The 72,089-nt window shown below is 41.1% G+C and overlaps 2 protein-coding genes across 5 annotated transcripts in view; both read left to right on the top strand.

The window, feature by feature from the left end:
* Positions 1-24,014: 24,014 nt before the first annotated feature.
* Positions 24,015-50,874, top strand: SPDL1 (spindle apparatus coiled-coil protein 1). 4 transcript variants are annotated; one of them, XM_044453926.1, is made up of 13 exons: positions 24,050-24,182; positions 28,346-28,457; positions 30,901-31,082; positions 31,718-31,894; positions 32,721-32,915; positions 33,191-33,340; positions 34,121-34,219; positions 35,210-35,320; positions 35,997-36,137; positions 37,090-37,199; positions 40,291-40,478; positions 42,841-43,150; positions 50,300-50,874. In XM_044453926.1, exons 3-13 carry the CDS (start codon positions 30,918-30,920, stop codon positions 50,451-50,453), a joined length of 1,800 nt encoding a protein of 599 aa, XP_044309861.1. In that variant the 5' UTR covers positions 24,050-24,182; positions 28,346-28,457; positions 30,901-30,917; the 3' UTR covers positions 50,454-50,874. The 4 variants fall into 4 exon arrangements, with proteins under 4 accessions (XP_044309864.1, XP_044309861.1, XP_044309862.1 ...); XM_044453927.1 differs by lacking the exon at positions 24,050-24,182 and adding an exon at positions 24,190-26,231; XM_044453928.1 differs by lacking the exon at positions 24,050-24,182 and adding an exon at positions 26,262-27,723.
* A 5,332-nt stretch (positions 50,875-56,206) lies between these two features.
* Positions 56,207-72,089, top strand: part of DOCK2 (dedicator of cytokinesis 2) — a 315,348-nt gene continuing 299,465 nt past the window's right edge. The window contains exons 1-3 of the mRNA XM_044453756.1: positions 56,207-56,375; positions 65,411-65,494; positions 69,201-69,241. Coding sequence (XP_044309691.1) covers positions 56,336-56,375; positions 65,411-65,494; positions 69,201-69,241 — 165 coding nt within the window. The 5' untranslated portion in view covers positions 56,207-56,335. The remainder of the gene's footprint in view (positions 56,376-65,410; positions 65,495-69,200; positions 69,242-72,089) is intronic.

The following is a 72,089-nucleotide window of genomic DNA, read 5'->3' on the forward strand; positions in this document are numbered from 1 at the left end:
CCTGGCACACAGAAGAATACAAGTTACGTTGGCAGAGTTTCACATAGTATTGCATAAAAGTGTGAAAAAATTGGATCAGGCTTTTGGCTCCAAAGAACAATGAAGCAACCCACAGTGACAAGAATGTGATGCAGCATCCTGTTCCAATAACGTGTGTGGATGTCTTCCAAGATCCTGTGCTTTTGATCAAATGGTGATTTACCGAAAAGATACCCAAGTAAAAAAGGATGATTATCTGGGAAAATGTGAATAGCTGCAATGCTCTCTTGTGGCTGAGTGCTGCCAAGGCCTACATTGCCTCCTGACCATAATATACAGCTGCAATTCATGTCCTGTCCATTGATTTGCCTTCATACACTCTCTAGCCCCTAGTATCTCAGCTTGGAGAAAAAAGGTCAAAAGGTCTTGTCGGTCCTGTCATTTGCGCTTAACTGAAACCTAGTGGGAAATAATGTGGGGCGAGGTGCGGGGAGGCACTGAAGTCAGTAAATCAGTCCAAGGTCCTAAAATTACTGCTGTCAAATGTCTGTTTCCTCTTCTTGTCCTTGTATAAGTTCCCCAAGTTTCCTATCTAGAAGGCTGCTGGAGGCAGGTGTGTTACTTCTTGCAGGAGAAGGACAACAAGCGGGCAGAGGAAGCATTAAGCAGTCACTGTTTCTACTGCTGCAGATGGTTGGGGGTTTATTTCAGCCCAGCAGTAGGATCAGATGAGCCAAAAGAATCCCGTCTGGAGTGACATAGCTACAATCTGTCACACAGTGCAGGATGAGTTGTTACAGGCTGCCTGGGAACCCTGCCGAAGCTTGCTGAATCACTGGCCTCTTTCCCAGCTACCAGTCCTGATAATGTGGTTGGGATATCACCCACCCAATTGGGATATTGGAGGGAAAATCTCAGGAAATCTTGGGAAATCTTCAAGTGAAATTCTTAGGTTAGGATTAGGGGCAGGAAATTGTGCATCTGTGGACAGGCCCAGGGGCTTGGGAGTCGCTGACAGGAAGGTGAGTTGACTGATTAAAAAGGTTCATTTGAAAGAGCCACTTCTACATTTCTGTGCATGTACAAGCATTTGAGGGGTACCGGGGGGGGGGGGGATTCAAGTTAGGGTTTGAAAATCTTGAATCCCTGGCCATGCACATGATCTAGAAATTCACAGCAAAGGCCTGGCAAGTTAGCCATCAAAATCCTCCACGTGAGCAATCCTAGTTTGCATTCCAATGGATGGAGCGTCCAAAGGAAAACCTTGGGTTCTGGTTCAGGATTCATGCATCCCTGGGAAAGGCTCAGGACCTGGAAATTGTACAGGGAGGACAAATGAATTAAGCCACCCCTCCCCCCCCACTAAAAAAAACACCACAGGAAAGATCCACTTCGACACATCATTCTTTCTTCGTGCATTCCAAATTGGTGAAAGTAGTGGAGATAAAATCTAAGAATAAGGGATGGGCATGTGGGTATACCTGGAAATGCACCAGAGAGGGTGGATGAGTACACTGATCAAAAAGAATGCTTTGCATGACACTACTTTTCCTCCTGGGCATCTACATGCATTCAAAGGGGTGGAATATTGGAGATAAAACTCAGGCTAGGGTTAGGGTTCAGAAATCATACATCCATGGGAATGTGAATGGGCCTAGAAACTGAACAGGAAGGGCAGGTGAGTTGACAGATCGAAAAGAAAGCTTTGCATGATCCTGATTTACATATGAGCGTATCTACATGGATTCCAATAGGTGGAATATTGGCCAAAAAGCTCAGCATAGGGTTCAGATTCAGAAATCTGGAGATGTCTAGGGGCCAGAAAATGAAGAGGGAGTACAGGTGAGTGATCAAAGAGAAACACTGGAAAGATCCACTTGGCATTTCCCTTAACATCCATACGACATATTGTTCTGAGAGCGTGGGCTAATGAATGAGAAATAAAGACCTAAATAAAAGAATAAAATGGGTGGAATATTGGAGGGAAATCTGAAGGGTAGGGTTAGGTTTTGGAAATGTTGTTACCCTTAACATAAGATTGGGTGTCATCATTGTGGAAGAAGAAGCTTATGTCTGTCAAAGCATGAGAAGGTGGTGGTGCAGGAGCACCCAGTGGCTGATGGAGCATCTTTTCTCCCAAGGGACTGGAATCCACAAGCCTCATTATCACCCTCTTCCCTGAGTGCCAGGCAGGGCAGCCTGGCATCCAGAAGATCCAATGTCCACTGGCACATCCCTTGCCCAGCTCTTCCGGGGTAGAAAGGAGGGAGTTCTGGTACCGCCAGGAGCAGTGATGAGTCCCACCCAAGACATGTGGAGAACTCCTCCCTCCCTGGCCAGGGGCCTCCCAAGCCTCGAGCTGCCATTGAATGGCAGGAGGGTTGTCGTGTATCGATGCCACAATGGTCCCCTCAGGCCCCTGCAGGTTCCCTGCCCCCACCCCCTTGACACTTCCTCCCTCCCACGGCCTCTACTGTGTTCCCACCTGCCTTCCAGCCCATAGCAGATGCCTTCTGCTGTTATCACCCCAAGATGTCCTGCTGCACATTGGATGCAGGAGGCCAGCCCTGGAGCAACTTTGTCATAAAAACAGTAGAAGCCTCGAGATGAGATGAGTTGAGTCACTTGCTTGTTGCTCCCAAGTCCCGTCTGAGTTGAGCTGTTGATGTGCCTTGAGTTGCACTTGGGAGCTAGTCACTCGACTCAGGCCCCCACACTGACTTATCATGCCCCTGCCATGGTTGTTTACAGGTTCTTTAGATAATGTCTTGAGCCTCCAGTTTCACTCCTGTACTTCCCCATCTAGAAGAGGACAGAACCAAAGCAGAGCTAGAAGGGGCCTATAAGGCCACCAAGTCCAACCCTGCTCTGCTTCCACATGGGATCACTCTTCCAGCTGCAAGCCCATGCTTTTCTAGCTTAGCAATGGTGACCCAATACACTAGCTCAATGCTATGCAGGTATTTCTCTTTTCGGTACGTCTGTGAATTTCAAGCTCTGCCAAGCCTGCTAATACCTCCTGCTTGTGTGAGGGTGGTTCCATCTTGACAATGTAATCACTGGCACGTGCACTTAAACATCGGAAAAGAAGGGAAAGGTGATGGATAACCACTGGGACTGGTAATCGTGTTCTCAGAATAAATGAGGGCTCATCACTTCTACCGTGTGTTTGGGACATGCCTCGGTTCGTACATCACTGCTTTGAGGGGATTTTGGAATTTATGAACTCAAGTCCCTGCACTTTCTGCCTCTCCACATTTCCACACTGGGAGAACGTAACTAGTTTTAACCCCACTACCTGCCATCATATACCTAGGATGTGTGCAAATTATTCCTGTAGGACACATAGAAAGCATTCCTGGATCTTTAATACACAAATAGAGAAGTTGAGAGTTGTTGGAAACAGATGATTACATTTAGGGAAGACCTACCACAACAGCACAACGTGGGGTTGCCTGTGGTTGCCAGAACTTGTTCAGAGTCTCATTAATCATCTGTGCTCCCTTCTGAAAAGTGTTTTCATCATCCAGGCCTTGGTGGAAAGAAGCCTCTTGCTTTCACAGAGACTCCCATTGCTTGACTGCGATTCCCCTAGCTTCAGTATCCTCCCCACTGGGGAGAACATTTTAGAAGCCAAGCCTTGTAACAAACTCCTGCTACCAATATGCTCCTTCATTTTCTGTGGCGCCTTTTCATTAGGCTCAAGGTTAGGAAGCAGAGCATGAATCAAGGGTTCATTCACTTGCAGGTTGGACTGGCATGCCTGCTATATCATGGCAAGCAGGGGAGCTTCCGTGATAGAACACGAATAGGCATCAATCAGGCACTGAAAAGCAATAGAGAGGAGCCAGTGGGTGGCCATTTTTTGAAACTTCTAGAACATTTATGGCACAATCCAAGACATGGCTATGCAGAAGCATGTCACCCAGAGCCCCAGTGAGATTTACCTTCTCCCAGGTAAATGTGTTGAGTATCGTAAATGGGAAAATTATTGTAGCTCAGTCTCTGACCACAAGGCTGCCATAGCGAGACTGCTCAAATATATTTGGTCAACAGATCTAGCACTGATTCTTTTGACTGGAATACATTTTATTGGACTGGTTAACTGGAGCTGGAGAAGAGTTTTGCAAAACTCAAAAGCTTGTTCATTGCTTGTGACTCTTACAGAGCAATCCTAAGGTTCCTGAAATGGTATCCTGGAGACCATAGGAAGGTGTGGATTTTCCCACTGCAAGGCTGTAAATAAAGACATGGCCTTAGGGATGCGGTGGGGGAATCTGAGCAGGGATTTCTCCCCATCCTTCCCAGTCTCTGCAGCAAGCTCTGCAATAACTCCTCTCTGGGGCCACTGTTGTGATCTTGGAAAGTGGTTGGGAGGAAAGCGGGTACGATGGTAGACCGAGAGAGGACCGGAGAGAGTCACAAGCCTCTCCATTGCCCACAGCAAGGCAAATTGATTAGTCAGGCAGAGAGGCCCGGTGCACTGAAAATGATTTTTAAGGTGTAACAGGAGCCCAAAATGCCTCTGGTGTTCCCCTGCCCTGCTTGGCTATTGCTGGCAGAGCTCGGTGAAGGGCTCCAGCCCTGGAATCCTGCCCATGATGCTGATTTTTTCCCCTTCAGGTTTTGAGAAATTTGCTATGTTATTATTCTCCTCTAGATTTTTCCAGGAGACCACAAGGCTTGCAGCGTTTCTGTCTGCTTCAGATAAAATCACATATATGGTCGGGGAAAGGAATTCTAAAACTGAAAAAGGAGGCCTCTTACTACGTCTACTCTTACTAAGAGACATCACCAGACAGAATGACAGAATTCTATTTATTTTGCAAATGGTGCATTAACTGAAAATAAATCTCCCACTTCGCTAATAGGATGGTTATCCTTTTATTGTTTTAAATTTCTGCTGTCAGGACGAATCCATGATTCTGATTGGTGCTAGTGAAAAAACTGGGTAGCTCTTCATGTTTACATTTTCAAAGGGAGAGTGCAGCTTGCTTCTTTTTTCTCACTGTACTTCAGGACAAACTGCAATACTTTGTAGTTGGCATACAGAAGAACATGATTTGTCTGCAAAGGGTGCAATGGTTTACCATCATGGAACTTCTCCAATGTCCTAAACATGGCCCCACTCCTTTCCATGTCCCCACATGAACTTTGGCTCACTTTTAGTTGGTCCTGCTATAAACAGTATCATTCCTATATGGATTGTTAAAGTTACTATTCTACTTGTGACTTTGTGCAAGTTGATGGTGAGCCTATGATGGCTGGACATGGTTGGATCCCTTTGTATCAATGGATTTGTTGAGGCTGTGTGCTGGGATCACAAACTGTTTACTCTCACGGTGTGTTCCTTTATCTTTTAACTTCACTCTACAAATTAATCTTCCCTTTCTGGGCCTCTATGTATATATAATATATCTCTAACACCTTCACTATCCAATGAAGTAATCTGTGTTGCAAATGCTCACACTGCAATAAATTAGTTCAGCTTTAAAGTACCATACGGCTCTTTGCAGGAATTAACAACTTTTCAAAACACTTCTGCTGGCTTTTTCAATCACAAAACATAACAAGCCATTCATCACTGGCCATCACAATCAATCTTAAATAAATTGTATACAGACACTTTTCAATAGATCATGGCTCCAAATACAGTTTTAGGATTTAAAACCATTCAATACATCTAAAACCAGGAAATTGCACTCTTAGAATAATCAATTAAAATAAACAAATCTTCATTTCATCACTGATTGGTCTGTGATCTTTTTCATGCTTACATTGTAAATCACATAAGAGTTGTTCTTTATTACAAGAAATCTGGCAAATCTCTGTATTTGTAGCTTATGGAACTTAAAACTTCCATTCTTCTGAAAACTCTGTCTTGGCTAGTGCTGAGAATGTAGGAATGTTGCTAGGAGGGTCTGTCACTGCTCCAGATTTACTCTAGTAGCTCATATTCCTTTTAGTTTATTTAAAACATTTATATCCCATCCTATATCCAATCAGGATTTCTAGATGGCTTACATAAAAAGTAGAAGAGTAACAAAGACAGCAAAATCCACAACAGCACTTGAATACAATCACAACCTACAATATATAACAAACAGATAATAAAGGTTTTCTAGCCATTAATGTTCTGGGCAAAACCTGGGCAAAATGTTTTGGCCTGGTGCAAAAGTAAATAAAGAGTTGGCATGAGGTGCACCTCCTTCAAGAGCAGTTGCGGCGATACCACTGAAAAGTACCTGCTGTACTCAAAATGGTGGTTTCCAAAACAATTCTTTTATTTCCTGAATAGTATTAATTAAAGGATAACATTTTGAGGCCTAAGCAGTGCTTTTTTTGTAAAAAAAAAAAAAAAAAGGTGCCGGAACTCATGTTGCCGGCAGTAAGTGCACGACCACACACACCAATCCCAAGCCAAGCAGCAGAGCAGCATCCCAAGCAGCGCCCTCACTATCTCACTATCAGATAGCAGATAGCAGACACAAAAGCAGCAGGCAGGCACTATGTTAATGATGTTTGCTGCTGATCTGCTACGATTCAAAATCACTTCGTAAAATCCATTGGAAAAAAAAGGTGCCGGAACGCTGTTCCGGTGCGTTCTATGACAAGAAAGCCCTGGGCCTAAGTAATATAATGTTGATGTCAAGAACTACCCAGCCTTGAACTGGGGATTCTTGGAGCTTTTCTTTGCTTCTCTCTAGGCAAGTCACCAGGGCAGCTGGTTAAAGGGTGTTCCGGGATGCAGTGTACTTTGTAAGCTCCATGCAACTCTCAGTCATCAGTCACTGATTGGCTTTTAGTAGACGGTTTATAAAAGGTTCCAGGGCCAGGTGGCATTTTACAAGGATAAAATTTTCCCTGCCCAGCTCCCCAGGACCCATCATTAAGCATGTAAGACTGGACTTGCAAGCTTCCAACCTCTTCATATACCTTCAATGTGCCAGAGACTGCTGCAATTTCTCTTGCCTATGTCTTTTCCTAGACCTTTCCTAGCAATCCTGTCCAGGGTTCCAGCCAGCCATTCTCTCTAGGAATGGCACCTTTCCTCCATTTTGGTTTGCTTTTTCTTTTCCAGGTAATATTCAGCTTCTGTGGCTACTGAGCCTACTCAGTTCTTGGACTTAAAAAAAAATATTCTTTGTCGCCTCCTCATCTAGATTTGCTTTTAAAAGATGGTTTGCATTTCTGTGAACCTCAGGATACCTCTAAGGACACTCAAACCTTTCTTGGTTTCTCAAAAGCCTGTTCTGCTCTGTTTCTGTTGGCATGCTCCACCTGAGTTTGCTATCAGAAGGGGTGATGAAAATTCTCATGTCTGCAACCTGGCAATGCTAGGCAGGGAACCAGCTTCCCATGTGGGGATTAATGCTCAGCTGGAGGCCTTACAATATTGCAGATCTTGGAAAAGATGCAGTGACCTGAATTTGAGACAGTGGGGCATTTCATGGCTGAGAGTGAGTGTATGTATTGTGTGTGTGTAAAAACTGCTGATGTAGTTCAGACTGCTGAGAGAAAGACAGGATATAGATAGGCTGGGCAGACCGATATTGTTGGAGTTGCCTGAATAAGATTTATGTGTTAAAATAGAGAGAGTCTCACCTGTCCTTTTCCCCCATCCTCATCGGCACGGTTTTTTCTTTCTAGTTCCTTCTCTGGTAAAAGGAAAAGCAGCCCCAAGTTATGCAAATGATTCACCTGCTCTCAGATAGCTCCTGATTACCCAGCCATGGTGGAGAAACAGAATTGAAACAATCCTGCAAGCTTGAATCCACAAATTGTATCTTTTTCTAAATTTCTGTTTGCTGTTAATAAACAGTTGAATTGCTTGACTGTACACACCCTTCTGGATATGAAATCCTGAAAATATCCTAGTTGGGAACCATTTCAGAAGGGTGGTAAGAATCAAGAAAGCAAGTAGAGGAACACTTGTTATTGTTGTAAGCCGCCACGAGGCTTCGGCGAATGGGGCGGCATAAAAATGTTTTAATAAATAAATAATAAATAAACACGGTGGTAGTACAGGGAGTACGTTGCACAGAGGGGGAATAGGTATCCTTGGAGTTACAGAGCAAAACAAGGAGTGCAGCTGGTTCTTCGGAATCCTTCTGGCCTGTTTGGCTTGAAATACCTTCAAGTTTCTTCCTCTTCACTTAACCTGTCAGTCCAGGGAATAGATTCTCAGTAGCAACAGTAGGGGTGGGGAACATATAGTCTTTCTAATGTCAGTAAATCCCATGGAGCTCAGCCATCACAGCCAAAAGCAATAGCAATTTAAGATGTCGGGAGGGCTACACATTCCTCATCCATGTGCTACACTGCAGGAGTGTGGGGCACCCCACAGAAACAGCCAGTATATGTGTGCTGGTGTGATGTGTCATGCCAAAGATCAATGACCCTTTTTGCATGGGATTTGCAGAAAAGGGGCTTTTCTACTAGAAGCAATTATTGTGCACTTGTGAGCCCTCACTCATGGCAGTTTGCAGGTCTTTTACAGGATGCCAGCACCCTCCAGGGACTCTTCTGTGTTTTACAGACATTCGTGTGGCCTCTTTTAAGAGCAAGAAAAATGCAATATTTGCCTGGATGCCGTCATTCTTTGTTGCAGAAGCCTGGTGTAAATTTGCAGTCCCTGCAGCGTTACCTTCTATTGTAGAAACATAGAAACATAGAAACAGAGCAAGTCAGAAGGGGTCTCCCGGGCCATCTAGTCTGACCTCCGGCACCAGCCGGCTCCACTCACGACATGCCCACAATGTGGACGTCCAGCCTATCCTTGAACACCCGCACTGATGGGGCCTCAACAACCTCTCGTGCAAGCCCATTCCACACCCTCGGGGTCCTGACTGTCAGGAAATGCTTCCTGGCATCTAAATGGAACCTTGGCTCCCTGAACTTTGCTCCATTGGAGCGAGTCCTGCCTTCCTCTGCAGGGGAGAACAGGTCTCTACCCATCTCCATATGCCATCCCCTCACATACCTGTATGTCGCCAACATATCCCCTCTGAGTCTCCTCTTCTCCAGGGTGAAGAGACCCAGTTCCCTCAGTCTCGCCTCGTAAACCATCCCCTGCAAACCGGCCAGCATCCTAGTGGCCCTACACTGCACTGACTCTAACCTGGCTATATCCTTTCTGTAATGAGGGGCCCAAAACTGAACACAATACTCCAGTTGTGGGCGCACCAGAGTCATGTAGAGTGGTAGTAATACCTCTCTTCATCTAGAAGCCACACTTCTGGCTATGCAGCCAAGGGTGGTGTTCGCCCTCTTGACCACCGCATCACACTGCTGACTCATGTTTAGCCTGCGGTCAACCAGTACCCCGAAGTCCCTTTCACAAGTGTTGCTCCCCAGCCACTTGTCACCTAACCTGTACTTATGACAGCTATTCCTATGCCCCAAGTGCAAGACCTTGCACTTATCCACATTGAACGCCATCCTGTTGTCTCCTGCCCACTTCCATAGTCTGTCCAGATCCTTTTGGATCTGGAGTACCTGCTCCTCAGTTGTGGCCACTGCTCCAGTTTTAGTGTCTGTGAATTTGATCAGCAGACTGTTCACCCCTTCTTCCATGTCGTTAATGAAAAGATTAAACAGGATCGGCCCCAGGACAGAGCCCTGGGGGACCCCGCTTGTCACTGGCCGTCATCCCGATGATTCCCCACTAATGGTTACCTTCTGCTTTCGGTTAGTCAACCATGCCCTAATCCACTGGACAGTGCTTTGGTGTATCCCAAAACTCCTCAGTTTCTCCACCAGGATATCATGGGGCACTTTGTCAAAGGCCTTGCTGAAATCCAGGTATACCACATCCACTGCATTCCCTCCATCTAGCCATCTCGAAACCTTGTCATAGAATTCCACAAGGTTTGTCTGGCAGGACCTGTTTTTGCAGAAGCCATGTTGTGTGGCTGTCAGCCTCCCTTCCCTATCTAGCATCACTAGATCTCTCTCTATTATGAGCCTTTCCACTGTTTTTCCTACAATGGACGTAAGGCTAACAGGTCTATAATTCCCCATGTCCTTTCTACTACCCTTTTTGAAAATTGGGACCACTGATGCCACCCTCCAGTCCTCTGGAACTTCACCCGTTCTCCATGAGGTTTCAAAAATGGAGGCCAGCGGGCGTGAGAGAACCCCTGCCAACTCTCTAAGTACTCTCGGGTATAACCGTCAGGGCCTGGCGCCTTTGTAATGTCCAATGCCCTGAGGAGCCCCTCGACTTCAAGGGGGGTGACTCTAATCTGTGCCCCTACGTCCCCAGCCTCATCTAATCTCCTATGCAGATATCCCCCGTCCTGCTTTGGGGAGAACACAGAGGCAAAATAGTCATTTAGCATCTGTGCCTGTTCCCTCATATCAGTCACTGGATCTCCTTCCTCCTTATTTAGTGGTCCCACCACTTGTCTCCCCTTCCTTTTCCTATTTACATGCTGAAAGAAGCCCTTTTTGTTGCTCTTGATATTCTTGGCAAGTCTCAGCTCATAATCAGCGTTAGCCTTGCGAAGAATCCTTCTGCAACGGGCCTCCTCCTCCCAGTATACCCTTTTGTCTATTTGTCCCAGTACCCATTTCCTACAGAGGTTCCTCTTTCATCTAATCCCTCTAACCACCTCCTTTTGCATCCATGGCAGCACTCTCCTCCGCCTCCCCACCATACTGACTAGAGGTATCGTCAAGGTTTGTGCCTCCAAAAGCTCCCTTTTGAGTGCCATCTACCCCTCCTCAACTCACTTGCCTTCCAGTAACCTATCCCAGGAGACATTCCCCAGCCTGGCCTTCAGCTGGCCAGAGTTGGCCCTCTTGAAGTCACAGGTTCTAGTGCTCGACCTGCTGCACGTCCCCAGTCCCCTGATCTCAAAGCAAAGGATGGAGTGATCACTCGCATCCAGAGCTCCCCTAATCTGTACTTCATCTATCAGCTCCTCCCTGTTGGTCAAGACCAAGTCAAGGATGTTTCCCCCTCAAGGATGTTTCCCCGTGTAATGGAACACATAGGAACATATAGAAAGGCAGAAAGCCCTGGGCAGGTAGTGCAGGGAGAACTCAGGGTGAAGGACTCTTGAACCATCTTGCAAAGTAAGAAGCCTTATAAAGCACCAGGTGAAACTCTCCAAAGTTCCATGAACATTAAGGCTTGGCTTGACAAACATAGCCCTTGCTTTGCCCATTGATGTGAGCCAAGGCAGGGCAAAGTGCTTCTAAATCCCATTCTTCCAGAGTGAACAGTTACAGGTTTTGTTATGCTTTCTCCCCAACTGCAGTTCAGCTGCTCCGTCCCATTGTCTGTGTTTTTGCTCATGCAGGGGAGTGAGATGCCTGATGGGCAATAGAATCTCCATTGCTGCTCATTCTGGAGAGGAGAGAGGTTAAACTGCCAACTTAGGTTGAAACGAGGAGGAGGCGTTATGTTAAAAGGTAAGAAGAAACCCTTTGGCTGTCTCCCAGTTGTTGTGCAGAAGGTTGTCATTGCCCGCTAGTGAGCTTCCCAGAGCCATCTGGTTGGCCACTGTGGGAACAGAGCAATAGGCACTTGCTCTGATCTTACGTTGTACCTCTTTTCATAGTCCACAAGAAGGCTGCATTTGTTGATGGTCTAAGCCTCTGTTCCATTTGCACTTCAGACTGCCATAAACAACAACACTGTTGTGCCTCTGTTGACAGATTTTCTCCTGTTGTGTTACAGCTCCATCATTGTGGCAATGGGTGGTTGGGGGAAGTAATGTGCCCAGGGCTGCACCTGGATCCCTGCTGTTAAAGTATCTTTCAATCAACAAATCTGTCACAAGGAGCTGTTAAAAAAAAAAAATCCTCCCCGCAGCATATTCGCCCTCTTTGATCTTTCTCCAGCAATTTCACTGGGCACCTGTGAGGAAGGGAATGAGAAGCAAACACTTCCTTCATTGTAAGGTGAGAAATATTGACATTGGCAATGAGGCCAAATCATTGTAAGAGGCTCTAACTGTGCAATTCTCTCCATGCTGGTTATTTTTGTCTTTGCTTAGTAATGTGTTTCCAAGATGGTAAGTATTTTACCCAAGCTATTTTCATTTTTAACTGTACAGATGTTGATTTTCAAATATATACTTTATATTCTGTGTTTCCCATGGGGCAACTCATTTTTAACGTCTCAGCATCTTGGAAGGATGCCTCATTGAGTTCATTGGGAATTACTCCTAGATATAAGATGTTGGCTTAGATTTCTTCCTTTGAATCGATGGAAGTTCAAGGTATTTAGTTCTGAGTGGTTGTGCATAGAGTTGGGCTGTTTTTCACTGTTAATGATCTGGTTTAGCTAACTTCAGAGCAACCCTGTCAGGGAGATATTATAGCTCCTTGACTGAGCAAAAAGCAGGCCAATTTGAATGCATATGCAACCAGAATTGAGCACCTTTGAAATCCCAATGAATCAAAAGAAGAAATCCAGGTGCAAATTTGATAGCTGGATGTGAGTCCTACTGCTCTCTGCAGGATTCACTTCTGAGTACATTTGTATAAAATTTTATTGACAATATGTGTAGCTTTTCTGTTGACATCAATGGGACTTAAAGAGCTGGCTTCCTCTACACCATGTGCAAAGCGTATCAGATGTAAGGCTCAAGGCAATTTGCCAAGCTCCATAGCTATGAAAAAAGAGAGTTTTATTTCAGGTCTTTGCCAAAAGCCAAATGCCTTTAAAGGATTGCTAAATACATTACTTGCCCAAAGTACAGTTAGTTGAACCAAGGATCCCCAAAATTTGTCCCTTACTTCCATCTAGCTGGCATTTTTCAGACTTACAGAAAATAACACATGTAATAAAAATGTATGAATATCTCCATCAATGTTTGCCCTCTGTTCTATCAGCGAGGTTATAAACTCTAATGTACTATATGTAAAATGTCTAATTGAGTTTTCTTTCACACAATTGTTTCCTTTCCTTCATATAAAATGCATTTTTGTAAAGGACATATGAGAAGAGATGAGCGGACACAAAAGGTAAATGAGCAGGGCAATTGTATGCTAAAATTAGTGGGACTCCTGCCAAATTACTGTATCCTTTAATTAATATCTCTTCACTGTAGGACTGCACCTTTTTAAGCACTTGCTTCAAACCACAGAATGAATGCATATGCTTGTGTGGATTAGCTGCCACAAGGTGGCGCTGACAGCACAACGTTTGAATAGGCTGATGCGGCTTCCAGGTCTCCGTAACCAGCTTTGTACGCAAGAGCAGTAATTTGGAATTCGGAAGGAAGCCTGGCTTAGCATCAAAGCCCTCAGATCTACGTGGCGTCAAGAACAAGAAGCTAGGCTAGTGGAGATGTAAAGAAATTCATTTCATAATCAAGAAGCAACGTGAAAATTAGACTCTTTTCCTAAGGTTGAGTTGGTTTGTAATGGTCGCCCTTTTTCAGTGAATCTGTTTCCATTCTGTGAGTCTAACTTACGTTCACCCCAATCTGTTTCGTCCTCCCAGTTCTGAACGACTGCAAAATTAAAGCTCACAAGCACACACTGTGTTTATTTCAGTAAGAAGTTTCTCTACTATCCACCATCCCCTCTCTCTAACCCCCTTGCCCCCAGGCTTGTCTGACCTGGGAGAGCAGCTGGCATGTTCTTGACCTGCTGGCTGCAAGGGGGAGTGGGGAAGTCAAAGCTCCAGTTCCCAGCTCAGACTGGAATGCCTCTAACTCTGGAGCTGGGGATCCAAGTCATCCTACTATGCACTGGACAATGTGTAGGGGCCATGATTCTCCCAGTGGATGATTTGTTTCCCTAAGGCAGGGGTGGGCAACTTCAGGAGGTCCAGGGGCCACTTCTGTTGCCAGCCTTCCTAGAAGCTACACATCTTCAGATGTTGCACAGTTTGGAACTGGAAACACAACACAGAAATGATCACTGTTGCTGTAATTTGGTAGCAAACCATTGCTGTAGTGCTGAAAGAGTTAAATTTAGCTTGCTCTCAAGCTAAATTTGAGCCTTTGGGCACTCCATAACGCTAAAAGCACTCTGTGCGTGCACATGTGTGCATGAGTGTGCGTGCATTTCCCACTACCAAATTTGGTGGTGTGGGGGAGCACTGGGAGGCTGTTTGTGACTGATACTGCTCATCTCTGCCCTAAAGGATTACGCTTTCAAAACATACCACCACGATCAGCCAGATGGCATGCTTAGAAATCAGACACTGTGACTTTGTGGACCATGGGAAAAATGCAAATCATTTCAGGTACATGAAGCAACCACTTGTTCTCCAATGCTCTTTTGTGAGTAACACATGTTAGCTGGGACCGGTCGGTTGTTGCAGGCCCTTTTTCTGTCTATACATGAACACGATTGTGCCTTTGGGCTACCCAAGGGAACTTTCTTCTGATCAGACATGTATTGGAATTGGATTGCACCATATGTATGTCAATCTAGCTTTTCCACTCTCGGTTTTAATATTTTGAATTAGCAGGATTTTTACATTTTTATGAAAGAATGACTTCAAACTGTGTTCACAGCTTGGTTCAAACAAATAATGCAATACTCATCTCACCAAGAAACTAATGTCTATCTTTTTAGGATTTTAAAAAATGTTTAGCCGGTATGCTGTGGCCCTTTTAAATTTTTATAGATGTTTAATTCATTAAGTTTTTAATGTGTTTTTACCCTGTTGGTATGCTTTACATTGTAAGCTGCCTGAGAAGGCCTCAACAATTATAGGTGGCCTATAAATATATGTAAATAAATAAATAAATATTTAGAGCTGATGGGCAGGGAATATTAGTTTGATCTTGTTTTTGATGCACTGTTGTTGTTACTTATAAGAATATGCTGGTTTTCCCCTAAAGATAGTTAGATAGGCTGTTCCAAATGTAGATTTGTTTGTTTGTTTATTTATAAGTTCATTTATATGCCGCCTACTACTGTAGTCTCAAGGCAGGTGATGATCAGACTGACTGAGGCTGAATCGCTATATCCTCATATCTGGGTAGAAGTCCCGCTGATCTTGATGGTGCCTCTGAGGAGGCGTTTATAGATTGCAATGTATGGAATTTTCTGAGTGCTTCCAGATAGAGGGTCCCTCGCAGTACTAGTCAAAAGGCATGGTGCACCTATACTATCTTTTTTTCTTAACAGATTTTTTGTGAAAAGAAATAAAGAACATGAAAGAAGCAGTGGGGAAACATGGGAAGTTTGCAAAGGAAGGCCAAGGTCATCCAGATCTTCTTCCTTATGTAAAGTTCCATGAATGAGGTAGGTCAATTGCACAATAAGTCCTTCTTCTGGATGTGCCCTTGTCAGCCAGAAAATAGTGCATTCCAGTCTCTTTTAAGAGGGTGAAGGCTAATCTGTTTTCACACTTCTTTTCTAATTAATTGAGGTATTTTTGCTAATTGAGGGATCTTTGCAATACACATTGGCTACTGGAGCGCACCAAAGAATTTCAGAAGATCACTCTGTGTTTTACAGACTACAGCAAAGGCTTTGATTGTGTGGATCACAAGAAGCTATGGATGGTCCTGAAAGAAATGGGGATGCCTCACCACTTGATTGTCTTGATGAGGAACCTGTATCATGGACCAGAAGCTACTGATTGGACACAATTAGGAGAAACAGAATGGTTTCCCATAGGCCAAGGTGTCAGTCAAGGCTATATTTTATCTTCCTATCTGTTCAATCTGTATGCATGACATATAAGGAAAGCTGGAGTAGGATCAGAGGAAGCAGTGAAAATTGGTGGAAAAACTGCACTAATTTAAGATAGATGATACCATTGCAGAAAGCAGCAAAGACTCCTAATAAAAGTGGAAGAAGAAAGCACAAAAGCAAGACTGCAGCTGAACATTAAGGAAACAAAAATCATGACTAGAGAAGAACTTTATTTATGATACTGGTATGCCATCCCATAGCCCAAGGGCTCTCTGGGCAGCTCACAAAACAATGACATACAGAATAAAATCAGCAATTTTTAAAAGTAATGATCCAACTTCTTAAACCAATATTTAACATGGGAGCAGAAGACAATGCACATGACAAATAAAAGCAACGAGTAAGAAAGCAAATAAACCCGTAATTATACTAAAAACAAGCAAGAAATAAAAATGTCTTCACCTGCCAATGGAAGCAAAACAATGATGGTGCCAGTCATGTGTCCCTAGGGAGGGCATTCCAAAGGCAAGCATAGAAGGGATATATATGGAGACAGGCATACCTTCAGCTATCCCAGCCCCAGGTCATTTAGGGCTTTGTGTGTTAATGTAGGCAATTTGAATTGGACTCAGGTGGCAAAAGGCTGAGGAAGGACCAGTGTAATGTGTTCTCTAGGACACCTCCTTGTTAAGAGTTGTGCGGCTCTGTTTGGAATGAGCTGGAGTGTCCGGACTGCTTTCAAAGCTAGAGCACATTGCAATTATCCAGGCAAGAGGTTACCAGCAAGTGGATGACTGTGGCTAAGCCCCGCTCTGTCGACTTTGCTGCCAACAATGAAGACATTTAAATTATGTAAGATTTTGCATACCTTGGCTCAGTTATCACTTCAATGGGAGACTGCAGCCAAGAAATTCAAAGATGACTGAGATTTGGAAAGACAGCAATAAAGGAACTGGAAAAGTTCACCAAGTGTAAGATTTCACTCGAGACCAAGGCCAAGATCATCCACATTATTGTATTCCCTATCATTATGGAGGGAGTGTGAAAGGTGGACCGTGAAGAAAGCTGGCAGAAAGAAAACTGATTTATTCAAAACATGGGGCTGAAGGAGAGCTTTGCTGACAAAAAGACAAACAAGTGGATCCTAGATCAAGCCAGAACATTTCTTGGAAGCAAGCATGGCAAAATTGAGCTTATCATAGTGTGGGTACATCATGAGAAGGCATTCTGATCTCTATGATGTCAACTAACCTTGGAAAGGAGGTGCTCTGGTTCTTTCCACCAGGGCTGGGGAAATAGATCAGATCTTTCCATCTCCCTCCAAAAGTCATAGCAATGTCTATGGCTACAGGGTGGAATATCAGAACAATCCTGTGATACTCTCCAGAAGCCTCAATGTCATGTGTAGTCATCTATCCAGAGAAGACCTCCTTTTCCGTAGGGCTAGCTTAAAAAATGGAACACTGTGGTATAAAGCTACCTGTCCCAGCTAAAAAATAACTTTTTTTTCAACAAAAAAATGGTTATCTCGAATATCAGCAAAAAGATGGTGGTGATTGTGGCATTGATCTTTGTATCACAAAAGAAAGTCAACCAAATGCATACATTACATGTAACATTCTATAAACACATTTTCAAATGAAATGCTACCTTAAAAAGGGTGGAACAACTGGCTTAATAACATAAGGATAATTACAACAGACTATCCTGGGATAAAAGGGTCATATGCCCCCTCTAAGCGAGCAGACCTAATGGGATCATGATGTCTCTTTTGTCAAAACATACCCTGAAGCCTGGACAAAAGTAACAAATAATACATAAAGTTAGTACCTGAAGATCTCATTTTACCTTGTTTTAACATTGCCCAGATTGGAGTTTAATGGTCCCTAGATGTAAATAAATAAGAACAAAAGAATATGAACTCTACCTCACAATCAGATTGAAGATGTTAAGCATGGTTGAATTTTGTTTATATTAATATTTTTCAGTCACTCCATTTGGTATTGATTCCTTGACAACTCATGTCTGAATATTTACATTAAGATATGTTCCACCCATTTTAAATTATTGGTGGGGCTAATGGTTAGGATTAGGGTTAAAAAAACAAAACAAGCACTTAAGAAAATGTGGAGAATTAAACAATTTCTAATTGATCATTTATTAAAATATTCACTAACATGAATTTTGAGTAACTTCAGTGAAGCTCAGATTGTAAGCTCTTGGAACAAGATGTTTGAACACAAGGATACACTATCAAGAGACTATTTTTATATTAAAGTATGAAGATGACTGAAGAATTTGGCTTTTAAAACGTGGACAGTATTTGATTCGTATCTGACTGAAAGAAATAAGGATGGGCAGAAGAACTGCACTTAGGAGCTTGTGGTGTTACATAATGCAGCTGTATGTTAAATCATTGTATCTATGCCAGAAAAATGGACTGCTTGTTAAGATAGTTGGGTTTCAGCCACCCAGAGTTATCCTGGTTAATGGGCAGGGTAGAAATTTCACAAACAAACACTTGGCTCTCTCTGCTGTTTTAGATTCTGATTTTCTTTTGAGAAAACATTGTATTAAGGGGCCCAGAGTTCTCTGACCACAGAATAAAATACGACACAGCTAGTTTTTCAACAGAGCAAAGTTAGATTCTATACACACTTGGTTATATTGTTTATTGTATTTCCAAGTTAGCAGAAAAGTACTACTATGCATTTACTTTACATCCTACTTTATTATCATAATTATTTCTATACTGTCATATAGCAAATGCTCTCTTAAAAGCAATTGGGAAGACATATTGAAATTATCTGATGATATGGGCAAGGGTAAGCTAGAAGTAACCATTAAAATCCTATAGTTTAATTCATTAAGAGATTACATACTGCAAGTCAGTATCAGTGGCTCTGGACAGGGGTTCAACTTACAAATTACTGGTGTTTAACTGTATTTGATGAGTGGAAAGTCGCTTGTAAATGGCCACTTATGGAATAGAAGTCTGCTGGAATTCTTCCAAACATTTATTGTGACTTTACTGAAAAGTGCCCCGAGTTGTATTAGTATTTTACAATATGGAACGGCTACAGATACCATCTACAGCTACTAATACCATCACTTTATATTGATAGTCACAATTAAATTTCTCAGGTCATTCCTAAACTATATGATTTCTGTAGGAGACTGTGCTTGCTGCTGAATGACCATGAAAGAAACGAGGACAAAAGGCAAATGAGAGGAGGTCCATAGCAAAAGTCCCTTTCCTTTGCATGGTGGATCTCAGGCAAGGTTTTGCTGGTTAAAAGGAGAACAGATTTCAATGGAGACCTAATATCTGACTAAGAACAATATATATGAGTCATAGGCAAGAAGAAAATCTCATTTTAACCAAGACAGCAATATAATATAGCAAATATACATGCACTCCCTTCAGATGTATGTGGAACCTCTGTTGTGTTTTATAGGAATCATCAGTAGGTACAGGAGAGCAAGCTCAGCTGCTATTAAGAAACAGCAATTATTCTTACGAAAGATGTTTCGGCTTTGTTTTGTGCTTAGTACTTGTGGTCCAGAACCATACGGTCAACCTGAAAGATGAACAAAGCCACCAGTACCAGCCAGATGGAGTACACCAGTGGGATACAGCCATCTCTGGATACAGACCCTGGTCTCTGGTCAACAGACAGTCTAGAAAACTTAAAAGGTGTAAACTCTTCCACAGAAGAACTGTGGGTGACAACACCTCACTCCAAAATTAATGGAACATTATATAAGAAATTTAAAAATGCACCTTTTAACTTAGGCATTCCCAAGACAATACACAACTATTCAAGCACAATTAGGGTGCAATCCTATGCAAGTTTAGACAGAAAGATCCTACAGCTTCCAGAATTCCCAAGGAAGTTCTGTTCTGGAGGGTGGGATTCTGTTTGATTCCCTGGTCTCTGGCGTGCTTTCTTGTGGCCATGAGTCCAACTTCCTGCTGAGTGCACCCACCACTGACATGACGCTCTCCTGGAACTCATCCATGTGAATAAGCAGCATCCTTCTTCCATGCATGTGACTTACAGCCCTCATTTATGCTGCACATGATGTAGGAGAAGGTGGCTGGCTGCATGAGCTTCTGCTGAGCTGCCTTTCTAAGGCAGGGCTGAATGAGAGGAAGCCTGTGCAATGAAGAACAGATTCCAGGGAACATGGTCACGACACTACCGTGGGGTAGTGTTTTCCCACATTCCCTTGCAAGAGGACAGATTTGCACAATATTTGAATATGGCAATCTATATAGATATGCATTTTAATGCCTCTGATAGTCATACAATACGTATCATAATGGAGGATACTGTGACCAGGCAGTCTGTGTACCTGCCCAGTTCACTGTCATGGAGCTAACTAACAGCTGACAGGACTCTGAAGAAGAGATTTTACTGCTTGAGAGAAAGCACCAGGCAATGCCTCTCCAGTCCTATTCCATGAACAGAAGCCAAGCGGGCCACCTGTGGAATCTTGCTTCAATGCCAGCAACAGGACAATGTCTTCCCACCAGATCAGAGTGCAGCAGGCCAGTTCAAGGGCCGCAAGGCAGGCTGCAAGGCACACAACTCTGACCTCAAAAAGAGGGGAGTGGCTAGGGTGAAGACTCAGGGGCCACCACTGCTGCCCTCCCGCATCTCTTGCTTGAGTCAATTGCCTCACTCTGCCTAATGGCAGGGCTGGCCCTACCTGAATCTATGGTTTTGCCATGATTCCCCTGCAGCAGGTCTGGGGACATGAATGTGCTTTGATGGTGACCAGGTAGACATCCTGTCGCAGTCCAGAGGATCCACAGGTATCTTTTTGCAGATCCATGTTTTTTGGCAGAGTGCCACTGTGAAGCAAAATCCATGATTTTTATGATTCAGTGGATTATCAGGGTCTTGATCACATGGCTGTGACTTTCATGGGGTCCCCCAGTAAAAGTCCATACCACAGATTCATGTTTTTGTGCCATGCAAATTTCATTAAGCTGTGAATACAAGTTTTTCTTTTTAAGTGCAGGCTCAGATGTGTTCTATGATCTCTGACAGCATGCAAGGTGGGAATAATGTGGGAGGAAGTTTTCCTGAGCAGCCCGCCTTTAGGAAGAATGTGCAAATTTAGGGAAAGTGCCTGAAACTGGTACCATTTAATAAAGAACACCTTATCTTAAGACATAAAACATGACTGCTTTCTGGAGTGCCAGCTCCAAATCAGACTATATTTAATATTATCTGAGTCATAACAATTTCCAGTATACTTAACTGAAACTTTATTTACCAATTCTGATATTATGAATTGTTTTAAGCAATAAAGTCAATTTACTTTTTGCTATAAGGATACTTTTGTTTTCATTTCATTTATGAAAGCAGTGAAAACAATTACCATGCAACCCCCAGAAATTCACACTTTTACCTCATAGTCCAGGCTGAGTCCTAAGGAAGAAAAAATGGTATACGTCTTTCCATTGATTTCCAGAACCCTTCTCGTTCTTGAAATGGTGTTATGTAGTCACATCCAAGAAAGCAATGATAGCAATGAATCCTGTTCATCTAGTGGCTTTCTCTCACCTGGGTACTTGTTATCTGACTGCAGACCCTTTTTCCTCCACTCATTTACTCCATTATTTAGGAGCAAAATGTTTCTCAGAAGAGTCATCAACCCATCTGTGTCACTGTAATGTATGACATGGTTACTCAGTTTGATACATGATACTGCGAGGCCATAAATCTTTTGTGAATGTCCTGCCGAGGACATTCAAAAGGAACTCTTTTCATTGCATTGCATACTACAATCCACAATACAGAAAACAGAACTCTGGGATCGAGAATTATGTAATCATACTATCATGCTTTCACTAGAAACAGCACTCGAGCCCGTTTGAGGTTAACATTTCTTAGTGTTTCAATGAAGTAAAAAGTCATCTAATTTCTATTTCAGAAATTGCATTCTGCTGCTAACACCAGCTCTTCTGTCTCATCCCAGAACTTAGACTGTTGGAGTAACAGCTCAGACCAGTTTTAATATTTTCCAGGTACAGTGATACCTCGGTTCACAAATGCCTCGGTTCACAACCAAATCGGGTTGCGAACAAAAATTTCATGAAAATTTTGACTTTGGTTGTGAACTCCGCATTGGGTAGCGACCACGATCGCAGCGATCTCTCCTCCCCTAGGGGAGGGGATCTTTGAGAAGCACCACCCCAACATAAATGCAACAGAGTGTTGAATCTGATGAACGATAATCTGTTCTCTCATTTGCAGAGGATTATGCAGTGCAGGAAAAAACAAGTGACTATAGACAGATTTTTCACCAAAATTGACCCTGCAGCTAAGAGACAAAGAAGAGAGGAAACCCCTGAAAGAGATCTCCCCAATGTCCTTATGGAGGGGGTCTCTCCCTCAAAACAATACCCCCCCACCTAGGTTAGTGTTTTCCACTGTACTGTACAGTACTTTGTTCTTTGCCACTTTGTTTCAAATTTTTCTGATTAAAAAAATAGTCACAGAACGGATTAACCTTATTTACATTGAACCTTATGGGGAAATTTGACTTGGGTCACAACCTATTTGGGTCGCAACCAGAGTCGTGGAACAGATTACGTTCGTGAGCCAAGGTACCACTGTAGATGGGAAATCTTCCACGCATTTAAGAACAACTTGTCAAACTTAGTTCTTTTGCTCTGCTTTTATTATTAATGCAAATTAATTTCACAATGGCTCATCACTCACAATAATGTGCTTCTGGTGGCACTCCCAGCTCTTTTGTTCGTGCCACAACTTGTAGAAGAAACAGGTGCTGACTGATTTATGGGATTTATTGTTTTCTGTTGGAAGTTTAACCACCAACACTGAAAACACAGTGTCAAGTACCATGAGCTCTTCATGATTACCCAGAACTGCAAGTATTTGTCATCATTAAGTGGCACTAGTCTATGCCTTGATAGTTTGGATGCTTCCAAGATGAGGCTTTGATTGTGCATCACCCTGCATCACTCAAGGACTTTTACAGGGGGTTCGGATTTTGTCATCTTCCACTTGTATTCCCTTCCATATTTTCCAACCACTTTTTCATCTTTGCACAATGAAAAGATGAGTGGAGAAAAAACAGAATAGCTGCACAATGTCTTTTGATGGAAGAAGCCCTTGGTCTGCTCCCATATGGTTTCAGTTCCAACCCAGAAGCTGTGAAGGGTCTTCTCTTTGTTTCTGCTACGGAGGGCTTTAATAAAGTATCAACTGTTTCATCTTCTCAGTTTATATAAAACATTTTGAAAACAGATGTTGACATATGTATCATATCCTAGACTACTCCTGTTATTAACGATAGTTAAATCAATCCATTTTTCAACAACTAACATTATGCCCAGAACACCTAAGAATATCAAACACCTTATTTTCAGTGCTAATGTTCAGTGCAACACCAACTGACATGTTTAAGGGCTTCACTTGCCCACTTGCTATAAAGTATACAACATTTTGCTGCAACAATGTGTGTCTCTAGCTTGCACCTTTACCCCCCCCCCAAAAAAAAACACCTCCACAGAAATTTCTGGAGTTGCAATAGCCATTAATTCAGTACAATGGAAATTGTTATAGTTCTGACAATATTAAATTGTCTGATTTGAGGTAAGCCCCATGTAGTCATATCTGATATTTAAGATGAAGACATGGGGCACCTACCAAATGGTACTAGTTTCAGCCACGATGTAATCGATTACCATGTAATCGAGAGTCCCTTTTTTGGAAGGGGCAAGGAGGCATGCCCTAACAAGGTCAGTCCAAAAATATAAGAGGGAACATAAATTCTTTATTTTTTTTAATCCCTAAACTGTTAATATGAAATTTCGTAGGCTTGATTTTTCTCAGAAAGGGCTACGCCTGTAAACCCAATTCTGCCAAGATATAAAAAAAGTTATCAGCGCTTTCCTTTAAAAAAAAATAAATCAAACTTTCAAGTTACCTAGCACAACCCTCTTCACATATATTTGGCTGAAATACGCCACGGAAGTATGCCTGCAAAATTTATCTGGACTCAGCAACAACTTTAACGCTTGATAAAACATCCCGGTCAGTTTCTCGTTGCCACAAAAAGTTGGCCAGCAGACACATTTGCTAGAAGAAACCCTTCTGCAACAAGGGAAACGTGCTCGCCTACGGCAATCGCGCATGCCCACTGCTCTTTGCAAGGAGGCAGAGGGAAATTCCTTCGTTACGTCGAACGCGCTTACGGAGCATGCGCAGTCTGTTGAGGAGCCCTAGCTAGAACTTTCCCAAGCCAGCCGCGCGTTGCGTGCGTCCTTTCAACAAACGATGACTCAGCGGTACGCACGCCCCGCCCTCCAGAGGGTTTCAGGCCTCCGCCCCACCCGGAAGTAATAAATATCGCGAGGCTTGTCGCGTCTCGCGCGGGCTTGGGGGCGAAATTTAAAACGGACTCGGCCGCTGGGTCTGGCAGCGGCTGTTCCTGGCCGGTCTCGTTGCCTGTCGGTTTTCTCAGGCCGACGCTCTGGGTTTCGGGGGAAAGGAGAAGAGGGGCTTGTGCCCCAGCTCTCTCTCGTAGAGGCCTGTCCAAACGTGAGTCTTCGGTTGCCTTTTCGGGCTCTGGGGTCTTCCACGGCGGCCCAACTGCCGCAGGGCAGTTATTCCTCCTGAAGGCGTGGCCGTACTGCGAAGAGATGCACCTGCTGAGTTATATGGCCAAGGCATGAAAATCTCCTCGCCACAGTGTCCCTTATGGGCAGGCTTCTCCGTCGAGAATAAGTCTCTGCGCCAGGTGTCCCTTTCCCTTCTAGTGGGGACGGTGCTCTCCTTCCTCGTTTCCCCCTTTCTTCCCCCTCACGCTGCCTTTTTCTTCGGGTGAGGCTGCTCTGTCATTCTTGCCTTCTAGAGGGCTAAAGAAATAAGGGGCGCCTGTGTCCGTGTCTCCATGGGGCTGTGGGGCCACTTTGTCTCCTGCCAAAGAATTGGGTTTTGAGGATGCTCAGTAATCCGAGTGTGATACTTGGGTAGAGAAAGTAGGGACCACAGCCAGAGGGAGGTGTTATTCTTGTTGCCCAGGTGCACGCCCTCTTGAGGAGGCCCACCTTGGACCCAGTAGGTTTCGATAGTTGTAATCCAGCTCCTAATGTTCCATTTCGAAGTGACTGACAGGGTGATGTTTGACCTCGCAAGCATTCCTGGAAGAAGAGGATTATTGAGAGCAGATTGGCTTTATTATTATAATTACGTTGCATTTATATCCCAATCCCTTTCCTCTTATGAGAAACCTAGGGCATTTCACATAGCTTTACTTTATCCTTGAAATGACAGTCCTATGAGGGACATTAGGTTGAAAGGCTGTGACTGGCCCACAGTCACCCAGTGAGCTTCATGGATGAATGCAGACTAGAATTCAGATCTCCCAGTCCATACTTTAATCACAGCACCACCCTAGCCTTTTTGGCCTGAGCACAAAACAAAAGCAGCACTGATGGCCACAGCTGATGACTTTCTTTGAAAGAATGATGGAAGAAGTGCTACTCTTGCAGTGTGGTGTAGTGGCTGTCCTGAGTGGGTTAGTGCACTTCTTTATAAAATAGGTAGGTAGGTTGTGTGTTCTGCCTGAGCCAAGACTGCCCTTGAAAGCAGAGAACTACTTGGTTTGGAGAACTGGCCAGCTATGGTTGGTTCTCCAGCTACAGTTATTCCAAGCTGGGATGGCCTGATCCTTTTGCAGTCTTGCATGAGACAACCTGGTAATAGAAGTCTTTACTGTTTAAAGTCTGCTTGTTGTAACCATTTCTGTGTGAAACTTCCTCTGAAGATCATCCAGAACCTGGTTTTAGAGTGCTGCGCTCTCTGTATTGACAGTGGTAGCAAGATATGAACATATCACATGAGTTTTGAAATTTCTGCCCCTTCTGCCAGTAATTTACTGTGTCCAATACAAAGTGATAGTTTGTATCACTAGAAAGCCCTAAATAACCCAGAGATGCCATCCACAGCACTGAACAGCCTGGGATACTTAGGTTGTGGTGCTCTTAAGGAATGTAGCATGTGGGACTACCACATATGGCAGAGCATTTTCGGCAAATGCTCCAGGCTCTGAAGTTCATTGTGTGAAGATTTGACTGTCTATGTGGCAGTCCAAGACTTATTTGTGTGGACTTTAGTCAAGCGAAGGTTTAGTCAAGTGTCTTGTTTGTTTTCTTATGTTGCTGGTTCTGTTGTATTATATAGTTGGGATTTTAGAACTGAGGTGGGCAATTTCAATAGATCTAGAGGATATTTTTGCTTTGTGGATTCTCCCTGCAGGCCTCACTTATTTTCTGTGGCACAGAAAAAAATACTATTCTTTTAAAAAATGCACTGAAAAGGTCAGAATTAGCTTTTTTTTTTTTTTGCAAGCTATGTAATAGCTAAAAAGTACTAACATGGTAAAAGAAAAAGAAAAAAAAGATAGACCAAAATAGCCATTCTGTTGTTTGTTCTGCACAATTCTGAGGGCACATGCAGGGTGCGTTGTTTGCCCCTTTTTTAGAGCAATGATTTTAATATGCTTTATACTACATTTTATGTAAATACTTAGCTTGTAAGATAGGGTGAGATTTGACGGCTACAAGCAACTATGACATGACTTTCAGGGTAAGTTGCACTTTTCACCCAATATGGTAATACACAAATTATAACTATGTTGTAATGCCTTACTTTCTCTCTACCCTTTCTTCATCATTCTAAGTAAGAGAGAAACAAGTTATGAGCTGAAAGGAAACTGGATCCTTATATAATTGCAAGGAAGGAAATGAAGTATAACTAAAAAAAAAACTGCAGGAAGAAAATAGTTGTATAGATGCTTCTTCAATAAAAACTTGTCCTTGAAAAATAGTACAGAGGGAAAAAGAGCAATCCACACATCTGTCTTTTATCTCTTCTGTCATGCTCTGAAAAAAAATTCATCTAAAGATTTGCAAAATGGGTGAGAGATCAAATTTCTACCTGTTTTTTTCATAATGGCAACATCCAGTTTAAGTGGGAGGTAGGCGTTATAGAGCTTGACATTATACAAGTATTACTTAAGACTAGGGAGTAGGTCCATTTATCTTCTTGGGGATTACTTCAAAATAAGAAACTTGGAATTGCACTGTAAATGTAACTAGAGGAAATGTATAAGCTAGAGGCAGATGAAACTGAATTACTGTAGGTTTTAGTCATAATTGAGCCATCATTGCAGGATAAGATAGAAAGGGCTCAGTCTTATTAATTGTGCCCTTACCATTCTGAACTTCCAAGATTTCTTATGCCATGCCTGACTGAGCCCAGGGGTGGCAGAGGCAACCTTCACTTCTATTTCTCTGTGGCAATTTTTGCTAGGCTAGTGATGGCACTTTGAAGGGGGTGCAGGGGAGGCTCAGGATGTCTCATGTCTTGACCTCTTGAAAGAGCTCCTTTCCTCCATCAGTCACATTTCTGAAGCAGGATAATGACCAGTATGGTTCTTTCCACATTAGTTATGATGGAGAGGGCGCTGACACCTGACACTTCAGGGTGCTGCCTCCAACCTTGGTAGCTTTTTTTTATAAGAGGACCACTCTCTACAAGTGCTTTGTTATATCATTGAAGTGGTCCTTGATAGGGCCACAGCTGCTCACCCATTGGATCAAACAGTATGTACAGCAAATGCGCATTAAAATGTTCTAATGATATAATCTCCACAGAACTTTTAGTGTTAATTTCTCTAACAGAATTGGCCATGAACTTAACCTAATGTACTGAGCAGACCTGAACTTCTTTATAGTTGAGTAAACAGTGATTGGGGAAAACTTGCTTTATTATTGTGGCTTGTTATGTATTGGAAGGGGAAAAGACTGGAACTATCTTGGCCGTGGTTACAGAGAGCCACTGTTCCTTGACAGTCTTGTAGGCTTTGGCAGCCATGGAAATACTGAACAGCTGCTTCAAGTAGATTGAAAGGGATTTGCATTTCAATTATCGCACCATGTGATTTTTACCTATTCTGGGAAACAACAGTGAGGGTGGTGGAACAAGATGAAGATACTTAAAGCAGAAATAAGCAGATTTTCTCATTAAAAGTTATTGGATTTATCATGGCAGTATCATAAGATGAACAGACTAGAAGGTAAGTCACTAGGATTTCATTTTTACAAGAAATTATATAACTGAAAACATTTGAGTGGTTTAGTTTTCAGAACTGTATTTTGTCAAATGTACTGTTAATGCAAAACTTCTGCTGTAGGCAATAATATCACTCCTGTTTCAAAGTATTTACAATTTATGCAGGTCTACCTCGATTAATGCATATATCAAAACCATGTTAATCAAATCTAAATCAATGGTAAAAATTACAATTTGACCATAATCAATTACTGTATTAACAATTAATCATGTGGTACTGTTTTAAGAGACAAAATATGATTCCAAAGTAAATGTTTTATTCAATGCACTTTTTCAGAAAAAAGTAATAATTAAAGTTATTGAGTCATGTGCATAGTTTGTGGTAAATTTAAAAAGGCATATTAAAACCATTGCATATATCAAACAATTGTTGCAATTAATTTTACCATGCTAATCAAAACTTGCATTAATCAAAACTGTGTTAACTTCCAGTTGATGTTTATGTTATACTAAGCTTTTACAGATTACCATATATTTGCATTTGTATGGATAATATATTGTTTTTAGTGCTACTTTAGGAGTCTCCAATAGCAGAAAATACTCAATTTCTGCTTTAAAACTCTTAGGTGTGGCTAATGGTCAGTAATGGAGATGGTGATGTAGATTACAATACAGCATAAAGCTACCTAGCTGAACTGTGTGGAAGAGCAGAAAGAAACTTGTGTTTACTGCCTTTACGTAAGTAATAGTTAATATTACCTAGCTTTTTACTACTGAATGATGCTTCCATTGACTGGCTTCCCTTGTCATGCTAAACCCTGGTGAGTTGTTATTGTGGGTGGTTGCAGAGTGGCTTAGCAAGAAAGCTGAACCCAAATGGGTTTTCCTCTTACAAGTTGTTTTGCAAAAGCAAGCCGCCCTGACAAGCCATAGCGTGTAGTAGGGTAATTGAGTGTGGCTTATTCTCAATGTGGTTTAGTGTGACATCTCAATCCAGGAGACAGTTTTTGTGTGTGTATTGTCAGAAGTGGCTAGAGAGCCCACTAACAGCAGCAAACCTTGCTAGTGTTCCACCCTTTTATTGTTCTGTCATAAATGTTTAAATGTCCCCTTGGTTCTGCTGCTTTGTCATGAGATTGATGTATAGTTTCCCTTTGTTTCTGCTTAGCCATGATACCTGCACAAGTCTTCCCTTTATCTACTGACATGAATGTTGTGCAATTTCCAATTGCAGTGAAATAAGAACACCTCCACCCAAGTGTTTTCTTTCTTGCAGCCACCAGCTATATGGCTCGTTGTCAGGTATACATAAAGGTTACAGGGATCACAAAAATGACCAAGGTTTGTGGTAGAGCATAGAACAGGGAACAGTTGTACAAATTTAATGGCAAGAAAAATAAAATAAAAATTTGAGAACACTTCTCTGTGTTCATAAGGGCTCAAACATTGTTTTCTATTTGTGATTTGTTGTGGGGTGGGAGGAATGTTGCCTAATGTGGGGAGAACATTCGCAACTGCAATGAACCAATTGCAGAAAGGGTGTTGACATAGGGAATGGGAAAATGGCATATGCAAGTACAGGCTTGGAGGACTGAAGGTGGTTTAGCGTGATGTGTGAGTATATCTATGTAATACTAGCATAAGCAAAACTGACAGTACAGGTTGGGCGCACATTCAAATTTAGATGTGATGTCATCTGCGTTGTTAGAAATGGCTAGTATCCAATGTTAGTCTTATGTAGAATAGCTCCATTGAAATAAATGACAGTTAAAATAGTCACAGCTAACTTAGTCCTATATAATGAATTTGAAATGAATAGGGCTTAAGTCTGTAGGCTTGTTGACATGAAAGTGATGCGAGTAAAGCCTTAGAGCCCAGTTCCATCTTCTGTCACCAAGCCGAATTTTTTAGGAGCAGAACTAGAAGAGAATTTTAACTCTTGAACTATCTTAAGTTTCACTGCATGGATCCTAACCATCTGTTTGGACTTCTTAATCAAGTCACAAAACCAACACTACAGTTCAGAAAAGGCTTTTTTTTCTCCTTTCATTTTTCTGTGCTCCATGATGACCTTTTAAAAATGCTTGGCAATTTACCTTGTACCCTTGTAGCTGCTCTAAAGTTTCAAGTGTCACTCCAAAGGTGTTAAGAGGGAAATTGAAATTAGTTGCAAGCTGCAGTATTATGCTTGTGGCTTGGGCGAAGTTCTGTGCCATGATATGGTAGTCCATATTCTATATTATCCTGTTTTGTTTCCTTTCCTCCTGGCCTTCTACTGTCTTGCTCTTCCTTGCTAGCCTTATAGAAAACAATAGCAATTCAGCATCTCTTTTCTCCTTCCACTTCCTCCTCTTGTTAGAGAGGCAGCAGCACTTTAATGTGAGAGCCAGAGAAGCAGTCTCTGTGATTTGGCCCTATTCTGTGAGTACTGATCACATAGCTGCCTTCCTCCATCATTAAAGAACTTCTGCCTCTTAATGGAAAACTATCATGTATATATACTGTCAGGGCAAAATGAGTAAAAGCTTTGCAACAGTATGGCTGCTAAAAGCCTGACACCGTAAGAGCTGCTTTACACTTAAAATGGAGTGCCTGATCAGATCCCATGTTACAAGTCCTGCTAATGCTTGTTTGTCTTGCTCGGGTACACTTTTACATACTACAAGTCTTGCTAATTGTTTTCTTGCCCTAAAGGTTCTTTCTGTTTTGTGTTGTCCGAACCCCGTTCAACCAAACTGCCTATATAATCTCCCACTCCTCCTCCAAAATAGTAACTGATAGATTATAAAAGTATTTTGTAAAGACTCCATCTTTGTAGTCCCATGGGGGGCTGCCTATATGCCACATAAATTTCCTGTATGTCTGAATAAACTGTAAATGTATACCACCAGTGGACTCTCGAAAGGTGTTTTTTCATTCATGTCAATACATATATCCTCAAATGTTTGTGATTGTTTCTCTTTAATCCTTGGTAGAAAATGAGTATGGTAACCATGAAAAAAGCATTCTCTCTTTTAATACTGTGGAAGCTGAACCCTTACTCTAAGGAGCTGGAGTAAGGCCAAAGCAAATCCCATGCTTTGGCCCTCTGATAAAATCACAAGTTTATCGTAGCCTTGTTAATAAAAGTGTAGTTACTTACATGACAGGCTTAATTTTTTAAATTGTCATTTGAGTACAGTGCCAGTGTTACAGAAAATGGAAACAGATAAAGACATAATTTCACGTCTTCGATGTCAGCTTAAAGAAGCTGAGGAGGAAAGAAGGAAGGCAGCAGAATATGGATTAAAGCTGGTGGAGAGTGAAAACTTGTTGCAAAACCGGTTAGATGAACTGCAAAATGAAATTGTCACTATAACAGAGGTAAACTTTTATTAAAAAAAACTTCAATACTTAATGGTGTTGGAGGAGCTGTACTACATTTATCTAGTGGCCAACTGGCATAGGTCCTTAGAGGGGTTGCAAATTTTTATCTTTCCATTCTTATTAATATGGTAGTATGGATTGCATAGCTGTTTGCTGTTATACTTCTTGGGTTGGTGCTTTAAGACTGAACTACTAACCTTTTTATGACTTTTTCATAACTTAAATACCTTAAATGTATTACATAAATTAAGGCTAGTGTTTCCTAGCTATTGCTGCCACCTTATGGAAAGTATGTCTCAAAGTCCTGTGTACCTTGGGATAAATGGAGTTCCTTTTCCACCCATAGGCTGTGTACTGGGATTTGTATTTTCCATTAGTAAATATTAAATAGATAATTTTGTGGTATTAACTTTGCTATTTTACAGCAAATTATTGATTTGCTTCCAAATTAATTGTATTTAAATGTATTTAAACAGAGCATATATGGGACTTGTTTTTTTGTGATGCCAGTCTAATGGGCTTTATTATTTTAGGTGCACTCTAATTTATAGATGAGGCTTTTTCCATCCTTGCCAAATTCTATACATTTGACTTGCCACCACACTATCCTAGTGAGAAAACTTCTTTTGCAGAATTTTGAACAAGAAAAGTATACTCTTCAGAGAGATGTGGAATTGAAGAATAGAATGTTGGGAAGCCTAAGCCTTGAATGTGAGAGTCTTAAACAGCAGCAAAGCATACAGCTAGATGTACTGCGTGGACAACTGCAAAGACTACATGGACAGGAAATAAATGAACTTAAGAATAAGGTTTGTAATATGCATACAAAGGATATATACATGTTGCTGGCAATAATTCTCTACCATAAACATGACTGTGGATATGTTTCTCTTGTTGACAAAGCTCTTTTTTGCATTTGAATAGACTTTCATCACTAGTATAATACTAGATAACTAATTACTAGCTACCTATTAAATCAATTGCCATTGCTTCATATGCTATGTTGTATAAATTTATTTCATTGATTTGGGATCTTATTTTTCTCAAATGGCACATTCATATGAGAAACAGTTTTTGTAAGCCATCCTGAGGCTTGTTGCAAAGAATGGGATAGAAATGTTTTAATTAAATTAAAATTAAATTCAGAAGTGCTTGAATTGGGAAGACAGTACTGGGTGTGGGATGGTTGACTTCTGTTGGCATATATTGGCTGGTTGTTGGTTTCGATAGGAAACCACTTGTAATCTTAGGTACAGGCTTTGATGAATACATTTGCCATGACAGGCAGTTCTCCTGCTGCTGGCTTTCTTCTGGCGCAGGGGGAAGCTGGGGGAAACACTGGATATTGGTTTATGAAGATGCACAAAATGCTGTCAGGAAACAGTGCACATTTCCCCTAGGGGAGTATGGTGGTGGGCTCTAGTGAGTACAGTTGTTGGTTTTGCTAGCCAAGCCAGCCAAAAAATTGTTGCTTTTGTATGTTGCCTTGAGTTCTATGATGGAAATGGTTCAAAGTTTGATATACATTTAATACTGGACCTAGATGGCAAAAGTTAGTTGGCAAACATGATGAGGGACTTATTTAAGAGACTCTAAACACAATGTGTTTTCTCTGGAAAATATTCTGTTTCTAAGGTGGAAAAACTGAAATTGGAGTTGGATGAAACTCTGCTTAGCGAGAAACAGCTGAAGCACAAAGTAGACCACCTGAAGGATGTAATTGCTTCCAAATCAGAAGAGCTGCGTGTAATGTCAGAACGTGTACATGAAACTATGTCTTCAGAAGTACTTAATCTTCAGCTTGAGCTACTGGCACTTGAACAGGCAAAGGTATGTAGAAACCTGAGTAATTCTACTTGGTGTCCTGAAGGTTTGTGGATGAACTGTACAATGGTAGCTGAGAGATGAGTTTGCCTGCTACAGAATCTTGAACTGTAAGTAACTATGTAGGTTATCATGTTTCACTGAAGACAATTTGACTAGTAATCAGCTCTGTATCAGGTTGCAATCACTCCCTTTTTGTACAGATGAGTGAAAAGATCAAGTAGTATATTAGAGAACTTCAACCATTTAGTACATTTACTTGCATTGTCCTTTTGTGACAGGCAGGCCTTGAGGACAAGTTACATGATCTGCAGTACAATAAGGAGCAGTTGGAGCTTGGAAACAGCAATCTAACTAATCGAGTGGCACATCTTGAAGAGGAGAAAGAGGAGAGAGAGAAGGATCTTGTTTCTTATTGTAATGCATTAGAGGTGATGTATCTTTCTTGTTGCATGTAGAACATAATACTATTTGCATTTAATAGAAAGGGTTTTTTAACTGGTTTTAGCTGTCTTGCTAAATTTTTTTTTTGCATGATCTGAATATTTGCCATTCTGTCACTACAGTATTACACAGTACAGCTGTATGTATGGTGAAAGGTGTGTTATAACTTGGAACGCAAGAAGGTGGGGAAGAGTCCTTGGTGGTTCCTGTTATAAGTAGGCAAAACATTTTGGTGATAAGCCACTTGCATTGGTTCCTCCTTGGATTCTGCATAGACAGTTTGGATGTACTTTTGGTTTCTGCTTGTTCCATTAGGGGTATGTTTCCACTAGGGGCTGTGGACAGTATACATTGAAGAGTGAAACTGATTATTTATTAGATTTATATCCTGCTTTTTTCTTACAAATTCAAAGCACCTTTCACCTCTACATGCTCTTACCTTGATCCTTGATCTTTCTGACTAAATTAAGTACCAGCAGTGTTAACAGGAACTGGGTCTTTTCTTAAACCTTTTAGATCCACTATCCTGAACAACCACAGGCCAATCTCAAATTAGTCTTTCTAATCAGTGAGAAATATCAAATGTTATGACTTGGCATATATAATGATAGATACATAGCACTGATGATAAAACTGGTAGGATCTAAGACCCTGGAAGCTAAATTTGTAGGCCCAGAACAGTATGTAGTGAGACTGCAGTGTTATATTACAGTCTGTCTTTAGTTGTGATAACATAATAAACCTAAACTTTCTTGACTCAAATTTAGAAAGAGCGTGAGATGAATAGAGAACTTCAGATTCAGCTTGACCATGCACTGCAACAGGCCCTGGACCCTTCTAGTAAAGGCAATTCTTTATTTGCTGAGGTACTGATATTTTTGCATTTAATAGAAAGTTCACCTGCCAATTAAATTTAGGAACAATATTTTTAGTTTTAAATGCCTTATATTTGGTTGCTTTTGAAACAATTTACTCAAGTCATGCAATTTACTAATAGGTGACTATTTTAAGGCTTTAAGCTGTTAAGCAAATGTTATAATTGATGAACTAGACATGCCACTTGAGCCAATCAAATAAATTCACTTGCTGTTCTTTCCTAGTTGAGATACTTCAGGAGTGACTATTATTGCAGAAGCCTCTGGTGATGTTAGGATGATTCTAGATGAAGTGTTTGTGAGCTCTGAAATGTATTACACACACATCAATAGGACAGGAGCTGTGCCTTTCCCACTAGGCCAAACAGTCCAGTAGTAGTGCATCAAACAGTCTATAAGGCATCAGAATGTCATTGTAATGAAATACTTCATCACTGAGGTAATTCCTGTCCCTCTCACAGTGTTTGATCTGCAAGGAAACCTATCTGAAAAGAAAGCCCTGTTAGATGCTTGCTAGGAATATTATAAAGGCATGACTTAAGACCTTTGAAGGATGAGTCAGTGAGAAATGCTTCAACAAATATGTTGGTTCTTGTCAAGGGCTTGTCAATTAAACACTTGTTTTTAATTTAAAAAAATCCCAATAAATGCCTGCTGGTAGCAACATGGGATCACTAAATGGCCCATAGTCTTCTAAATTGCAAGGTGTTCTTTCAAATGCCTTTTGTGGAAATAGTTCAGTTGCAACTAATTGTTTTGGTAGTAAATGGGGAAATCTTGCCATATGGCAGAGATGCTTCTGTTGATTTGCAAGTTTATAGGGCAAGATATCTGTCACTATCTTACAGGAAGGTTTGAAATTATCGAATTATCTGTAATTTTTCACAGGGAATTATTTAACATGGTATTAATTTCTAAATATGTTAAATCTTAAATGATATGTGCACCAACTTAACATGTTTGCAAAAAAATGTTTAATAGGTGGAGGACCGTAGAGCAGAAATGGAACGTCAGTTGATTAGTATAAAAGTAAAATACCAGATGCTACAAAAACAGAATACTTTCACCAGAGAACAGCTGCAAAGAATGAAGGTATGATTAATTCAAATTTTCCATGGTAAAAGTACAAACGAATATAAGAGTGCATGTTTGTGTTAGAGTGCTGTACTTCCTAATAACCAAGGCATTTCTATTTCAGGATGGGATATGTGTGCCTCTCCAGATGTTTAGAACCGTCTCTGGAGAGCCAGATGTTCACCATTCCTGTTGTACTCAATTAACAATTATAGAATTATTCTTGAAGTGACTTGAGATGTGAGGACAGTTCTAAAAACATTTAGAGAAATGAGCAGTGTTTAAGAAACTGAGCTGAATCAGAGTCTCTCCATTTCTGTAGCATTTAAAATTGTACATACATTTCTTCTGATATTTATAGCTGCTTCAAACATGTTGACTCTCAAACAATAGGCTACTGTACATGATCAAGCAGCCCACCATGTAGTGTGGTCATTGTGCAAATAGGGTCAATCAGTAGGTTATATCACTTTATAAAATTGCATATAGTGCAGCATTTCAAATGTTACTTTAAAAGGTAGTTCGACAAGTAGCATGGGTATAAGAGGGGAAGGTGGCTTTGGGTTCACAGAACTTGCATTATGGTTCTTGGAATCCTGGTCATCCTGGTTAACTTCAAATACTTGGTTGCTTGAATCTGTGCTGTAACAGAATATCTGTAGCAATGCTGACCCAATATCTGATTTGGCTGTAGCTGCAGATGGCTACACTCCTACGGATGAAAGGTTCTCAAGGAGAACATGATCAGCTGGAGCGTTTGCAAAGCATGCTTCAGCAGAAGAATGGTGAAATAGAAGAACTTCTCATGAAAGTGAAGCAACTGGAAAAGTCCACAGTAAGAATGTTGTCTGTTAAGCCACTTTTTCCAAAAATACGTTGCCAGTTAGGTGAGGAATGGACTGGAATTGGGTTGAAAAATTTTACCCAGTAATCACAGGATCCAGGAATTGCTTCTTTGCTATATCAGTATAGTTGAGTATTCTGTGCTTGGGATCCAAAGATTATTCTAAACATCTGTGGATAAGCTGATTCCTTTGTATTCTAGGGCTAAACAGTTGCAGGAAAGGTCACTGGATAAGGTCTGGTTTAAAGGAAGCAACACATCTTAAAGGCCATCCACAGTCTTGCACACTTACTGTTCCTGGTTATCTCAAATTCATGATTAAAGGGATGGGATTCTGACACTCTAAACTCTACTTTGGAAGGAGGAATTTATCAGTGTCTATGCAACATTTAACAGCTACATCCCTTATTTGGGGAGCACGATGAAGACTCGCTATGTTGTTTCCATTAATTACTGCAGCTTTTGTACCTGTAGTAGTCCTTCTAGCTCTATTTTGCTGAGTCCAGTTCTGGCAAGTACATGGCAGAGAAAAATGCTTTTTTGGTGGTACAGGGCGAATTGTGTTCAATTCTAAATGCTAGGCCAAGGAACAGCTCAATTTTGAATGCAAAGTTCATATAACAGTTCTTACTCAAAGGTTTAGAGTTCTGTCTTTCCTAGCTTGATTCCAAAATAAATAAAAATAAAGGGATATTATGCCCTTAAGCATGTAACCTACTGGCTTTGTGTTGATCATGTCATAAATTAAGTTACCTCTTTCCATAGTATCCTCAATGTTTACTGATTCTTTTCTTATAAAGAATGCCCCACTATTATTACATTTTAGTTGGATGTACTTTTTCTATCATGTTACTTGTCATTTTCTTTTACTATTAATATTCAAACCAAGTTTACTGAGTTAAAGGCAAAAAAGATTTAATTTTTAATTCCAATGTCTCCTCAGAAGGTATCGGAAAACTCTAGAGAACTGAAGCTTTTTAATGGTTCAGATTATACAGAGGTTGAAGATGGCTATTATACTGACTTGCTTCAGATGAAACTTGAAAATTCAAAGTAAGTCTCATGAATTTGAAATGTAGAATAGAAACTGGCAGCTTGATTTCCAAGCATTATTTACATATACCGGAATATCAGTTTGGGTACTCTAGCCTGATACTGGAATGTCAGGATTGATACCTTAGGTTTTATCTGTTAGCTTATTGTAGCCTATGTTGAAATAAGTACTTTGTACTACTTATACAAGAGAGATTTTCTTGGTCTTTTAGGTAAGTGATACATAACTGTGTTACTAAGTAATAACTGAGCCAATTCTGTGGTTTCCTTGTGCAAGTGCTTGCGCTAATGTTTTATCATATTTGCTCCAAACATTATCTAGCCATGACCTCATGTTAACCCAAGAGGTAAAAACATAGGAGTACTTGTTGAAATGAGGCAATTTGGCAATACTGACAGCCAATTCCACAGTGTGTTTGCAACTCTTCCATCATCCATCAGCAATAACATACTGATGCTCCTACATGATTATCCACACATGGAAAACACCAGTTGTGACAAGGCAACAGCAGAGACTGAAAAAACTGGGCAGGTTTAGTGCTGAAAAGCAATAACTGAATGAAAATAGTATAGCACTCCTCAAGTACCTGAAATGTTGTTCTTTCAGGGAGGAGGGCAGGATCTCTTCTCAATCACCTCAAAGTACAGGACATGGAATAATGGGTTCAAGGCAAAGGAAGCCACATTCCAGCTGGACATCTGGAAAAAAATTCCTATCTGTGAGAGTACTACAACAACTGAACCAATTAACTAGGAAGGTTGTAGGCTCTCCTGCACTGGAGACATTCAAGATGCAGCTGGACAGCTTTCTGTTAAGGATGCTTTTACTTGGAGTTTTGCATTGGTTGCACCTAATTGTCATATTCCAATTCTACTGTTTTATTGATTCTGTGAGACATTGAAACATCCTGAGCACATTAGGATAATTAACCAGTAGTGTGGAAGAAAAGATTACTATAAGCAACTGGCTATCTATGAAGAGAGAAATGGAGGGGAAAGTTTCACCAAATAACTCCTCTTCCTGCTGGAGATATCCAACAATTTAACTCATGCAGCACTGGGCACTGGCACAGCTTTTCTTTGAAGACTTTTGGGTGTTGACAAGTGGAACAACTGTGTCAGCATCCTGGCTCCCATTTTGCATCCTCTATATTCTAGTATACTCTACAAGTATAGAATATTGATATTTGATGCTAGTGCCGTTTCAGGGCAGGAACGGATTGCAGCCATGGTAGAAAACTACTGGGGAAAATGCTGTAAAGTGGTGTTTGATTTCTAGAGAAAAAGATCTCAAGACTTTTCTGAAAAAAAGTCTGCGAAATCTTGTTTCTGCATTCATCACCGTCTACCAGATGTTCTGAAGGGTGATTGCAGATACTTTTTGTCTCTAATGCAGCTGGCAATAATGCAACTCCTTATAAGCCCTGTGGCAGGTGTGGTGGGAGAGGGGCGGAGTGCTGGGTCCAGCTCCAGGAAAGAGTACCAAAGTACTTTGGTAGTACAGTACCAAAATTTGGCCTTCAATTTCCTGAAGTATTTCCACTCCCATGAACCAGGTCCCCATTTTTTCCTTCATTGTCACAGCGTTTTGTAATTTATTTTTAATTCGTTTTGGTGGTGTTTTTGAGTGAGAGCCCACAGAGAGAGCCCACAAGTGTTGTGTTTTTCTTACTGTAACAGCTAGATCATGATTAATATGAGTTTGAATGATGCAATATTCAATTTAGTGTGAGTTGTACAATGATACCAGGTCATGTTTAATGTGAAACAAAATTCAGTTAATGTGAGGCTAGTACATGTGCACTTGTGGTTACTAAGTTTCCATCAGGGCTTTAGACGCTGCTACTTCTGATTTGCTCTACCTGTCTCTGAACTGTATGGTTTATGAATCTAATTTGCACTTTATTTTCTTAGATCTATGAAAAGGACAAAGATAGGATTTTGCTGCTGTTTTGTGAATGCACAATTAGAGAAGTTTGTGAATCATAGAGAAGGAAGTGGCAGCAAAATAGAGCAGTTCAAGCAGATAAGAGGCAGTTTTTATCCTTTTGATAGTTTGTCACACAGACAAGAAGTGTGCCATTAAAGCAATATTGTGTTTTGACATTATTGATGTATAGTCAATAGATCACTGAATCGAGCAAAAACTACATCACTGTTACATTACACTGCACAAAGCATCAATAGTGTGTATAACACCTATGCTCTCAACTATTCTGTGATTTTTTAGGTAATTTAAATTATATTTTTATCCTTTGCTGTAATATTTTGTTAATAAACATATAAAAACTTAAGTTTAAAAAAATTATTGCCCATTTCCATCCAATGACCTTATTTTACATAGGATTATAACTTGAATTGTGTGAGTTTGAATAATGTGACCATAATGTGGGATTCATTATGCACACTAATTGAAACCTACCTGTACATATGTCTCCTCTACCTTGTGGCATTCCAGGTTACTGTCACTTCCTGATTGGTAAAAGTCCCATAGGAGAAATTACCTCATGACTTCCCCTTGGTGGGATGCTAAGGAGGTTACAGGCTGCCAGAAAGATGATTGTATAACAATGGACAGATTGCTTAGGGGCTCAGGTTAAGCACTTTCTAAGCAAGCACAAGAATCTTGAATCCAGCTCATTGGAATTTCCCACTTTTTGTTTTGTTTGCAGTATCTTTCTTTATGAAATTGCCCAAGAATGGTTTGAAAAATGTGTAGGAAAAATCTTAATTACAGTGCTGAGGGAAAAAAAACTTTTCTGATCACCACAGCTGCTACTGTGGCTATCTTGTGCTTGCATGTAGGTAGCAGAAAGTGCCATTGGGACAGATGGTGAAGGAGGATGCCAGAAAACATCCTTTAGTGAAGATAGCTGTAGAAAGATGATAGCTGTAGATTTTTACAACAGGTTAAGCTTTTTAAAAATGGTACATTTACAGGCAGAATAAATGGGAGAAGAGAATATATTCATTGGTACTAAAACTAAACTGAAATCTAGCAAGTTCAGGCCTGATGAGGACCCTGAGTACTTAATGCTTATGCAGTTGTATACCTTTTAATATTCATACATATCTCTTTATTTTTGGGCAGTAAAGAAATAGAGAATTTGAAGAGTGAATTGTCATTACAACGGATGAAAGCTCTATTTGAAAGTCAGCGAGTCTTGGAGATGGAGCGGAAACTTTTTGCAATTGAAAGACAGTTTGAGTCTTCTCAGAGTGAAAACATAAATCTGCATGTTCTGCTGGATGAATTGAAAATTAAATATGAACCTGAAGGTAACTTGCTTTTTTCTAATCTATAAATGTGAAAGAAGTTGTGAAAGAATTGATAATGATTAACCAGGAAGAAATGGGGAATCTTTTGCAACATAATCTGAGCTTTAAGCATCCTGCAAAAAGTAACCTAAATGAAGCCAACTGCATGTGGTTGCTTCCCTTGCCCTTTGGTGTGAGATGATGAAGACAAAGGACAACATTCCTATTAAACAAGTTTAAGCAATTCAAATAGGAAAACTGAGGGGCTTGCCTGTCAGCAGTCTTTTTCTCAATATTCACCTCATTGTTTCAAGATTTTCTCTGATCTTCCTAATTCTTAGTTGTGTTTTGCGGTTCCCAAAGGGTCCTAGTTATAAAATCTCTTAATTAGAGCCTCTAGGATAGTGATGGCGAACTTTTTAGAGACTGAGTGCCCAAACTGCAACCCAAAACCCACTTATCACAAAGTGCCAACATTGCAATAAAACCTGAATACTGAGGTTTTGGTTTAGAAAAAACAGCTCATATATTAACATCTTTTGTCTTAAAAGAAAAACACAATAATAGAGCTTCCAATGATACAAACAGCTTTTTATTGAAAGGTAAAAGTTTACATTTGGCGTACTTTTTGCACAATTTGAACTTTGCTGTTGTATGCATGCTGATAATTTGTCAAACCTTAGCTCAAATATGCCAGAAGGACAGCACAACATTAAAAGAATCTCAGTCTCTTAATTAGAACATCTCTTTGCTAAATCTTAGATATTAAATTTCATTTTTTCATAAACTCAAAGCTTAAAATCTTGTGTTAATAAAAACAAATGTATTAAAACTCACAGCCAATCCCCTTGGCCAGCAATGGAAAAGCTCGGACGAGTTGTGGCTAATGAGTTGTGGCTCGTGATGGCATCACCTGGCACTGCTACTCCTTTCTGAGCATGTGCTAGACCCCTGTGTGCGCTGTTATCCGATGCTCGGGAGACTTGGCTCACGTGCCGACAGAGGGCTCAGCGTGCCCGCTGCAGCACACGTGCCATAGGTTTACCACCACTGCTCTAGGACTTGAGGCAGTTTCACAACTTGATGCATTTGCTTTTATTTTTATTTAAAATGTTTTTAATCCCTTATATTTGTGGGCTCTCTAGATGGCTTACAAAGGGACACTAACTGTGGAGTCGAACTTGTGGCGAATCTGAGTGACTTTATCCCTAAAGTGCTGTGCAAATTCATCATAGCAGGCAACCAAGGGTTCAACAGGATCTGTCTGGAGCCCAGTTTGCAAAAGGCTCCGAAACACTCAGAAAAGCTCTGCTGGATGGCACTGTGAGGATGCAATACTGAGGAAGAACAATTTCTTCTTTGCTGCCTTCATCACCAGAGTGTAGGCTCGATAATGAGCACTAAGCTGTGTCTGGTCAGAGTCATCACAAGTTTTTCTTTACCTGCACTCTAGCTGTCTCCCAGCTGCTTCAGTGCCCACAGCTCAGATATGTACCAAGGCATTGTACATGTACCAAGGTGCTTTTCTAATGTAATTGGAATAGAATAAAAGAGCATGACCAATTAGTGAAGCTGACACACAATCTACTGTTTAAGCTCACATCACTGATCAAATAAAACAAGGTCTGCCTTATTGCTCCAAAATCTACTTCATGGGTACTGGTGGTTTGGTGTAATATTTTATACAACTATTTCCTACTTGGAAAATGCCCTGCTATGACTTAGGCACTTTTATATGCATTCAGCTTTAGTGACACAAATGTTTATTTTATGTAAAGCTTTTTTATACTGTCCTTTACTAAAAATTCCGGGATGGTAATACAATGAAATAAAAGTACAGCAACAGGCAACAAATTACATCAGATAAAACCCCATCTTAAAAAACATTGACACTTAAAAATGGGAAAATAGGAAGGTTTTGGCCTGGCGCTGAAATGAAAAAAGTGTTGGTGCCAGGTACACCTCTCTGAGAAGCTTGTTCCACAACCAGGATGCCATTGCAGAGAAGGCCCCTTTCTGGGTAGCAACTCTTCTGATCATCTTAAAAGAAGGCTCCTAAAGGACCTCTGACCCAGATCCTAGGGGGCAGGCAGGTATGTATGGAAGGAGGTGCTCCTCCAAACATCCAGGTCCTAGGCAGCCCAGGGCTCTGAAAGATTCATTTGGTATAAAGCGAACAAAGATGCAACTAGACTGTCTTCCAATTAGAATGTGTCTGTGGGATTCAGGTGCGTTCAAGATTTTCCATCAGAGCTTTTCAGCCTGCCTTTCTTTTAAAGAAAAATAAATTAATACACTGAGTGCATGTGACTGCCTATACAGCAATCACATTTTCATTTGACCTGGAGAATTATTCTGGTTTGGCTTTGTCTTTGTCCCCTAGAATTAATGAAGCACCCAATCAATCTCGAGAAGGCTCCAGCTGACATTATTTCAGATAATTTGAATGGCAGAAGCTCCTCTTTGAGTGAAACCTCTTCCTTGTGGCCTGAAAATAAAGAAAATATAAAACAACATGACGATGCTCTGAAAACAACACTTCAAGCCATGTCAATGAACATAATTCACCCTCCAGCAATGGAACATAAAAGTAATCAGCAGGGAAAGAAGAAAGTTAGAATTAAAGAAGAACTTGATGTAACAGCTATATGTAAGAAAGATGGGAATGATATTGGACCATCTTATGCCACCAGGTCAGTGTCTTCTAATATGTATGTGCAAAGCAATCAGCACAGACCTGCATCTCTCTTTTTTCGCTGCATGAACTATGCTATCCACTTGTTCATTTACCTTCTCAGTGTTGCATGCAGTGTGCTTCCCCAATTCCAGCTGCCTAGTTTGAAATTTTCTAAATTCTTTAAAAAGGTAAAAGTAGCACAGAATGAAAAGGACCTGTAATTCATTGACTTGAGTCATCCTTACAGCTAAAGGGCTTTTTCGTTTTTTGAAATCATTGTAAACTAGTGCTTCTGCAGTACTGTCCATCTACATTAACAATTGTAATATTCATTGTATTGTGCTTTTCTGCTCATTACAGTGTAGGATAAAGATTGTGGCTAAATAAATTGCACCATTGACTTGATAATGCAGGCTTCCAAAAGCAATTTTCAGGTTTCAAACTACAGTACATCTAGAACATGTAATACAGACTGTGAAATCAAAGAGAAACATGGTAACTGTCTGAGCACTTCCAAATATGGAAGATTGTTAGATGCTCAGAAGGGAAGAATTTGTTATTTACAGCTTACTTTTCCTTTTATGTACTATTCCTTTTGACATCTATTCTTAGTACAACTTTTTATGTTAAAGCTTTTGGAAGGATAAGCATTATATGTTTGGCCTTCTCAGAGGGCACAAAGTACCTTTTCTTTGGTAGTAACATATAGAATGCTGCTAGACCTATTTTATTTATACTTTTTCATTACAGTGTATGCATACTTGTTTGTATAGGGCACAGCTTATCTGATTATAATGCATTATATGTCTGCTTATATGAACTGGTAATGAGGGTCTATTTTAAGGTGACCAGGAGTACAATCCAATTGTGCTGTCTGTAACCCTGTGTACTCAAGAGGCTTATGGCCATTCTATGCTGAGCATGAGGAGAATTGGAAGAAATCTGCATCTCTTTGTCCACCTGCCCTTCTGGAGTATCTTAGAGGAAGAGGGAAGGAGGGTGTAGTGGCTGTAGAATTTTTGTTATCCTGGCCTCTTCAGTCTCCTCCCCTTCCTCCAAATCCTCCCTTTTCCCTTTCCTTCTCCACCTCAGAGCATCTGGAATGTTTCTTTCTGTGGCAGCGTAAGAAGAAAGGGAAGAGCTCCAATTTCTTTGAGTTTGAAATGCTGTCTCTGACCTCAGATCTGGGAATGCAGATTCTCCTATGGAACCACAGATGTTGCCAGGGGGCCATAGGATTCTTCCATCTGGACAAAACAATATTTCCTAGTTGTAAAAAGGAGAAACATGTCTGGATAGTGGTGGCTTGGAATGGTAGGAAAAATTTGCAGAGAAAAAGTAGTGGAGTAGGAGCTAGAAATGGAGACTATTTTACAGGATGTTGAACAGAAGAATTTTAGGACATTTATGCTATCTAGATTTGGTTGTTGCTTTTGATAGGTTAGTGACAAGCCTGTGGCTGCATTTTTATTCTGTCATGTAAATAAGACATTTGATATGTTGCATAGTCATGTGCACTTGGGTATAATTACGCTTTTCTGCAAGCTGCATTCCTTTGGAAGATTTTTTTTTTTTTTACCATGGCAGCCACTTTCCTTCCATGAATAAACACAGTACTGATACTAGCACCTAAGTGGAGTGAGGGAGTTACTTTCCAAACATAATTAAAGTAGATGTGCATATATATAATTGGTCTAAGAAGCTAATCTTAAAATATACCTGAATGCTTGTCTTTTAGATGAAGGCACGTTCCATCCCTCTCTCTGCCCCCACCCCCAAGTTGCAATGAAAATTCTGGAATCTTGGGGTTGTCAACACACTGTCCGAAGGTCATTAAGGTATTAAGGTCCCAAGCTACTCCTAATTAGAAATGTAAAATAAACCAAACATTTACTGTGAATGGCTGCAAAGCAGCAGAAACCCGGTAGTTGTCCTTCCCCACACCTTTTCCTTGCTCATAATTCTTTTGGACCCATATCCCAAAGCATCCTTTAGAGGAAAGAGAGAAGGCTGGGCAGCTGGAGGTTGGAGTTCTGGAGCTAGCCAGCCAGACTGAAAGAAGAGAAAAGGAAAGTTCTGCAGTTTCTACTTGGCCAGGGAGCAGAGTAATGAGACACAGAAGAAAGAAGCTGGGGAAGCCAGTGGTGAGAAACAATGGGCGTGCTTGTCTTCTGCCCTGATTTCTTTCCCTTTCTTCTGTGGAATTCATGCTTTGTTGCAGTACCAAATCTGTGATTGTCCACAACCCATGGGAGCTCTTTTTTTTTTTTTTTTTTTTGACAGTGCCCCCAGTACTTCTGTAAAGTAAATTCAAATGTGCCTGCAAGCCTGAAAAGACTGTGGGCCCTTTAATTGCAGGTACCTATGTGCACTTATTTAAGTAGCATCATGGTATGTAACAATATAGCTTGATTTAAATTAAGGTGATTTAAAACAATGCTTTAAGTCAGGAAGATAAGACTGATTTGCAATTGCTGATATAATCAAGTTTTTTGTGTTCACTATTTTTTAGATTTCTTAAATTTGAACACTTAAGCCATTTCAGTGTTCATCAAAAGTGTCATTTACATGTTTTCATTCTTACAATAATGTATTTCTATCTGTCGCTTTCTGTACATGTTGCAGGCTTTTCTTAAAAAAAATCCTACAAAGGAAATGTATTTGACATGTTTCACATAATCCTTTTTATTTCTACTCACCATGGCACTTTAAGGTTAAACTGCTGTCTGGACAATGTTGACTTCTCTTCTTTCCAGCACTACTTCTTTCTCTTTCACTTTTCCTTGCCCTACTCTCAAAAACAACAAAGCACAAATGAAATGCTGAAGACAAAAAGAAGTTACTTTGCAGTAAATTAGTTCATTTTCAACCAGTAAAAATAAGATATGTTTAAGGTGAAATATAAATATAATTTTCAATGACCAAATTGATTCTTTTACATATAAAAACTTTTTGATGTCATGTATCTAGTAGAAGCACTGAATCACGTTTAGAGATAATGACCTGTTTCAGAAAGTGAAGATCCATCCTTGTTATGGTAGATGTGTTGTCATGCTATGCAAACTGCTTCACCAAGGGTGATTTCCTCTTTCGAACAAGCCATTCTGCAGTGCTTGGGGTTGTTGTCACCCATGGTGGGTTGTTCTCCTGTCCAAACTTGGACAACATGCCCGGCGTGGTTGAGCACAACAGGCACTGAGCCACTTTGAGGGACAAAAGGCCTTGGTGTTCCTGACAAGCGGCTGTCAGGGCAGCACTGTTGGCAGCAGTCCCTAAAGTGCACAAGAAGCATTTGGGGCTACTGTCAAAAGTTTCCCCATGTTTGCAGTGGCACAGAATGGCCATCCTTGCTGGCAGCTTGAGAGTAGATTTCACCAGCCTCTGTCAAAATTGGCTGAATCCACTCCTCCCTTGGCAAAGAGGAAAGGGCATTCTTGTTGGCAGTTGGAGAGGACTATTCTTGAGCGGTTGGCAAGGGAGGCCAGGAGGCAAGAGCAGCCCCTGCCCCACTGCAGAATGGGTGAGCCGTGCCTGCCGCCTCCTGCTTGACAGGTTTCCTCTGACAGGAAGTGGGAGTCCCTGGTCCACTCAGTGGCACTGCTTGAAGCACAGGGCAGCCGAGCAGATCAGGCACCTTGGCTTCCTGCCCAAGAGTAGACCTCTGGAGCAGGAGGGTGGGAGCCAGTGATTGGCTCAGTGGGCCACCAAGCAGATTAGGCATCTTTGTCTGCTACTCCCTCAGGAGCAGGAGTACTCTATTGGCTTCCCTGTGCTGAACTTCAGGCATGAGTCTGTTTTGCTTTATAGGGGCAAGAGGGGTGTTTTTTAATGTTTCTTTGTCCCTGTAGGACAAACAGGTCTACTGCTCTGCAGTTCAACTTCCAGCCTTGGTTGCCGCAATGTGCAAAAAAGTGCCTGATGCAAGGGCCAGATGTCAAACATTTTGTGCTACAAGGATCCTCTGGTGGATCCCATGAGTGAAAAGAGACTGATTCTTCTTGTGTACTCTGGGATACTGCCTGAAGCATGGCTGGGGGAGTGAAGGGTCCATGAAGGTGGGTAGCCTTTCAGGGTCACCATGGGTTTTTCACAAACTACCCAATGTGGCCTGGTTAGGTTGTCCTGTTGTGTGAACTCAGCAAAAGTGTAGTCATAATGTGCTGTTCATATTTAGTTAATATTAACCTAAATATTATTTGAAATACCTGATCTTTACAGTCTAAAGAGAACCAAACTCATAGACTTTAAATTGTTGTCCTTTAAAACAAATACTACAATTTGAGTGTACTTGTATCTTTAAGGCAATTGCAATGAAAATGTTAAAGGACAAGGTCTTGCAGGGAGCCTGGTGTGTGGTAGGTTATAAAAAGTGAACCAAATGAATGTTCGTCATATGTGAAGAGGGTATTTGAGTAGGGAAGGCTTGGTCCATGAAACAGAAGGGATAATAAGTGGTCAGACAGGAAGGAACAGATAGTGGAATTAGGAGAGAGAGAACTTTAAAGGGAAGATACTGGGTGGCACCTAAGAGATGGGAATCTTACCAAAAAAAGTTTGTCTAGGTGTGAAGTTGGAGTAAGTCCCTCTGAGAATGAGGAGCCAAATCTACATGTAGTCAGTGCACAGAGGTTCTTTTAAGGATAATATAACTTAAAAATATAAAAGTGTGTTTCTCTCTCTTGAGTTGCAGTCAGGCATTTCCCATGCTCAGTGGTGCCTTGTGTGGTCTCCTGAGGCAGCCCTTTCTTAAGCTGTTCATTGTGAAGAGATGACGGGTTCTGTGCTGAGAAAAGACGTAAATGTGCTCAATAATTCTGAGCTGGAACCAGGCAGAATTAAATGTGCTCAAGAATAAAGAACTGGAACCAAAAGAAAAGTTTGAATTTTAAAATACTCTTGCTAAAGGCATACAGAACAAATTAGTGTGCTAGCATTGATAATTTTTGCCCAGTGAAAGCTAGTGTGGATTGACTTCATGCAAATTAACCATTTTTATGAGCAAACTATTGCAATTAAATTGCTTTAATATTCTATACTTCTGTGAGTCTGTCTCTGTACCACTTTCTCCTCCTCCACTGCATTGCTGGGCTGGATAGGAGAACATTTGCTTGAAAGGTGGAAAAGACGATTGCTGGATTTAGCAACTAGCAGGCATTCAGCTGATAGAGAAGGACACTTCCCTATCTCTTTCCATTTAGGAATTGCAGAGAGGAGTAGTATATTTTTCTTCATATTTAGCAAAGTGTAATTCTGTGCTACCAACAGACTCTCATTGTTTCATTGGCTACTATCCCTGCCAAATCTATCTAAGATGAGGATGGGGTCAGGAATTAACAGCCTGAAAGCAAACTGTCAAGAATAACTATAACTCAGATTGTTTAGAATAAATAGCAATCAGCACAGCTACTTTCTGTGTGTTAGAAAGCCTTGACGGAGCCAAGAGTCCCCAGGAGCAAAGAAAAAGAATGGGCCAAGAGGAAGAAAGGTAAATCAAGCTGGGAAGTCTAGTAAGTTCTCATTCCACATTCCACCTAGGTGCAAGCCATATTTTTGTTCATATTATCACATATGCAGCCACTGGAAATTGAGTTACTAACTATACAGATTTAAGTAATCATAAAATTCACCTAAGGCATTTGATTCATTTATAATCTCCTGTATTATGGAAATGTCTTATGAATCTTTAGTACAATCAAGCAAAGATTGGGAAATAATTCTAATTGTCTAATTCTAAGTGTTAACTGTACCAACCTCAGCATTGCAACCACATGCCTAATGAGATCCCAGAGGGTAAAACAAAGATAAAGCTTTCTTTGAATAAGGCAGAACACAGTCAAACTGCTTGGCTTATGACAGCATACTTGATAGTTCTCTTATACTTCTTTCTGATTTTTTTCCACTAAACCAGTTTCTCATGGTATAATCGCATGGCAAAAATGAATGTGATTAACCCAGTTGGGTTGATAGTGCTGGCTACGTGCTTTCATTCACACTTGTCAACACCTGTAAGGCAGAGGGATGCCACTCAGGAAGAAAAGCCCTAAGCAGTCACTCAGCTGTACTGCTGCTCTTGTAAACCATTTGCTTTTGGGTCATACCACACAGAAGAGGATGTCACAGTTAGGCTTGCGTTAATCAGGTTTGAGTATAGGTGCACTTATATTGAGTTGCTTTATGTCGCTCTAATTCCGTAAGAAAAGCATCACTTTTGAGCTGGGAAGAGTTGTGGTCATCATATTCTTTCCATCCTTGGGTGGAGAAAAGCCTGATCTGTTTCCATTTCTGCAAAACAGGAACAGAAATTTTCTTCCTTTTCTGTCTCACCTATGACTAAAGAGAGAGTGGTGCCAGTGTTCTGGAATGCTAGCATTATGATCTTTAGTTTGTCCAGATGTTTGGAGCATGCTTGTGTCAGGGCTGAGGCTATAGCAGAACTTCTTTAACAGTTGTCCATTTTTTAAACTCTGGAAATTATTTATTTAAAACTTTTATATCCTGTCACCACATGCCTCGGCATCTTGGGGCGGCTTACAAAGGTGAAGCCAATGAAATGACCTATAAATATTACTCGTGTGTGTTAATAATACCAAATTTTTTTGGCTTGCCTGTCTACAATTACCAGTAATACATCATTGATTTAAAAGGAAAAGAATCACAATTCCTTTTCTACTTTACATAAGCTTTCCTGCTTGTTTACCTAGAAGAAATTCCTATATGACAAAGGTGAGTGGCTATTTAAAAGACTGATTTTACTGCAATGCAGGAAAGAATCCTGTGGCATAATCCTCAGTTTCAGTAACTTCTGTGTGCTAGCCAAGTTGAAACAGATTTTTTGTTTGTGATTCAGGTATATCCACAGAAGGTTATTGATAAAAATGCTTGAACTAGTCTAGTTGCTCATAAATATAGTGGAAAAATAAGCATTAAGCTTCCAAATGTACCTATATTGATGCGGTTTGTTCATTTAAGCTTTGTCTTTATGGCTTTTTGTATGTCTGCTTGCTTTTGGTCATGGCTTGATTTAAACAAGTGTCAAATCCAATAGTGGCATGTGAACTAAGAAGTCATGGCATGATTTCATAGTATTTAACATTTTGATTAGTATTTTAATAACCAATGTTTATATTTGTTTAAAGTGAAACGAGAGTGGTTGCTTTACCTATAGGTTAACATCTGAACCTGGAGTAAAGGCTGAAGAAAATTGTGATGCTTCAACTGAAGATGCAAGTAAACATGAAAAGCAAGGAAAGAAGAAAACTTATCCTGTAATTTATATGTCTTCCAAACAAAATTCTGAAAATCAGTGTATTCAGCAATAAAGCAAATATTTATTTCATGTTACAGAAGGCCTTACAGATTTACTTATTGAGCAATACATTGGAACAATAAAATGGGATGTCTTCAGTGCCTTCAGACTCTATTGACAACCTTTAATAGTGGCATCAGTGCTGAAGATACATAATACTAAAAAAATGCTTTGGTCTACTATTACAGTTGGGGGAAGCTACACAACACAACAACTGGTTGGCTAAGAAACCATACAGTAAATCTGAAAATGGTATTAGTATGAACATCATGAGCTCTACATTAGAAAATGTCGTACATATGTGGTGGGTCGTTTTCTGTGCATGGGAAAATGTGGACTAGCTGGTTCCTCAGTTTTTGAGGTGTATCACAGTGTGTCTCTTTTTAGATGTACTAATGTGGCAAACATTGTGTCAAATAAAGCTTTAAAGCAGTTGTGATCATTCTTTATTAATAAACATTAATCTTAAACCCAAATTGCCCTGAAATTAAAGACAGAACATGGCATGTCCTTCTGATTGTTTCCCCTGTTAGTTCAATGGTTATGTGGTACTAAAAGCAGGATCCAGTGGGTTAACCATTTTACCATTAGCCCCATTTATTTCAGCTGAAGTATGTGCTTAATCTGTCACCTACACACTAAGGATTATATCTAGTGGTGGTATACTTCTAGTGGGAGAGGCACTGAGAAAATTGATTTCCCCATCACTAGAGCAGTTGGGGAATCTTTAATTGCCTTTTTGGAGCCCATGCAGGATCTGCGGAAGAGGATTTGTGAGGGGACATCCATTTGCCTAAGGGATAGATTCACCCCAAAGGTGCACTGATTTTTACTATGGATGCACTATATAGAGCTATAAACCCTGCTTTGAAAGTAGAGTTCAAATCCCGGTACAGGCATATATAGACTTGTCAAATTATATGCTGTGCCAAAGACAATTGAACAAATCAGAGTGGAAATGGGAAGATGACTTATTGATAATTATAACAATCATAATTGTATGATGGCCAAATGGCAAAGGCAACTGTAATCTATTTTATGGACAGCTGAGTTCTGCCTCTCCTTTCAAGAGTCCAGAGCCAGTCACAGTACTGGGGCCAAGAGCTGTGAGAAACAGCTTAAGTTCCATCCTTGTCTAGGGATGGGAAGGGGATCTGTACAGCGACAGAACTGGGATTCGTAGTTGATGCTGGAAGGGACATTTTTGGGAAAAACTACCTCAGCCTGAAGTTGAAGATCTGTAGCTGCTATAGCATAAGCAAGCATATGAATCTGTCCATTTGTAGAAACAATGGGGTTTGTGTTACTGTTAACCCTTGGTATGAAAGTGAGTGATGAGGTGAATAACATTCACATCTTTGGGAGGAGCAATCTTGATGGTGAAAGATGGTGTTGGTGTGGGAAATATGTTCAGATAGTTACATTAATTGGTGTAAGATCGTTTGGGCTTGTGAGAAGGGAGGGTAACTGCTGGTGCCTCTGAGGAATAGGGGAACGAGGTCAAAATGTAAGAGGCTGAGCATTTTCTCCAAATTTCAGGTGGAGGAAAGCAGGGTCCTTGGAAGAATATGGTCACGTGGTTGCAGGAGCTCATTCTAAAGGCCCAAAGCTTGAGTATAGGAGTTGTGTACATGAAAGATGAAGGTGGTTAAAACTGAACCCGGCTGCTAAGCATTTTCACAGGGTGTGCCATGGAACAGCTGACAAATGCTTATTTTGTTGGAATAAGTTTCTAATTTTGTAAATATGTAACAAGGCAGCTCCAAAGAAAAATGCATGGGAATTACTTTAGTAAATAGATTTTTTTAAAAAATGAGTTGAGATTCCTATGGATCAATTAGGGTCCTGCTGTTGAATTTCATTTCATTTCTGTACTGTCTGGTCAAAGCTTTTTGGACAGTTTACAAATCTTCATAAAACAGACAATACAATAAAAACCAGAAAAATGACAAATACAAAGATCTAGAAACAATTTAAGAATGGAAAAAACAATGTATGATACAAAATAGGCTTGTAAAACATCTGGAATGGCTGCTATTAAATATCTTTGGCATACAAGGCTAGCTTAACCTGGCACCAGGCAATGTTTAGTGGGAACATGTTCTGGAGTTGGGGGGCTGCCAGTGCTCTCCCCCTTGTTATTCACCTCCAAACCTCCCTTGGAGTTGGCACTCAGAGGGAAGGCCTTGGATGTTCATTGTAGTGTTTGGGTAAATTGTGTTTGGGAGAGGTGCCCAAGTATTACAGTGCCAAGTACTGCAGTTCCAAGATTAAAAAAACTTTATAGGTTAAAAAGAGCACCCTAAATCGTACTTAGAAGCAAGCAGGCAGCCAGTGTAATAGGCCAGTATCTAATATGTTCAGACACAGCTGAAGCTTCTCATTCTTCAAAGCCAGTCCCACATAGAGAGTATTTTAATAACCTAATGGAGTGATTGCTAATGTGTAGATTCTGGAAACAGGCTATTTCTGCCCAGATAGGGGTTATAATGGGGCCACCAACTGAAGCTGTTAGAAGGCACTCCATACCATTGAAGCCACCTGAGACATGGCACAGATGGCTCAAGGAGCATCCCTGGCTGCAGACCTTTGAGGAAGTGCAGCTCCATCTAGAACTAATTTTTCACCCAGTCAGAAGAACCATCCACTAGCAGTGTTGCAGCTTTGCCTGGACTGAGGCTCCTTGGTCTATCGTCACAGCCAGGCACTGGCTTTGCATACCCACAGCCTCACTCAGTGGAGGGGGAAATAAGAAATAGCAGTACATCATCAGCATACTGATGATGCATAGCAGCGCACTCCAGAACTCCAGATTTCCCCACACAGCAGTTTCATGACAATGCTAAATAGTATTTATTTATTTTTATTTTTTTTTATTTATTAAAACATTTTTATGCCGCCCCATTCGCCGAAGCCTCTAGTACTGGGGATAGAATCAACCCCGAAGGAATCCAGTGTTTGGACAATCATTACTCCCTGGCCCCATCTAGTGTGTCATCCTGCTGAGGAAAGGGCAAAGGGCTTGGAAGTCGTTGGATCTCAGGGTCTCTGGCCTCTTTCCTCCTTTCCCTACTAGTCCTGGGTATAGTAAAGACCACAGAGCTTTTCAAGTGGCTGGGAGGTGCTTGTGTGGGAAATTCACACTCAGGTCTCCTCCATGGTTGGAGCTCTGTCTGCAGCCAAGGTGGTGGGGACACAGAGCGTCCTGCTGTGCCCTGGACATGGTCTGGGGCCATATGATTTCTCTGCTTAATGGTTTAGGGAAACAAGAAAATACATTTTAATTGGCTAGATTAATTCTAGCACTTGTTTCAAATGAATCCTCTGAAATAGATGGCTAAAATCTTTACTTGAAATAGCTTCTGTATAGAATAGGGTGGCCAAACCAATGCTCTAACCCTAACCCTTCATTCCCCACTTCCCAAGATTGCAAAAGCTGGCCTGTAGCTGGCTTTTATAATCTACTTCAAAGGCTGGCATGAGCTGTCCCTTCAAAGCACCCAGTGACTCCCCACAATTTCCCCCCACCTACACATATGGGTGCTTTTTCCCCTCCTTTGTCCTCATTGCAGGAACAGGATGCACACACTGAAGTGATGTAAGATCAAAGCATAATAAATTAATCATTTGTCCCCATTGCACAAACTGGGCTTATGCTCTCAAGTCCAGTGGAAAAGACAGGAAGCAGGAACCACTCTAACTAGCTGTCAAGCCAGCCGGATTAATGTCCACCCCATGCTTCTGACATGCAGACTTTTGGTTGGTGACAGTGGCACTGGGATTGGGTCAGCCGACTTGCAAGTCAACTAACCTGTTCTCCACCCCATGCGGCTGACACAGGCCCCACTGGCTTACAGAAATTGCAATGGATCCCCACTTCCAGCCCAAGAAGAGACGCTTGAGTTTCAGGTAGGACTACTCTCTCTGCTTGGCACCATGGCCATTCCAGGGATGCCTTTATGGTCTGTGCTGTTGCCCCAGTGTGATGCCATAGACTGAAGAGGGCATCCCCTTCTCCAGTTCAAGAGAGAGCCTCTGCCAACTAAAAATCAAATCAAATAATCATAAAATAATGATGAGCTATGAGTGCTACTTTGTGTATATTCAAGTCCCACTTGGGGCTTGTTGTGTCATATGAGCCTGGTGAGCATGGTTATGTGATGGGTAAACAACCCTTCCACAAAACATGGTCTGTTCTAGGTTATAGGAGGGTTATTAGAACTCACATGCATGAGGTTCACATGGCATGAAAAACCCTGAGTGGATGTTGGATTTGCAAAATGGCAGCTGCATGCATCCTGTGTGTGCTGCAGGCTTACTGTGAGATAAAAAAATCCACAATGGACTCATGAAGCTAAAATAGAGGTTCCATTACCATCAGGATCCTGTGGCTCTGGGCTACCGTGGTTTCTTCGAACAGGAAACCTTTTCTAGAATGAAAGACATATTTGAAGAATTATGAATGATGCTTGGTGACGGTAAGAAATGACTTATAAAATGCCAGGCTGAGTTTCTTTGTGAGAAATGAGAATGGAACAATGGTAGTATGAAATGAAAACATTATACCTTTTCTGAAACTGATGAAATGCAAATGTTTCTCCACACTGGAGCAAAGTGCAGTGCGACCAATCACAAAACATTATGGTATCTTGTGGCCCCTTAAAAACACCTTTATTATGGCATAAGCCTCTAGTCCATGGGTCCAGATGATAAAGAAGTCAGTCTGCAGACCATCTTTGTGGAGGCTGTTATTGTAAAGAGTCTCAACATCGATGATAGCAAGGGCTGCCAATGACTGATAGGAGATTATCAATGGATTATGGTTTCCTCAGGAAGGCAGTACAGTTCTATAAGTGACCTAGAGTCTGAGCCTGAGTCTGGTCAAGGCTGTTTAGCTGGGGCTGTGAGGAAATTTCTGCAGGAAATTCCCCCACTTTTTCTGATATTCTTCAGAGGACTGTGAAGATAGGTGTCTGTAAAAGTACTGTTGGATGGTTGCAGCTCAGCCTCCTTGTATCCGATAACAATAGATCCTCCCCTGCTGACCTCTCTAATTATAGTATCAGGATTATATCTCAGACTCTGGATGTCCTCATTTTCTGCACAGAGATTGTGTGATAACGATGTTGTTTGCTTGTTACTTTGTCCTGTGCACAGCCAGAAGTACTCTCAAAGTCTAATCCGTTGCCACAACCATCTGCAGGGTTCCTTGCAGAATTCTTCCTCCAGTTGTACTAAAGTATTTGCTGAGTAAAAATGATTAAAATCATTTAAAAATGATTTTAGGTTAAAAATGAGTGCAGTTTAGATAATCTGAATAATCCAGTATACAACCATTACAAACTACCATTCCATTCAAGGAGAAAGAAGCTTTCTTAATGCTCCACTGTTCATGCTGGTAGACAATTGTGAGATCAGGCTTTTTAAAGCCCACATTGATTGCTTCAGTATGATCTAACAGATACACCATTGACCTAAACATGTGGTGATTTTTTTAATACAGTGAATTGACTGGTTTTCAAATGCGTCTAGCGTCATGATTTGCTCATATTGGCGTATATGATTTGCTCATATTTTGGAAATACTCCTCTCGTGTGGCTATTTGCTCTTAGAACTGTCATTACCCCATCAGTGAAGCACCTGGTTTGTGCTGCCTCCTCCTCCTCCACGTCTAACTTTCATTTAGTGTAAGAGCAGAGTGCACAACGAAAGAGGAAGGAAGCTGAGACATTGTGAGAGGGACAAAACCCACTGCAGCAGTTGCAGCCGCCAAAACGGCCTGATGGTTCCTGGGCCTGTGGATTTTGCTGGCACTGGACTCCATCTGCTCCATCTGCTTCACACTCAGACATTCCACTGAATCACAGCTCCTGTAGCCCTTTGGACTTACTGGAAATGACTCCATGGCACAAAAGTGAAAAGAAGGTTGGAGTCGGTATGTATCATGCAGTCACCTCTCTGGGCTTTTCCTCTTTTGCACAGTATTAGGAGAAGTGCCGAACTGCCCGAAGATAAATCCAGAAGCTCAGCAAAAGAAGTTGGTAGCATTTCTATGACTTGTTTTATAATGGCTTCAGCTTGAACACGCATATTTCAAAGCATGAGTGATGGATGAAGGGTACTTCCAAGTCACTTTTGCTTAGCTCTGTTCCTCTGTTCGGTCGCTTCTGTTCCCAGGTTTCTCACTGGGTCCTGTGTGGAAATAACTGTTTGATCCCAACTTAAATTAGGATAACTTTTTAAATAAAATTATCACCCAACAGGGGCTTAGATGCTTGAACTCGTCTGAGGCTTCAGTACAGCTTAGTTGTGCAACTTGTCTTCTTGTCAGGTCTACCATAAGCAGGAAATGGAAAGGAGTAAACCTATTTCCCAAAATGTGTTATCTGCCTTGGTGATAAGGCAGAGTAAGTACATCTGATTTGTATTTCTGTGATAGCTCTTTAGATTGTTTCTTCCACCTGCTACAAATGTTCCCTGTGTGATGAAACTGCCAATGCATTTTACAGTGATAATGTAATAGTAACTCTCACCGAACTACTAATCTGGAAGCATGAACTGTACAGTGTTCGGGGGATTTCCAAGTGAGGAAGTAGTAAATGGGTGAATATACCCACTGCCTAAATGAGATGTTCCCATCTTCATGCCTTCCAAACATGTTGGCTTGAAATTTGCATAATCCCCACTCACTCTGCATTGGCCATGTTGTCTGGAAAGGATGGGAGTTGCCGTCCAACACATATGTTTGGGAAATAGGGCTTTAAACATTCACTTTGCAATGAAAGATAGGCAAGACCATAGCTCAGAGCCTGCAAAAAAGGCCCTGGGTTCAATCCCCAGCATTGCAATGAAGGGTTGGATGGGGCAGAAGGTTGCTCTCTAAAATCCTAGAGCATTTAGCCAATGTTGGGCTTGATGGACTGACAGTTTGATTTGGAATAAAGCAGCTTCCTATATCCCTGTGAATGATGCCAGGACAACATATGCATTCTGATATACTTGATGTACTAAGGAATAATAAGGAACCATTTGATTTGTGGAAGAAACGGTGGGTACAAATTGCTTTTCAGGTTCAGTGCAATGATAAGGTTAGAACTCCTAGTGGGTTTATTACGATTGCAAAATGAACAAACTGGGGAATCAGTGTCTCTTTTGCCAATGAACAGAATCCTCTTGAATGGCTTCTCACGCACATTACATGTACAGCTGGTGACATGGGACTCTCTAGAGTTCCACTCTGTTCCACATTGCTGAAGGAACATGAGAAGCTCAGGACCATGCAAGATTAGTTTCTACACCCATGACAAAGTACTGTATGCCAATCTATATTTTTTGCTTTTTATTTTTCCTGAATGATAGGTAGATAAATAATGTACTGTTACTCATTTTGTAGCATGGACAATCTGTTCTGTTTTCCCTTTTGCAGTTTTCAAATCAAGCAACACCACTTAAATTGCATGCTTATGAAAAGTAAGATGGTTCTTTGTAGTGTTAAGCAACTAATGAGACTTCAAAAGGTTGCATTAGAAAGCAGCTCTCCTGAGGCCAAACACTTGTAATGAAATACACAAAACTTGGCATGGTTGTACAGAGATTATTCTACAAAGTTCAACTTGAAATTGAGCTACGACTCCAGGTTCATTTATGTTGTTATCTCTGACTTCAGGAAGTTAAAAAAAAAAAAAACAGTGATGAGGCAAACACAGATCACAAGCAAGCACCACAAAGGGAAGTTGTGAGGCTTTAGCAGTGCTTGATATAGTCTGTCTGGGTGTTGCTGAAAAGACCTTCCAGCCACCATGAAGCTGGCCCCAGTGCGAACCAGGTTTTCTGTGTAAATGACTTACTGTGCAGAGATCTAAAGCGAGTGATTTTTGTCCCTCTGTGAGTGGATGGCGTCTCATGCTGAGGGCTGGGCTCACACCAGCCGACCTGTCTGCATGGCAAGGGGGTGTCCTCTGCTGCTACTCCATCAGGTTTTCTCAGCACCATCCCAGTCCGAAGTCATAAATTATGGGTTAATATTGATAGACATGACCTAGTGACTAAAATGCACCCTTCCTTCTTCTCTGTTTTCTAAAGCATGTAAATGTTGGTCCATTTGTGGTGTTGATATCAGACAGTGATGTATACCTTGCACAGTAAAGTCCCCTACTCTATGGGACCTTTACATATGAGGCAGGAGCATTTCTGCATCTCAGATTTCTACAAGCAGGACCTTGCATTTTCCTGGAGGTAATACTCAGGCAGAGTTTTGGATTTGACAAAAACATTTAGAGCCTGGGATCTCAGGTACTTACTGCTCATTAGGAATTCATTGATAGTAGATTTATTCATGGAGTGGAGAACCATGTTTTCCAATATTTAGATGGTAAACTGACCAGTGAAGACATATTCTTTGAACATAGCTAAGTGTGATACAATATAGATCAAACTACAGTCTAGGAGTAAGATTGACTAAGAGACACATACACAGATTGCTGAATTGAGTTTTTTGGGAAATGCAGGGGTGCTTTCCTGGAGATCCGATGTTTAATGGGATATTGGAATGTTTGTCTGTCTGGGCCTGTGTTCAGTCTGCATATTTATTTATTACATTTACGTCTCGGCTTTTTCCCTCCAAGGAACCCATGAGAGGTGATGTCTATTTTATGTTCATAACAGCCCTATGAGGTAGGCTAGGCTGAGGGTTAGGGCTGGCACAAAGTTATCCAGTAACATTTGCAGCATCTCCTAAGTCCCAGTCTTATGCTGTCACTCCTATGCCACACTGGATCCCAACTCTGTCTTAAGCAAATTAACTCAGCCATAAGTTCGTCTTTAAATAACTCTGTCAAATCCAGGAAGGAAGGAAGCCCAACCCAGCAACTTCTGCAACTTCTCACTGCTTAGGGAATCACATAACAATACGTTGTGCTCAGGTACTTAACCAATAGTGAAGAAACAGTGGTGAGAATTGTGAATTGTGATCTTAGACCCACCTTCCCAGTGTGAAACATCCAGATACTGATTATTTATTCATAATGGAGTTTATAATCTGCGTTAGCCTGTAGTCCAGGAGGACTCCCTTGGCAGATTTACAAACACATGTAAACAATGACAATGGAAACAATATGCAACATAACTATTGACTCCCAGCATAAACACAAACCACAACAATATATAATAAACATATAGTATAATATACAGTGTACTGCTGAGAGCTTAACCTGAGAATTAAAACAGTGCAAGTTAAAATCTAAAATACACCAACATTTAATTCAATTATCATTAATAAATTATACAGAAATGAAATCAGTTATTAAATATCTGAAAAATAAAATTGTTTTTGTCTGGTGTCAATAAGATTGCAAAGAAGGTGCCAGGCGAACTGCTGTAGGGAGGCTGTTCCATAGATGGGGCACAGCCACTGAGAAGGCCTCTTTGCCACCCTCCTTACCTCCTTGGAGGATGGATCCTTCAGAAGAGCCTCCAAAATCAACCTTAGGGGTCGATAGGCACATATGGGAGCAGAGGGTCCTTCAAGATATGTTGGATGACAATCAGACTCACAGAATAGTAGGACTTGCAGGAGTCTATAAGGCCACCAAGTCCAATTCCCTGCTTAGTGCAAGACCCCTAGTTAAACCATCCTCCTCAGATGGCCATCCAGCTGCATCTTGAATGCCTCTAGTATGGGGGAGCCCACAGCCTCCCTAGTCAGTGGTTCCATTCTCATACTGCTCTACCAGTCAGGAAAGTTCTTCCTGATGTTCAGTCAGAACTGGCTTCCTATAGTCTGAGCACATTATTCTGTGTCCCACACTTTGGAATGATTGAGAGCGCTGGCATGATCACTGTCTGGGGATGATGTGAATTGTAGTCCAACACAGCTGGAGAGCAAGTAGGTGAAATTTCATTTAACTAACAAATGTAGCATAGTATAAGCTTTCATGGACCAGAGCTCACCTGATTAGAAAAATTACCTTGGGTTGGTGAGGAGCATACTAGGGGTGTCAGAGAAAGATAGATTTCTCTATCTTGAAATGGATCCAAATGATTCTGAATTTCCACAATTTTGAGTTGCAGACTAGACTAGTATCTTCTGAGTAATATGGATTACATGGACCTGCACACTTTTATTTTCTGGGATTTTATAAAAATACAAAGTTACTGGAAAAAATATATATACTTAAACACATAAAAACATGCAAAACTTTTCTGATTTTTCTTCAACCACTGTTGTGTAGCACATTTTTGTGCACTCTGTATATTGATCATTCACTTGAGCTAAGAAAGATATGAAAGATGTGATGCACAGTGAACATTTTGTAAATTGCAATGAAGGATTTATATATATTGTTGAATGTAAAAAATCTGATTCTTTCAATAAGTGACTGACAGGGCAAAAGAAGCCAGAAAATCCACAAAATATACATGGAACAGGTTAACTAAAATCCATATATCCCTAATGTACAGATGCATGTTAACCAATAGGATTTTTAAAGATTTTTTTTACCCTTTGGGCTCCTGTAATTCATGTCTGGACTTCAAAAAGTATGCATCTTCCCTTTGCCTCTTTATTAGATTTTAACAGGACTTTTGTCACTTGAAATGACTTGGGAGCATTTCAGTTGTACATTTCCACTAACACAGAAAGCATCAAGCCTGTCAAACCACTTCCTTTGTCAGCCCATGTCACTACGGTAACTTATTTTAAGTTACTAAGAACAAGTAATGAAATACCATCATTTTCTTCATTCTGTCAACTGTATTTGGAGCATTAATTTTTATGTTCCTAAAAGAAGTCTGCCTGGTAATGGTGGGCATGGACTTACTTCCACACCTCTATAGTTCCTGTAAATGCCAAAATCAGGTATGCCATTAAGACAAATATAATAAATAGATGAGCAACAGGTTAATGGGAGACTTAGATCCAAATATTGGAGTCCATGAAAGACATTGTCTGTAATGGATTAGCAATGTCCGGGAATCTATTTGTCACTGATACCTTAGAAAATGTAACACAAACACTGATCAAGTCATTCAAGACGTTCTTTGTATTCAACAAGGTGAACAAGCAGCTCATAAACTCCAAAGGTCCATGTAATATTTTATAGAAAACTTTTGCTTCACAGTCTCACACAGGGAAGTCCAACATGGCACCCTTAGGTGCCACTGCATATGCAAGCCAGGGCTGAAGCACTTGCTATGTGATTCCCTCTGCCCACCCATCACCAGACGCAACTGAATGGAGCAATCCCTCCATGTGTGGAGAGAGACAAAGTCCCCCTGCTGAAAAGCAACTTGAGTGAGGGTGAAATCCTTTCCCCATCAAGGGCCCATTGGGCAACATCTGGCTGCCACTGGCTGATTTTCATCAGAGGGGCTTTTTCCATGCTGTTAAAGCCAAGGGATGAATTGCTCCATTTGCTTTGATAGGGTGGGGAAGGAAAGAAAGGAAGAGGAACCAGAGAGGGAAACCAGAACCAGAGATGGGAAGGAAAGAAAGGCAAGCCAGAGTCAGTATTATCTGCATGGTGATGCATAAACAAAAAACAGTTAAAGGGGACGGGTTTTGTGACTGGCCCTTCAGCCCGTTCCATCACCTGATTTGTGGCAATGCCCTGGGCACTTTTTCAGAATGCCAGATGGGCTTATGGCCCTGAACAGTTTGGAGGCCTCTGTTCTAACTGCTGCTACTTCGTGCTATCTACAATATCTATTGCATTTCACCTCTCCTCTCCCAACAAAAGTGCAATTTAAGAGAGATCATGATTAACGGGAATTAGCATGGTATATCACGGTGACTAGAACAGCCTTCCCCAGCCTGCCTGTGCTGGCTGAGGATAACAGGAATGGTAATCCATTACATTTGGAGGCTATCACATGGGGCAGGCTGGATCAGAATCTAAATGACACAGCATTGTGTGTGTGTGTTTTAATGCATCTGCTTTATGTTGATGCAGCAATTGCATTAAGGTGTTTGCATAATTGTAGTTCTGTCCAGCTAAGAAGATTAAAGAAAGAGGCAAACACTGAACACCAAAGCTCAAAATAGAATAGACCTGAGGTTAGAATTCCAGAACTGTCTCTCCTGGTGTCTTCACATTTTACAAGAACCAGCTGTTGGAAGCTTGCTGACCCAACACAAGGAGGTGCAAACCATTTCCCCCTCCAAAAATACCCCTCAGCTACAATCTGCCTCAGTTTGAAAAGGACTACAGGACCACCATTTTGGGGTGTATAATGGGCCCACTGTGCCTAGCACTTTTTGTGATGAAAGGGTGCTTGGTTTGGTTTGGTTTGGGTTTTTTGTTTTGCTTTGTTTTTGTGGTGGGAAGGAACCACCTTACTGTAGGTGTTATTTGTAAAAAAGAAGTATTGAAAGCTCAGATCCTTTAATCCTTACCCAAGGTGCTCCTTACATGAGGGGGGAGTCAAGGTGGTCAGATCATTTCTGCCTGAAGGAAGTAGCTTAAAAATCCTTTAAGTAATGTTAGAAGGGAAGATCAAGGGAGCAGAGAGGTCAATTTGTCTCTGATACTGCCACACAAAAGGAGTTACAGTGAAGAAGGGTAGAATACAAATGGAGAATGCAATCTCCCAAAACGTTCAGTAATTTTAAGGCATCGAAATGGTACCCTCCCTTTTTGGAAGGGTTATTATTTTTAATTACAATGGAATAGAATACAGGCAGTCCCCAAGTTATGAATGTCTGAGCTAAGAATGGCCCATACTTAAAAATTGCAGAAAATCATCATCACCACAGAGAGAGAGGAAGCAGGGGAGAGAGGGAAGCCTCTGAAGCATTCCTTTTTGTCCTGCCTATCCAGAGAGGGAAACCTGTCCTGCATTTCCTTGCTGCAAAGAGCAGGTGCTGATGAGTTTGAGCAGGGTGGCGGTGCTACAGATATGTGCCATTTTTCCACTTTCATGGGGTCCTGTTCCCGACCCCTGCGAATGTGGCGGGCCAACTCCACATGATCTGACTTGCATACAAATTTGACATAAAGATGAATTTCCGTTTTCTCAGGAACAGAACTTGTTTGTGACCAGAGTGTGCCTTCAAAGTTGCCAGTCAGCATTCCCTGACCCAAACAAGCTGAGCATACAGCACATGAGTTGCCTAATTACCACATGGTACATAGTTGCCTGTGTTTGTCCAAACCCGTCGAGATGCACGACGAAGGTACTTTTGCAGCTATCCCAGAGCCCACGGCTTGCTGTACGGTGCTGAGGTAGTTTTCAAGCCACTCCTTGCGCCACACCTTGCCAGATTCAAATCACACAGGATGCCACATGCAATGTGGGTCGTTAGGTGAACCAAGTGGCAGCAGGAAAAAGACGCTACTGTGGCTTCTTTTCCCGCTGATTGCCCAAACCCAGCCAGTGTCTGTATCAACCGGATCGCTCCCATGCTTGGAATGAAGTGTTGCCAAGTACCCAAACTGTAATGAGGCTGACCTACAAGGGACAACTGAGGCTTAGCATACTTAAAAGGCACAGTCAAATATGAGGACAAAAGGAACACATTTGCTTTTAATCGTTGCTATAGAAGTCTTTGCTTTGTTCTGCCTTGACACTGCCTTCTGTGGCTTCCTGTCTCTTTACAAGCCAGAAGTATTGAACAAAATGACAGCATTGATCTCCAGATGTCACTGAAGCTGGGATGCCAAGGAGAGAACTTGGAACAATTTGAAGCCATTAAATATGTGTCAAGGACCACAGAGTATTGACCGTACTAAGACAATTCAACACGCACGTTTTTATGATCAAAAGCCCAGCTCCTACTTTGGAACAAATCTAGCTCTTATTTTTGTGCTTCAGGTTGATTTAATAGAGACATGGAAGACTTACACAAATAGTAATTGTGCCTCAGAACGATGAGGTAGCATGATCCGAGGCTCCGTGGCAAAAGAGGCTGCTTGTTCATGCCCGGGGTTCAGTGCAGGACAACTGCTCTGCTGATCCTGAGGGTTGGTGTTCCCCGTGGCACAGTACAGATGGCTGCAGTGGGGTATCGGAGACTGGCAGAAATGGGGGGAATGTTGTGTGATTGAAGGGTCTCCCTATTTACACCACATTGCAAGAAGGGACACAACACCGCTTCCCAAAGTCCATGGTCCTTGGCTGCATTGCCTGCCACTGCAAATACCATTCCTTCTGGTCGCCTGATTGTGGTGACTTGCTATTTTTCATATTTCTTATGTTTGATATTTCAATCAAAACAGAACCAAATACTGTTGTTCTGTGAATCAAGTCTCTTTGTGCAGCCTTTCTTCTCACATTTATAACTGACTTCTTGATTTCCGACATTAAGTATATCATAATTTAGTTTAATTTGACTTAGTGAATATTCATACCCTTTCCTAGATCAAAAATGTGATTCTCAAGTGACCTCTGTTCCACATGGCCCTGGCTGACATAGGACACTTAAGTAGGCTTTCTCAACCTGGTTCCTTCCAGATGTCCTGCACTGCAACTCCCAGGATTCATGACCATTGAACGGCTTGGCTGGGGCATATGGGTGCTGAACATCCAGAGGTACCAAGTCTGGGGCAGACCATACTAAATATGGTTTAGTGTTATGTATATGACCCTTTGGACTCATGGGGTCCTCTTTCCCCTCTCTGATGGAGCTGCAACAAGAAGGGGTGCAGAATCTTGTCAGATTAAACTATGGGTTAGGGAAACTCACTAACTTCAAAGAATAGCTTACAATCCTGGATCATTTCCTTAAATCATACCTCACCCTACCCTTACTTTTCACTGTAGCTTTCATTAGTTGAATACAACTGAAAGCTTCCACTCTCTTGTGTGCAGCCATTCCAAACAGGGAGATGGGAAATGGAAGCAAATGAGTCTGAGGGTCAACCAAGCTTGTTCCCATAATGCTCAAGTGTGCTTTACATGATGTCCATATACAATTACTTTTTCACAGATATAAATTTGCTTGAATCAACAACATTTTCTTCTGTACTTTCACAGCAATATACAATTTCAGTGCTTCAAGAGTGCCACAGTTATCTCTGCACATTGGTGATGTTGTCCATATTTTGGAAGACTGTGAAGGTGAGAAAATCACATTAAAGTCATGTTTTCTTGTTGGTGAATATATTGCTGCACTCATAATTCAGTTTTGCCTGCTTTGCATGATCAGCTTGAGTTATGGGCACATTGGGAGGAATGATTTGCAGGGATGATGCTTGTATTACCATCTCTAATATGTTTGCATGATATATAATTTTGATCTGAATTATGTTTTGGATTTGATTTATGTACAGTGAAATCAGTGAGCTTCTGGTGCATGTTATATTTTAATGTTATGCCATGTGCTGTTCTGGGTATAATATTAGAGGAGTGGTAAACAAACAAACAAACCAAGGTTATTATTAGTGTCCACGGAAGATGCCATGTGCTCCAGTTGCTAATTTTTGTTGGATGAACAGAGGAGTGGGGAAGCTGGGAAATGGTCTTCTCCCTCGTTTCTCACTCAGTTCCTTGTTTCTCACTCAGTACCACCTGTGGTGGTACTTCTGTGGACCATCAGAAAAGGCGATACAAAAATGTGCTTTCCCTTGTTATCTTGAAGCACTCAAATGTAATCCTTCTCAGTTCATTTTTAATGCAAAGGGGTTTGCCTTGTCTGTTTTGAAAGTGCTGAAACCATCCAGGGCTTGCAAAACTGGAAAAGCTGCAACTGTTAAATTGCATACATGTAAATGTTAAACAAACAAACAAAATGCAGTGTTAAAATTAGGCACTTGCTACTGCTCAGAAACAAAACACAGAGCAATTGTGTTTTCGGGAATTAGGGCAGAGTTCATATATGCAATGATACATAACACCCAGAAAGAAGGCCTTTGATTGTTGGTCGCAAAAGGGATTGGCATATATACCAAAAAAACAAAGCTAGGTAAACATGCCTAGCACATTTCTTACCAGAAGAGGTCTCTCTTGAACTGCAAGCATTGCATTAAAGCCTAGGAAACTGTATTGTTCCACAAATCTTGGTTATTAAAGAAGAGTAGCCTGACAGCCGGCAGCCGGCATGCCTGCCTTTCTGGTCTTCTTTGGGTCCTGTGATTCATGCCAGCCCGATCTTGACTGCCTTGCCCTGTGCTGAGTGTATTCTGTGTCCCGCCCCTGAGAGTGTTTTACCTGTAACAATGACTTTAAATAGATGAATCACTTGTCTTCTTCGATTACCCACAATGCTCTCAGCTTCCCCTCTGGCAGGCCTCACCCATGCGGTCTCTTTCCTGGCGTTGCCTTCCTGCCTTTTTACACGGGGCTTGCATGGGGGCTTGTGGGTTCACAATGAGGATAAGATGCCCTGGCAGGAAAGGGGATGTGGAGAGCTGAGCTGCCCAACCCTTCTTAATATTTAATTTTTATCTCTTAGCAACAGTGCATAACAACATAAATTATTAGCACTTCTTTGAATGCCCCAGCTGTCAAGTAGCTTAGGGCTGCAGGGTGGTGACCTAGAGGTTTACAAAGATGGCCGTTCCTGGGTTAGCTTGTGTGTAGCTATATAATATTGATATCAGAGACAAATGCTTTTTGTGAGGGCAGGGAAGATTTGCCTGTCCTGTGCCGTGCCTGTACGGTCGAGTTTCGCCAAGCCTGCCATGCCCTGGCTGCTGTCAGTGGAGCTATGCTCAGGCTCAGGTGGCTTTTCCCTCGAGGCAATGGCTGTCAAAGCAATTCTGGCTCCGATTGGTAGAGCCTAGTCCGGTCCGACAAGGCCTACCAGGCAAAACAAGCCTCGGAAAAGGATGCTGTGCTGTGTCCTCAGTGAGCAAGGCCTGAAAGCTTTCATTGGAACAGGGAAAAACAAAGTAGGGAAGCAACAGTGCTACCCCTGCCCCACTCTCCTACCCACCAGCCCAGCCCCACCCTGCAGAATATTTTCGGTTGTCTCCATGTTGGTTATCAATACAGGAGAGATGATGATGATGACAATTATTTCTGTGCCACCCATAGCGGAAGCTTTCTGGGCAATTCACCACAGAATCGCTCTCTTTCTCTCTCTTTCTTAAAAGCTTTTATAGGCCATCCACTACAACCGTCTCAGGACAGTTTACAAGAAAAAGAAAAAAAACTCAAAAATATAAAACAACATATTTATTTAATTTATTCACATATGTATATGCCGCCTATAACCGCTGAAGGCCTTCCTAGGCAGCTTGCAAGTAATAAAAATAAGTGTTTACAAAAATTGAAAATGAAATAATACTAGAATACATTTAAATACATTAAATAAAATGAAAAAGGAGAAAGAAAAAAAAGACCTCTGGATAAACCCATCAGGTCCCTAGAGATCTTTAAAGTCTTCAAAGAGGGCTGTGTTAATCTGGGGCTGAAAAGACAGCAAATTCGGTGCCTGGCAGGCCACAGCAGTGAAAAGAAGTGTTTGTCTGGAAAGCGGATGAGTAGGGGAGAGGATGACAGAGACTTATAAAATGATGCATAGTGTGGATAAAGTGGATAGGGAACAGCTTTTTCCTCTCCCTTAACACTATCATAATGAAACTGAATGGTGGAAGAGGTCAAAAAGTAAGTTCTTCATGCAGTGCATAGTGAAAATGACATTTACTTTCCAAGGCTGTGGTGTTGGCTGCAAACTGAAATGGAATGAAAAAGCGATTAGACCCCTGTGTGCCTTTGTGAAGCAGAGAGGGGAGAGGGAATCATGCAGGGAAGCTTGCTGTGGCTTGTTGTGTTGCTGGAAAGCATGGTTGCCATCACGTCTGAACTGGGCACAATATGTATTTTCATTGTGGGATTAAAATTTTATTTAAATCTTTATTTATTGATTTAATCTTTCTTTTATTTTTACTTACTGATTAAATTTCAGTACCAGCCAAAAGCTGAAGCTCTCTGAACACTTCAAAAAACCATAAATTGAAACAAGACAAAGAAGTGTCACCTGAAAGCTACAGCATATAATCAGAGCAAAACCCACCAGCACTTATGAGTATAAATGCAATACCAAGAGTAGAACCAACACCATCGTACTGAAGAGAAACCCTTCCTATTTCATTAGATTCATTAAGGATCTATGAAATTCTGAAAAGGAAGACATATATCTTGGTACATGTACCCCCTCCACCGCACACACACTTTACACTAACCCTAAGTATGTAATATGTCATGTTTTCAAGGGCACTTTTTCTGCAGTTAAGAAACCAATGCTAAAGTACATGCAGATTTGGTAATGTTGAAAATTTTTGTTACAAGTTGTAGCTAATAAACTAAATCGCCTGTTTATTCAGCAAATAATTTCTAAGCTTTCAGACTGTCTTGATATAGATGCTAAATTATCTTTTCAGGATTTTCTCACACATTTGTACAGCTTGTTGGAATTGAAACTCTTTCTGTATTAAGATCTTTGAAATCTTCCTATATTAGGGTGAAGGAAGCACATAGGTTTCTGTTACTCATGCAATAGTATGATTGCAATACTATGTTGTGTCAGCTTTTGGAGTTGTGATGACAATTTAAGATTGGGCAATCTCAGATGTTTTTCTGCCTCTCAGTAATATACTCTACTTTTATTTAAAAACATCATTTAAAAAGTTAGATACAGAAAATGCACTTTCAGAACAACCCTATGCATGTTTACATGAAAGTACACCCCAGTTGTTCAATTGGACTCACTCCTAAATAAATATACATAGAGTTCAGCCTAGTTTTGGAGAAGTCAAATGTGTGGGAACACTTTGTATCTTAAAAATCATTATAGAAAATATTGCTCTACTTTGAATTTTAGATTGGTACAAGGGATATCTCGTACGACATAAAGGAACAGAGGTAAGATATTTTTTATTGTCTTTGTTATTCTTATTTTTAAATATAACTTATTTAAAACTCTATTTGATTTTTTAAAGCTACTATCCATTCTTTCCCTCCCCTTTTTATGTTTGGATGTTAATTCTGAGAAGATGAGTCTCTTGCAGCACAGTCCTACACACAGCTATGCTGAAGAAAGTTCCATTGAATTCAAGAGGTGTGCATAGGGTTGCACCCTAAATCTGTTTAGGTGGGCAATATTTCAAGGAAAAACAAGTGGTTTGGGATCCAACATATGTTTATATATGATGAAAAGAGGCAAGGATCTTTCTGCTAGACATATCTAGTAAGGAATAATTGAACTGGCCAGAATTCACCTAGATATCTGTGCTTAGGGGATCTTTTTGCTTGTGTTTCTCAAAATTAATTCCTCTCTTATGAGAAACTCCAACTGAGGTAAAGTAAAAAAAATCTGGTGTAGCCAATGAATGTTCTGTTGCATGAGGGTGGATGAAACCTGGACATACCTAAAATCTTTGAGTCCTAATCTTCATCTCTACGTAGAAGAGGCATTTAAACACATTCATTAGCATTTAAATCCCATATTTCCTTAAGCACGCTCAAGTTGGCTTCCAACATACAGGTAGATGTCACAAAGCAATATGCAGTCATAGCCATAAAGGCAAACATAACGGTTTAAGAGTCAAGAGTGCCCTTCCATTCACAGAAGGGACTTAGATCCAGTGCAGGCTCCCACTGCAGGAAAAAAACAGGAGGGGTGATTTGGATTAATTTCTCCTCAGTCCTTTGTACCACATGGCACATTATTTCAGAAGGTCCTCTATCTGTCCAAAACATTTTTAGCAGTCACAGAAGGATGGAGAAGCTCTCCCAAATGCCTTCACCTCCCTTTACCCAGTGGGAGCATCCTACAAGCAGGGTTCCAACTAGCAGGAATTCTGACATCTAGCCGTTAACAACAGCCTAGATAAAAGCCTGAAAATGGAACTGCCTGACTAAGTAGAAATGCATCTAACATCACAATCAATACATTGTAAAATGTGGTTCGGCTTCTTGTTCCCAGTATTATGCTGACTTTTGCAGCTACTAAATTGCTCATAGCTAGACCAGAATTCTGTCCTTCGGTTCCACTCATCTTTCTCAGTCCTTGACTGATTTATCTTTCATTGGATTGAAGATTTCCCATTAGAAGGGCATGCCTAAATAATTGTCACTTTTTCGATACTACACTATACATTCAAATCTGACATGATGTCTACAGAACTGGCTTGATGAATGTATCCTTTTTTCTTTGCCCCTAAAACTGTGACTCAATCAGAGTAAGATAGCATGAAAACTCATTTCCTTGTTCTCCGTTAAGTAGAAATAGCTTTCTGTTTGTGACCTAGCGTTACTGTTCTATTCAGTAAAAAACAGAAAAGGTACTTTGATGGTTCTGTACTTTAAAAATTGCTTTTACAAACAAACCTTGACCTTTTTCTTATTGGTATCATACCCACGTGATCAAGTGATAATGGAGTTACTTATGTAAGCAGCAGTGGAACTCTGACTTTTAAAAGCTTGGCCTCTTTTTCTTTCTGTTGCCCCTTAGCCTACTTTGTTTCAGCCATGGAAATGGTTTTGCATCAGCTCTTCAGCAGATTACTGTACACAAGATGATACAACAGACAGAAACTCTGCTCTGTATGTGGAGATTCCCCTGGACCACTGAGATCTTTTTCTGGGTTTTGAATGATTCTAGGCAATGGATTAATATCCATCTGACACTGCTTGAGTCCTGTGGTAAACTTCTTGTATCTTTCCTTGATAATTTTACATTTCCTGCCATCATTCTGATCATAGTGATCACTTGTAATAGTCTCGTCACTGGCTTTGTCTCATGTTCACTTTATGCTTCTTTCAAAAACCTCCATAGTCTTGCTTCTCTGTATCTTCCTTCCTTCCTTCCTTCCTTCCTTCCTTCCTTCCTTCCTTCCTTCCTTGTTCCATTTGTTCTATGACTAGTGAATCTGAAAGGACATACTACTTCCTTAAAAGGTACTGCTAGTATTACTTTATTATAATTTTACAATTGCATTTATATATCACATTTTTCCTCTTGTGAGGAACCAAAGGAGCCTATATAGCTCCTTTGTTATCATCATAACAACAACCTTGTGAAGTAGGTTGGATTGAGAGTCTGTGGCTGACCCAAAGCCACCCAGCAGGCTCCATGGCTGAGCAGGGACTAGGACCCAAATCTCCCAGGTCTAAGCACCATGCTAGACTGGTCTGCAATGGCAGCTATGCCTTTATTTATTTATTTATTTATTTATTTATTTATTTTTTCTGGTGGACATTCCAGGGTTTTTTGGACCTTCCACATATAGAGAGGCCTTATTTCTTCCTGCTCCAGGTGCTATTTTACTAATAATATCTACCTGGATGACTACAAGGGGTGAGAAGAGATACAAATAGGGCTTAGAAAAGCCCCCTGCAGTCATGGGGAGGGGGTAAAATTATGGTTGGGTTGAAAGCATTAAGCCTCCCTTGTCTGTTTGGGAGGGGCAATAAAAACCAGATGTTAAAATAATTTTTTTGAAAAGAAAAAAAAGATAGCTGCTAGCTACATCTTTATAGTAGCATGAAATTTGACCCTGAATTTACCCTATTTTCACTTGTACCCCTTTACCCTATCACTGGAATACTGTCTGTCCCCCAGGACTTGTGACTGTCTTTCTTTGTTTTTACAGCCAACTACACATCCTTAAATTACATCTGCTCACTTTGGTCTTTTCCTTCTTTCTATTGACTTTCTCTTCCCTTCCTCCCTAATGGTCCATTTTATAAAGCCGTGGAGAAGGTCAAG

The sequence above is a fragment of the Varanus komodoensis genome, unplaced genomic scaffold, assembly GCF_004798865.1.
Source record: "Varanus komodoensis strain SLA01 unplaced genomic scaffold, ASM479886v1 scaffold7_1, whole genome shotgun sequence".
In the NCBI taxonomy this organism is placed as follows: Eukaryota; Metazoa; Chordata; class Lepidosauria; order Squamata; family Varanidae; genus Varanus; species Varanus komodoensis.

Excerpts from the sequence above, each read along its gene's own strand:
- SPDL1 (XM_044453929.1), top strand. The coding sequence starts at position 30,918 with ATGGAAACAGATAAAGACATAATTTCACGTCTTCGATGTCAGCTTAAA. Across the intron at positions 31,083-31,717 it reads AAATTGTCACTATAACAGAG|AATTTTGAACAAGAAAAGTA; the intron begins GTAAACTTTTAT and ends CTTCTTTTGCAG. Across the intron at positions 43,151-50,299 it reads GGACCATCTTATGCCACCAG|GTTAACATCTGAACCTGGAG; the intron begins GTCAGTGTCTTC and ends CTTTACCTATAG.